Raw genomic sequence first — 53,289 nt, forward strand, 5'->3', positions numbered from 1 at the left:
GGGGGGGGGGTTGTAAAGCTGTTCGCAGTAAACTAGAAATTCTTCAATGCCGTATGTTTGCGCGTGGGTGGCATTTTTTTGCGCATTTTAGGAGAAAATAAAGAAATCTTTAAAGGGAGAATTCATCGTTACAAAACTGGAGAAACACTGACGGTTGACAACTTATCTTTTTTAGAAATAACTGTCTTCTTTGCTCGATCGGCGCAGGTTTAAAGAGAGTGTTCGCGAAAAATAAAATGGGGTCATAGGCTTATGTCGAATTCCCACTAATCTTACTTCTATCTATTGCGTCTAAAGGATAAAATTGTCAAAAAAGTCTCTTAGAATTAAAGAATGTATAAGTGTCCACAAATTTATAAAATTGCAATACTCGACTCGGATCATTAAAACATTAATTTAATTCCAAACAAATCATTCAGATATTACAACCCAGGCTATATAAGCTATAATCGATTTTTTTTCGACACATTCGTATATAATTGATTTTTCATAATATTTTTCATTTTTTCATGATCTGAGAGTTACACTAGAAAACTTTCAAGACCTATTTCGAGGATTTTTGATACTGAAGACGACATTTTCATATTTTCCAGGAATTTTTTCGAAAATCCAGCGCCAGCCGTAGAAAACAAGTTGTAGAAGAAATATCAATTAAAAAAATAATCAAAAATATTATGATATATCAGCTATTTACGAATGCGTCGAAAAAAATCGATGATATTGTAATGATTTGTTTGGAATACCACCTTTCATTTTTCGCGAACACTCCCTTTAAAGTGTTGTGAATTCGAAATTATATTGACAGTTCCTCAACCTTGTAAAGTCTGGGTATGTATAATAAAATGTAAAGCCTGGTGTGGGTTAGGGGCGTGGGATTCCCCCCCCCCCTTAAAAAAGGCCGTAGAACGCTATCTTTAATTGTTAGTGTGCTATGGACGGAGGGTTTAAAAAAAACTCACTCGACCCCTCCCCTTTCACCTACACCTACGCCTTTAATTCCAAATACGATGGAGTGGGGGCCTAGGGGGGGGTAGAACATTCTTTCTTACACTTTAAATAGAGAGGTGGGAATGAGTGGGGTGGGGATGAGGGGGGGGGAGTCTTTGAACACCTGATGGACAATAGTCAGTAATTTTCTAAACAAGATGTTCTTTAGCTTATCATTCTTTCAGGATTATCAGAATTGAAATAGAAAAAACCAAAACATTTTAAATCGTAAATATACTTTTCAATACCGTCGAAGGGAGGGGGCAGGTCCCCCCCCCCCCACGGACTTTAAAAATGTTGTTATTTTTATATTAAGTTTACTACATTTCCCCATGTAGGTCATTGTAGTTCTGATTCAATGACTATATATTATAATGTATCCCTCTGTATAGTTCTGTATTTCTCTCTGAATTCCTGAGTAGTCTACTAAAGACTATCATTAGTCCTCTGTCCTCTTTATTCTCCTCCACCCCTACTCTCCTAATGTAATTTCCCCCTCACCTTCATGAGGGAGTTCGTTTTCCCAACCATTTTCAAAAAACAATATTTTTTCATTTTTCTGAAAAATCCACATAGTAACATAGTTCGTTTTTTCTGAACGACATCCTTTTCACGAGATGCACATCTCTACCTGACCTCTATATTTATATCTCTATATATATATAATGGAGAGTTTTTTTCCCTAAAATTGAAGACGACCTTTAGTTTCTTATTCCGTAGGACACGACACGCTGTGTGAGTATGCATGATCAACATCAATCTATATATAAACCAATCACAAAAAAGATTTCAGTGTAATTTGAGTAAGCGCAATCTCGGTAATATTATGGAAATAATTTGATAAGTAAAGTCAATAACCTTCAGGATAAATTCTTCTAATTTCACATCATCATCCGTTTAAAACTATAGGACTTAATATAGACAACTTAAAAAACGTCTTTGATTTCCAATAGTTGAAAAATCACAAAGAGTGCACAAAACAGATTGTAGATACGTCATGTGAGCTTTTTAAAATTTGGTCTTCTTTCCTTCTATAAAGTTGACGGAGATATTAAACATTACAAAATAAGGATTGTTAAAGGATCTCGGAGTTAGCAATTAATTTGGTGTGGGGGGGGGGGGGGGGGGGGGTTATGATTATACTCATAGATAAAACAATATATATAGATTGGAGATGCATGTGGTTTCCACAAATGACTTCCGAAGCCTTCTGATATGCAGAATGAACTCCAAGCCCCGCAAAACCGTCTCCACGCCTTTTGCTTTGTATTCAAGCCTGCGCCATTCTGGATCCAAGCCCTGCATTTTGTCTCCAATAATAAATATTTGGCTTTTACATCCAAGGAAAACCGGTTTTTTTCTAACTATCTCAAAATGGAAAAATAGTTTTGTATGAAACATTCACAATTTGTATTATAAGATCTAATTTAATTAAGAATAGGACAATTTTTTTATTTTATAAATTTCCCAAATTCCTTCACTTATGAATAACTATTGCAGTTTTACAAAGGTAGATAAATTTTATATTATTTTACAGATGGTTCATTTACAAATCTTAGTTCAGGGCAACCCTAAATGTCTGATTTGATTTGATATGATTTGATATGAGCATCAATTCACAAAACAAAAAATGACTAATATTGATCAAAGACTGAATAAAAATATCTTTCTCTGTATACCTCCATTATAATGTTACTTTCAGTTCAACAAGCATATAGAGAGCAGAGAGAGAAAGGTTAGAACTTGTCAGTAATAGACGGTAATATAAGCTAGGTAGAATGCTGAAATTTCCATTTATCCTATTTATGTTCTTGCTAGTTATACTGGTGGCATCTTGTTCAGGTAAATCTGTCCCAGATAATTCTGATGGGAAAAAAGGACCTAGAAGTTTAAAAGAATATTCCACCGCTGGTAATGGAAGTTTAAGCAGAGATCTTGTAGTGCAGGAAAGAGTATTATCGAAGAAGCTGAATGGGATGGATACACAGAGAAACCAGCAAGATCAAGATATCTGGAGGAAAATCAAAACCAGTACCTTAAACAGATCAGCAATGTCTGGATACAACAAAACAGATCTCAAAAAGCTACTAAAAAAGGCATATTTAAGACAAAAAAGATCACCAGATAAGAATGCTACATTTTCTCCATCATATGTAGTGTTTCTTTTGGAGCTGATTATGGTTCTTTGCAGCAATGTCTTTGCGCACATGGTTAGAACTTACAAGAACTCAGTTCCTCACATCAAACTCAACATCATCATTATCATCAGTCACTACATTGTAGAACTTTCCAACCTTTTCATGATCTTTCAGGTAGGGTTTGCTTCCTCATTTAATTTGCAGTATGTACAGTAACAATTGGACAAATCAACATTTTAAACTAATTTTTACCTAGGGAGGATTTATGATTTACTGCTCAATCATCTCCCACATACCAATGTTCCTAGCAATGTCACTTAATTCTTTGATGGATGCTATAGGCTTCATCGGTGTAGGACTTTCGGTTGAAATAGCAATTTTGAAGTTGTTTGCAGTTATTAAGGTAAACCATTTTTTATTGATTTAAAACTGTAATCATTAGTCATAAGAAACTATCAGGACCATCCAACTTATCGGCAGATAGAGCCAGAAGTACAATATAACATACAGAGTCAGACTTAGTACATAGTCATAGATATTATTGTCATTACTGTATTAAACATTTGGGATTAACATAGTATACCACCATCTTCTTCAGTTTGGGCGTTTTCTTGGCTATGATCCAGTATCAACAGCAAAGTGGTTTCTAGTCTTTAACTGCATCCTGTATCTTCCACCAACAGTTACTCTTCAGTACTTACATGTCAGTAGGGGTAAGATGATATGAACAAGATGTTATTTCTAACTTTAATGGGACTGTAAAAGAAAAATGAAAGGGGGTATAGGCTGAAACCTAAGCATTTTAAGAGTTGATTGAGATCCATGAGAGTTCTATCTGATGTTCCTATCTTGAGATATTGATAGAAAACTGTGTCAAATCAATACGAAAATCTATATATATATATAAAATGTTGTTTAAGAATAGTAGGTTTTAACGAATCATATTCAGCAAATACAACAAACCAATCTGAAAACAACAATATCCCAGAGGAGGAGCATAAGATACTTAGGTTTGCTCCTATTATTATTAGAATTTAATAATTAATAGATATAATTGATAATATAATAAATACTTCCGTATCATGCGACCAGAACTCCCACCAATGGCAGGCAGTATCACCTGACTCTGTCTGTATCACATGACCAGTATACTGCACTGCCATTGGAGGAGTTCTGGTCATGTGACATGGATGCATAAACAATACTATCAATTATATGTTTTATAAATCAAATAATAATAGATGCAAACCTAAGTTCCTTAGGCTCCTCTTGGATATTGTCATTTTCAGATTGGATGTTTATTTGCTGAATATGATTAGTTTAAACCTACTCTTTTTATACAAAATTTTTTATACATAGATTTTCGTATAAATTTGACACAGTTTTATATCTATTTCTTGAAACAGGAACATCAGATAGAACTCTCATGGGTCTCGATCAACTCCTAAAATACTTAGGTTTCATCCTATACCCCCTTTCATTTTTCCTTTACAGTCCCTTTAATTATAAGAGACAGATGGCAAAACTAGCATAGGAGCAACAATGTCGGCTCAAATAAAGATCACACATTGTCAATATTTAGGATATGTTACACCTATGAATGCTTACCTGACTGGCTTGAGGGCTTCTGAAGGTTTGAGTCCCTCCACTGTACTGCTCGCTGTGCATGCAGGAGTTGCAAGCTTAATAATGTTCCTTTCCAACATGTACATAAACTACTATCTAGACAAACACCACAGTGCTGAGCTCACAAGGGCGGAAAGAAATAATCCATCAAAGAAAGTTTTCAATCTAAAGAGCCTATCAATTACAGTAGCTATGTTATTCACAGCTCTCCTTGTCCTAATCTTCTTTCAGCAGAGGGAACAGCAGTTTCCTATTGGAGGGGTAATGCTTAGTCTCCTAGCAACATTTGTAAACCTTCACTTTGCTCAGAAGAGGCAAACGGTTGACTATTTTGTGTTCTATCTGCAAAAGCAAAATTTTAAGTTAAACTTTACTATTCAAATGTCCACATTCCCAGTTTCTCTCAATCCAATCCCTATTAGAGTTGGTCCCCAACCATATCCCATTGAAATATAAAAACTTTACCCCTCACTACCCACATAGATCCCATCTGGCCTATATTTAATGTTAGTGCATAAAACTTGTCAGGGCCACTCTACAATTGGTATTCTTGAGGAGCTGATACCAAAAATGTTGTATATTGTACGATACGATTAAACTAGAGATGGTACCAGGAAAAGCTTGTATGCTACCAGAGTAGGGTTTCCAATCGAAATTTTTTGCATGAAAATCCTGCAATAATTGCGCAAAGATTTTCTTAAGTTTTGAGTAAAAATTGCACAAAATTTCGTTATAATTTCGCATTGGTGCGCAAAAGCTATTTTGCGCAAATTATTGAGAAAATCTTGCTTTTTGCGCTTTCATTATTCCTGCTATTTAGTTATTTCAAGCTATTTCGGTTTTTCAAGCTATTTCGCTAAATTTCGAGAAAAAATTCTAGGAAATGAATTAATGTAAAGCTAATCCAATCCCACGCTTTACTCCGGTCCGCTCTCACCCGTACCTTTGGCGATGGACTCACTTCAAAGGTTTTAAGTAAGTCACCATTTAATTTAAGACAATTTGGTACAGCCGATAGAGATAGGTAACAAACAAACAGACACCCAAACAAGAGAAATGTACACATCTTGTGATGTCACCTCTTTAGCGTTTTTTTCAAAACATATTTATCATAACAAATTTTTGTTTAAGAAAGCAACCAACATTTTTACCGTGTCAAACTATATATATATAATCATATAATAATGAAATAATTGGTCATGAATAAAATATTGTAGATATGGCAGTTGTTTTTTACTGAAACTAATTCACATCATACTGTTCTATATTTAAATCTTTTATATATTTGAGCAAAATGTCACGAAACAAATATTACTTTTTTCGTATTCATGCGGAAAATCATGCAAGAATGATGACTTTTATTATGTATTCATCCGCAATTTCGTGCAAAAAAAATTATTTATTTCGAATGAATGCGTAATTTCATGCAAACCTGGTTTCGTATTGATACGAAAATGATGCGAAATTTCGTGCAAATACGCGAAACTGTTTTACAAGAGAATCGTGGAAACCATATACCAGAGGCAGCTTATGGGAGGGAGAAAGGGGGAATGTCCCCATCCCTAAAAACAATTGGGGGGACGTTGTCCCCCTGTCTTGAAAAATTAGGAGTTCAAAAAGATAGAGCAGGCATGCCATCTAGCCCTTCAATTTTAATTTTTAAGAATAGATTCAAAAATATCTCTGGGGAAAAATTTGTTGACATGGGGGGGGGGGGAATGAAAATTTTTGGTCAGCTTCCCAAGCTATAATTTATCCCCCCCCCCTCCTCCTGGAAAATATCATAAGCCACCCATTTATACTACTGGTTTGAATATTGCAAGGATTGCAAGGATTGTAAGTATGGTTACCAGATAGACAATACCCCAAAATACGACACATGATTAAGTTTCCTGTTTTGGAATGCTTGGGTATGATACTCCTTGACATATCAAACAAGACGGGTGGAGTTTTGGTAGCGTCAATTTGGTAAGGACAATTTGGAAATGACAATTTGGAAATGACAATTTGGTAATGCCAACTTGGTAAGGTGACAATTTGGTAATGACAATTTAGTAATGACAATTTTGTAAGATCATTTAAGTGACAATTTGGTAATGACAAATTGGTAACTACAAAAAAATGACAATTTGGTAATGACAATTTGATTGCTGCATGAAAATGACGATTTGGAACTAGATAAAGTGACAATTTTGTGACAACCAGGTTTATAACAACAGAAAAGAGACTGTTTGGTGACTACATATCAGGTTGCAAAGATATAGGATTTGTTTGTTGCTAGTTCTAAGTTCCTTTAAAGTCTAAGTAATTTTTGTTAACCTCTAGTACATTAGATGTGTATTTAAAAAATCTCATCAACGATCAAACAAAACACAATAGACTGTACTTGGGATTAAATGAATAATTGATAAAAAATTACATTATGTTGGTTTAGACAGTTTTTGGGCCGAGCAATGCGGCTAGGGGGCGGAGCGCGGCGGCCTCTTAAATATTGAATAATGTGCTGTTTCTTTCATTATTTTGGGTTAGCTGGGTTAAAAAGTTTAGGTGCCAAGCGCTGCAACTAGGATGGGCTAGGGGGCCGCTACCTGCGGCCTCTTAAATGTTAAATATTGAGCTGTCTCTCTCATTATTTTGGGTTTGAGCCGAGCACTGCGGCTATGATGGGCTAGTGGGCCGACTTAGATTAAAACAATATTTTTAGAAAATGTTGAGAATTTTACAATTTTTTTGGCGCATTTTACATAATGTCACTTTACCTAACCTAACCCAACATAGTTTAATTAATTATTTATTAATAATTGCAAATATGTATACTTTTTTATTAAAATTTTCATCCTACTAAATTATCATTACCAAATTGTCATTACCAAATTGTCACCTTAACAAATTGGCATTACCAAATTGTCATAATCAAATTGTCCTTGTCAAATTGTTATTACCAAATTGTCATTACCAAACTGACATTACCAAAAATCCGCCCATCATTAATCAATGCCCGCCAATAATGGCTTGACTAGCCCTTGAATAATGTTTGAATGAATCTTGTAGTTTAGGTGTAACTGTAATTTAGAGGGAAAAAAAATATGATTAAGATTATAAAAATAAAATTCTTTTCCTATTATATTAAAATTGTTCTTTAATGTGTAGACAACTTATTCTCTGTAGCTGATAAAGTCACTGAACAACCCAAAAAAGAATTAATGTATAAAATAAAGCATTTTGCTCATAAATACTCACAGAGTTTAACAGTTTAACTTTATACTTGGATACATTTCTAAGATTTCAAAAGAGAAATTGTGTATCTATCTGAATAGCTCACTCCTAACATTCATTGAATCAACCTCACTCTCACTCCTTCATGTTTACTTTCAACACGAACCTTCAGATGGCTTGCTCTAATTGCAACATAATCACATACTACAGAGCAAGCATTTACATTGTAATTTTCGGCAAGAAAACATTTCAGATTCTAAAATTTAACATTTTTTAAATTTTCGGAAAAATACATTAAGCGTTAAATATAAATATTTACACATTAACAGATTATCAATATTATCATTGATGACAAACATAAATTGAGGGATTTAAATGTCGGGTAAATGAGTAGTTAAGTAAAGTTCATCATAAATTGCGAAAAACCACTTTTTTACTAACGCATAATATACCAAAAAAGATATTTATCATTTATAGACCACAGTATATAAGAACAATTAAACTTGTACTTTAAAGAACAAAATGTTTTTCTTCAGATTTAAAGGGACTGTTCACTTATTTGGGTAATTTCAGGGTAAATTGGCATTAGTCTAACTATTCAAAATTAACTCTGGCCGGTAAGAAAAGAATTAGCACTAAGGTGTAATTTTACTCACTACTTAGTTACTTATTTATGTAAAAAAGCTTTATGCTCATATATTTATACATGTAAGCTTTTACTTATTATTTTAAAAATAAGAATACAAATATTCTTGAAAACTAAATTATATTCTTTAGATTAAAAAATGCCACTAAGGAGTAGTATAAACAATGTAAAGTTGAAATAATTGTAAAATAAACAATAAACATCTGTTATACATTAAAATTAAAAGAAGCATTTAATATTTAGGATTAAATTAAATGGGTGAATTTACAAAACTAAGATATCAATTAATATTACTTTTATCATGTAATCTTCATAACAAACTAACGTTGAATTACAAAGACAGCTAATAATTATTAGTAACATGCCTTTTTTGACTGAAGTGGCAACATACTCACATTATTAACATTAAATTATACATTATTTCATGTTTTCTTTCTACATGAACCTTCAGATAGCTTGCTCTAGTTGCAACATACTCACATGCAGAGCAAGGATATCTCACTACTTCATGTTTACTTTCAACATGTCTCTTTAGATCACGTGCTGTAGTAGTAGTATGCTCACATTGCGAACAAGGATATCTCACTCCTTTGTGTTTACTTTCAACATGTCTATTCAGATGACATGATTTAGTTCCAGAATAATCACAAAGAGAACAAGGATATCTCACTCCTTCATGTTTACTTTCAACATGAACCTTTAGATGTCTTGCTGTAGTTGCAGCATGCTCACATTGCGAACAAGGATATCTCACTCCTTCATGTTTAATTTCAATATGAACCTTCAGATGACTTGTACGAGATGCAACACACTCACATTCAGGGCAAGGAAATCTCACTCCTTCATGTTTACTTTCAACATGTTTCTTTAGATCACTAGCTGAAGTAGCAGCATGGTCACATTACGAACAAGGATATCCCACTATTTCATGTTTTTTTTCTACATGAACCTTCAGATAGCTTGCTCTAGTTGCAACATACTCACATGCAGAGCAAGGATATCTCACTCCTTCATGTTTACTTTCAACATGTCTCTTTAGATCACTTGCTGTAGTAGTAGTATGCTCACATTTCGAACAAGGATATCTTACTCCTTCATGTTTGCTTTTAACATGTCTCTTTAGATCCTTTGTTGTAGTAGCAGTATGCTCACATTGCAAACAAGGATATCTCACTCCTTCGTGTTTATTTTCAACATGAACCTTCAGATGATGTGCAGTAGTAGCAGTATGCTCACATTGCGAACAAGGATATCTCACTCCTTCATGTTTACTTTCAACATGTCTCTTTAGATGGCTTGCTGTAGTTGCAGTATGCTCACATTGTGAACAAGGATATCTCACTCCATCATGTTTACTTTCAACATGAACCTTCAGATGATGTGCTGTAGTAGCAGTATGCTCACATTGCGAACAAGGATATCTCACTCCTTCATGTTTATTTTCAGCATGTCTCTTTAGATCACTTGCTGTAGTTGGAGCATGCTCACATTGCAAACAAGGATATCTCACTCCTTCATGTTTATTTTCAGCATGCCTCTTAAGCCTCTGTGAAGAAGTTGCAATAAACTCGCATTGAGAACAAGGATATCTCACTCCTTCGTGTTTATTTTCAACATGAACCCTCAGATATCTTGCTGTAGTTGCAGCATACTCACATTGCGAACAAGGATATCTCACTCCATCATGTTTACTTTCAATATGAACCTTCAGATAACTTGTTCGAGTTGCAACATACTCACATTTATTACAAGGAAATCCCACTTTACTTCTCTTAGTTCTCTTCGGTTCCGGTTTAAAAACTTGATCCATGTTTGCTCCTGAATAGATACACCTGTTTATTTTTATTTAAATGTTTATGCTAGACCTTACAAATTCAATTGATTAACTGTAGTTATCATTATTATTATTATATTTTTTTTATTCATTTTAATTTATTGTTTAAAATATAATATTTCTCATTACTTGAATCCTCTATTTCAGGAAAATCAGGATCAAATACAGGTTGGCTCTCTTCCGCATCTAAACAGATTGAAACAATTTAGTCAGGGTTTAAATATTTTTTAAAATTATGCCTTTCGTTAATTACCAAACCTATCCTACCACCCTCTTTTGCGATAGATAATTTTTATAAAGGGGATGTAGGAGATGTCCTATTTGATGAGGTTGGGGAGGGAGGGGCCCTGCCTTAATTTTTGGTTCAAATCTTCCAATTTTTTTTAGCTGCACGTCTAATTAGTGTTCGAATTTCCTTTAAAACAAATTGAATTTTCATGACCTCTAATGACCTCAGCAAATAGAAAATTATCAACTATGGCTTTATGCATATCAAACGAAAGCTAAGAACTCATGGAATACTGTAGCAGCAACGAATCTAGTGTTTGACGCTCTAATGAACTCTTACGAACTCTAATAAAAAGAAAATGTTTTAAATATGGCATTATGTATATTCAACAAAAGCTAGGAACCCAGTGATTACAGTAGTAGAAACATATCTAGTGCTTACCCTTTAATGACCTCTAACGACCTCTAACAACCTAAAATGACCTCCAAAATGAAAATGTATGGCTTTTTGCTTATCCAACAAAAGCTAGGAACTGGGCCAGGGAATACAGTAGCAGCAACACATTTAGTGTTTTACCCTCTAAGGACATCTAACGACCGCAAACAACCTAACATGACCTCCGAAATGAAGATGTTTTAAATATGGCTTTATGTATATCCAACAAAAGCTAGGAACTCAGGGAATACAGTAGCAGCAACACATCTAGTGTTTTACCCTCTAAGGACATCTAACGACCTCAAACAACCTAACATGACCTCCGAAATGAAGATGTTTTAAATATGGCTTTATGTATATCCAACAATAGCTAGGAACCCAGGGAATACAGTAGCAGCAACGAATCTAGTGTTTTACCCTCTAACGACCTCAAACAACCTAAAATGACCTCCAAAATGAAAATTTTTTAAATATGGCTTTATGTATATCCAACAAAAACTAGGAACCCAAGGAATACAGTAGCAGCAACACATCTAGTGTTTTACCCTCTAAGGACATCTAACGACCTCAAACAACCTAACATGACCTCCAAAATGAAGATGCTTTAAATATGGCTTTATGTATATCCAACAATAGCTAGGAACCCAGGGAATACAGTAGCAGCAACGAATCTAGTGTTTGACCCTCTAATGACCTCTAATTACCTCCAAAATGAAAGTTTACTTTAGTTAATATTTTTATAATTAAACTCTCTCCCCCCCACCTCTTCTTAACACCCTTGTAAAATATTCTTTTTCTTCATTTGTTTTTAACAATATTTAACAAGCATTTTATTTAACCTCCAATATTATACAAACATCCCCCCCCCTTATTAATAAATGCAAGAATAAAGAGAAATTAAGTTGGTGAGGATATATAGATGACAACTGTTTAAAATCAACCCATTATGTAAAAATTATATACCGAGCTATGAAAAGTTCCGCGGTTTAAACGAGTTCTCCAATCATAAGTTGAGGAAAATCAGTCAAGGAGTTCGATAATTTTGATCAAACATTATAATAAACAAACCCAAGTTACCACTTGATATATTTCGATATTTTAAATATTTTTACTTTTAATTTTTGTTAAAATGTAAAATTTCTAATTACCTGAATTCTGTTTGTCATGTTTAATGATTAGCTCAGTGTGTAAATGAGGATCAAATACAGGTTTATTCTCTACAGTTTCCTGTATTTCAGTCTTCATTACATCTGAACATAAAATTCACTTAAGGTGTCAATATCATTTTTAATCATACCTCCCCCCCCCACCTTAGAAATATGTTCTTTGAAGCTTTTCCAAGCTTTTATATTGTACTTTCCGGCAAAAAAACACATTTTAAATCTAAATATTTACATTTTTACGTTTGCCAAAAAACATTAGCCATTATCTTGTAAAAATTAAAATTATTGAATTTACCTTGTGTTTCTGTATATTCCATCTTTACTTCATCTTTATTTAGATTAACAGTACATGTTTCTTCTACAGTAGAGGAGGGATGAATTTCTTCCTTGATGGAAACTTTCTCTTCTTTTATCTCAAACTCTTCTTTATTAGCCTCCGCTATTATATCTGTAAAATACATTCAGCGTGAAATATAAATATTTACACATTAACAGATTATCAATATTATCATTGATATGACAAACAAAAATTGAGGGATTTAGATGTTGGGTAAGTGTATAATTAAGTAAAGTTCATCATAAAATTGCGAAAACCCCCTTTTTTAGCTTTCTTAAAAAACGAAAAAGCTCAAAGGAAAAAATACAAAAACCAAGAACATATTCCATTAGAAAAACAATTACAATTAACGATGGAATGAATGCCTTTATTTAGATTATTGCTTTGATTTCTTTGCAACAAATCATATACCAAAAAAATATTAATCATTTATAGACTACAGTATACAACAACACTTACTTATACTTTAAAGAACACAATGTTTTCTTCAGATTTAATGGGACCGTTCACTTATTTAAGTAATTTCAGGGTAAAAAAATACCTTAATAATTCAATGATAACTCTGACTGGTGAGAAAAGAATTAGCACTCAGGTGTAATTTTAAAATCATGTTAGGTGGGGGTTTGGTAACTTAGACCAATGTAAAGTATTATTTAGCAGAATAATATTGAGAATTGAAATAAAAAATAAAAAAGAGTATTTGAAAGAAAAAATAATATTTTCTTCAGATAATAGAAAAGGTATCACGCAAGTGTGATTTGAAATAAAAGTGGGATAAATTGGTTAATTTACAAAACTAAGAAATCAATCAATATTAATATTATTATTTTTTCTATCTTTATAACAAACAAGCATTGAATTACAAAGACAGCTAATAACTATTCGTAAACACTCAAAACAGCCTACCTTGGTTAGGCGGGTCCAAACTGCAAAGTAAATTGTGATTGCTTATTTGTAATATCTCATGCTTTGTAGTTGAATAAAAATATGAAATAAAATATGAACATGCCTTATATATATGAACAAGGATATCTCACTCCTTCATGTTTACTTTCAACATGTCTCTTTAGATCACCTGCTGTAGTTGCAGCATGCTCACATTGCGAACAAGGATATCTCACTCCTTCATGTTTATTTTCAACATGTCTCTTTAGATATCTTGCTGTAGTAGCAGCATAGTCACATTGCAAACAAGGATATCTCACTCCTTCATGTTTACTTTCTACATGAACCTTCAGATGGCTTGCTCTAATTGCAACATACTCACATGCAGAGCAAGGATATTTCACTACTTCATGTTTACTTTTAATATGTTTTTTCAGATCATTTGCCTTTGTTGCAGCATATTCGCATTGAGAACAATGATTTTTCACTCGTTCATGTTGATTTTCAATATGAATTTTCAGGGTAAAAGCTCTGGTTGCAACATACTCACATTTATTACAAGGAAATCCCACTTTACTTCTCTTAGTTCTCTTCGGTTCCGTTTCAAATCCTTGATCCATGTTTGCTCCTGAATAGACGAAACCTGTTTATTTAATTGTTTATGCTAGACCTTACAAATTCAATTGCTCAACTTAGTTATCATTATTATTAATATATATTTTTTTTTGATTCATTTTAATTCGTTGTTTAAAATATAATATTTCTAATTACCTGAATCCTTTATTTCATCTTTAATGATTAGCTCAGTGTGAAAATCAGGATCAAATACAGGTTGGCTCTCTTCCGCATCTAAACAGATTGATAAAATTTAGTCAGGGTTTAAATATCTTTTACAATAGATAATTTTTATAAAGGGGATGAAGGAGATGTCCAATTTGATGGGGGGGGGGGGGGGTGGCCGCCTAAATAGTGTTCAAAATTTCTTAAAATAATTTGAATTTTAATGACCTCAAAAAAAAGAAAATGTTTCAACTATAGCTTTCTGCATATAAAACGAAAGCTAGGAATTCAATGAATACAGCAGCAACTAATCTAATGTTTGACCATCTAATGACCTCTAACGACCTCTAATAGCCTAAAATGACCTCCAAAATTAAAATGTTTAAATATGGCTTTATGCATATCCAAAAATGCTAGGAAAACCCAGGGAATACAGTAGTAACAACGAATCTAGTGTTTGACCCTCTAATGACATCTAACGACCTCAAACAACCTAAAATCACCTCCAAAATGAAAATGTTTTAACTATGGCTTTATGCATATCCAACAAAAGCTAGGAAAACCCAGGGAATACAGTAGTACCAACAAATTTAGTGTTTGACCCCCTAATGACCTATAATGACTGCAAAAATGAATTTTTTTACCATGGCTCCTAGCTTTTGTTGAATCATCTTTGAGAATGAACCTAACAGATATCCTAAAATCATAAAACCCTTTTTTCTATTGTAAATAAAAAGTAAATTTGAACACTAATAAGGCGTGCAGCCAAAAAATTGGAAGATTTGAACCAAAAATGAAGGCAGAGACCCCCCACCCCCTCATCAAATAGGACATCTCCACCATTCCCTTTAGTTTTTGCTCAAATCATATATTTTCCAATAAATTCACAGTGAATTTCTGTGCAGGGGTAAGGTTTACATGGTGTTATTGTTATTTCTATTTTTATAACAAAAATTTTTACACAAAATATTTTCAAAAATATTAAAAATCTAAAACTAAATCTAACTGATGATGATGCTCATATTATTTATAAAAAAAACTTTTCAAGTTTACATGTATCCTCTACAATAGAAGAGGGAAGAATGTCTTCCCTGATGAAAACTATTTCTTCTTTTATCTGAAACTCTTCTAAATCTAATTCTTCTTTAATAATCTCGGCCATTCTATCTGAAAATAGGGATGGTGTAAAAAAATAAAATAATAAGTTTATAAATAATAATGTATAATAATAAAAATAAAAAAAACAAGTTAAATTTAATAACAAAGTATAATTCAATTAAACAGAAAAACTCATATTGCGGAAAACAGATAAAAATGAATTAAATAATTGCTTATTGTACTACAGAATAAAAAAAAAGTTTAATACAAATTAAACTTATTTCAAAAAATAACTTTATCCAAATATTGAGTTTGAAAAGATGACCAAATTTTTAAATAAATACAGCTACAGATGAGACAGTTCTGAATTAAGAAAAATGCCATGAACAGCTGACTTGTGTCGGTAGTTATGTAAGACGACATTTTAATGTTTACAATTATAATACAGGGTGTCCCACGAAACATGACCTTTAATAAATAGCTATTTTTAGTTAAACAAATCTTTTGATTAGTTATATTTTACTTTGAAATCAATTTTGATATAACATGACTCCCATATATTTTTATTGATCTTTGGTATCAAACAACTTCATAAATTATGGAAAAAGATATTCTAAACTATTCACCAACTGTCATGTTTCGTGGGACACCCTGTATGTAACACGACATGTAGGCCTCTCTTTAATGAAACTACTGCTACTACTACTGTGATGTACAGCTAACATATCAGAGACTCAAAGAGCAGCTCAGTAATGTAACTAACATATCAGAGAATCAAGGAGCAGCTCAGTAATGCACAACTAGCATATCAGAGACTCAAAGAGCAGCTCAGTAATGTACAGTTAACATGATAGGGAATCAAGGAGCAGCTCAGTAATATAAAGCTAACATATCAGAGACTCAAAGAGAAGATTGGTAGTGTACGGCCAACACACCAGAGAATCAAGGAGCAGCTTGGTAATATACAACTAACATAACAGAGACTCTAGGAGCAGCTGGATTTGAGAGACATTAGAAGCAGCTACGGTATCATCCATGATTACAGTATAGGAGATACTGAACTGGAGCAGCTAAACGAGATATCAAGTTGAGGGAGCTGCCTAGCTAGATACTGAACAGGAGCTGTATATGAAAGAAATTCATAACAGTTTCTAACTTTAATTATAATTCCAGGCTCAAAGAAAAGAGTTGGAGAAAAGAAAGAGTCAACAAATGGAATCTGAAGAAAGTGAATAATTAAAAGAAATCTCCAGGTTCCATCTTGAAACTCCTTCTCATGCCCTTAGGAGATTAAGGAAGGATGGAGATGATGGAGTCAAAAAGACTACCAATTTCAGAGGATGTGGAACCAGAGGTTTCAGGCTCCGAGGATGGAGGTTTAGAATCTCCGAGGACGGAGGTTTAGAATCTCCAAGGACGGAGGCTTAGAATCACCAAGGACAGAGGCTTAGAATCTCCGAGGATGGAGGTTTAGAATCTCCGAGGACAGAGGTTTAGGGAAATGGAGTCTCCAAGCCTCAGAGGCCAGAGGATGTGGAACCAGAGGTTCCAGCCTCCGAGGTTGGAGGTTTAGAATCTCCGAGGACAGAGGTTTAGGGGAGTGGAGTCCCCAAACCTCAGAGGTCAGAGGATGTGGAACCAGAGGTCCCAGCCTCCGAGGATGGAGGTTTAGAATTCATAGAGTATGAGTTGGGAACCTCCAATATCCCACACATAATATGAATTATGGATTTTCCTTCTAACCAATCAGAATGAACTCTATACAACTTTTTGAATATTTGTTTTCTTTTTCTAAAATAGGAGAATCTTAAATGAATACTAGGTATATAAGCTTTACTTGACTCACTTTGGGGTCAGTTCATATAATCCATTTGGATAAGTTAATTCAACAGTTAAAGTTTCCATTCAAGAACTCCATTGTTGTATAAGTACTTTTCCTTGTTAATTAATAATTTCAATCTCTGATAGCTATTTTCCAGAAAGTTTATAGTTTTGGACTCTAGCTGTCTGTCCTTTTAACATCTCAGCTTATAAAATAGATATCTATATGATTTGTGTTGAATGTAAAACCTATAATTATATATATATATATATCTATTCCTATATTGCTGTAATGTTGACTCTAACTGTACAATGAGAACCTCAAATATTTAATAAATGCACTTTCTTTGTTAATAACATCTATTCAGGATTATTTAACCAAAACTTTTTGAATCATTAGTAAGGTGAAACATAGTTTATCAGATATCTGGGGTGAAGTGAGAATTATTGAGATATTTAACAAGGGGTTTAAGTCTTTCAACAGTGCTATAAAATAGGATTATTCAGGGATTTGAGTCTGAAACAGTAGTATTATTATTTTCATAGTAGCGTGGCGCTTTTATTTAATTCCATCTAATAAAAGTTTATGGCGAGCATTCTTAGTGGAAATCAGAAGTCCTTAAGAAGATATAATTACATTGCTAGGAAATAGGTTTTTTTCAGGTACCTTTTCAAGAGGAAAGTTCAGCTGGTACAGAGCAGCTGAACGAGATATTGAATTGAGGGAGCTGCTTGATTACACCAGAGGATTCTGAATATCTGGACAAAATGTTGTGAGGCAGAATTGAAATGAAACAAATATAATTGTATCAATAAAAGATAAACTAATGAATGAATCTTATTTATTCATACTCTGAGAGATAGGTATAGAACTATAGGGATTATATGAAAGGAACAGTTTATGAAATTGGTACTGGGATCGAAAGTAAAGCCTTTGCATTAACCCTTATTGGAAGAAGGGCAAATGGTGGACCTTGACGTCCCTAGAATTTATATTTGGAATTTTAATGATATAAAGATTACAACTTTAATCACTTCAACTTTTTCTAGGGGGGGAGCCCCCCCCCAGGATATACATAGATTCAGACCCCCCAGCCTGTATAGGGTTAAAACATTTTATTTAACCTCCACATCCTAATATTATGCCAACATCCCCCCCTTATTAATAAATGCGCAAGAATGAAGAAAAGTTAAGTTGGTGAGGAAATATAGATGAAAACTGTTTAAAATCATTTTATTCTTACGTGCAGAATAAAACCAAAATTAAATCTAATGTTGGTCCACTTCTGAAGCAAAATGGAGAAATAAAAAGTGACGACATTGAAATGACTGAACTTCTTAATACATATTTCAGTAGTATTTTTTCAGCAGAGGGGGACGGTCCCATCCCAACCCTGTCGAGGCTGACAAGTGAAGAAACTCTGTCGACTACTTTTTTCGATGAGTCTGATATTATTGAGAAGATTGACAAGATGAAATCTACAACTTCTCCTGGAACTGACGGTATCACTTCTACAATACTCAAGGAATTAAAAAACAGTATTTGTAAACCTTTAGCAATAGTTTTTAACAAATCCTTGTATGAAGGCTATGTCCCTGAGGACAGGAGACTAGCCAATGTGACCCCAATTTTTAAGAAAGGTGTTAAATGTAAACCTGAAAGCTATCGTCCGATCTCATTAACTTCCCTTGTCTGTAAAACCATGGAGTCCCTCTTACGGGATAAAATTGTCGACCATTTACAGAAAAATAATCTTATTAACCCCAGTCAACATGGTTTTATGAAGCAGAAGTCCTGCCTTACTAACTTATTGGAGTTTTTGGAGGTCATAACCAGCCTGCAGGATGAAGGTCATTCTATGGACATTATATTTTTAGATTTCTCAAAGGCTTTTGACAAAGTGCCTAAAAACAGATTGCTTAAGAAACTTAAAGCTCATAGTATAAATGGTGATATTTTGAGATGGATCGAAGCTTGGCTTTCAAACAGGGGGCAAAGAGTAGTTTTGAATGGCCAATATTCAGAATGGAAACCTGTCTTAAGTGGTGTTCCCCAGGGATCGGTGCTTGGTCCGATCCTTTTTATCATCTATATTAATGACATTGACTTACTTTGTGCACAAATTTCTGTGTTAAAAAAATTTGCTGATGATACAAAACTTGCCCAAAAAATGTTAAACGAAAGTGACAAAAATATATTACAAAACTGTCTTAATAAACTTTGCGATTGGGCTGAAACTTGGGGTATGATGTTCAATGTTGATAAATGCAAAGTTATGCACATTGGAAATAGAAACCCCTGCTACACATACACCATGAACAATCAAACCCTGTCAGAGATCAACGAGGAAAAAGATATCGGAGTTACTATGCATGCAAACTTGAAACCTTCAGTGCACTGCAACCAATCAGCTCAAAAAGCAAATGGTATATTGTCACTTACTTCTAAAGCATTTCATTATAGAGACAAAGTTACATTCATCAATCTCTATAAGCTTTATGTGAGACCTCACCTAGAGTTCTCCGTCCCAGCTTGATGTCCTTGGAGTGTAGGAGATAAAGAAACTATTGAAAAAGTGCAAAAAAAGGCGGTTTCAATGGTTTCAGGACTCACTGGCTCATCGTACAGTGAAAAACTAATAGAACTCAATTTACAATCCCTTGAAAATCGAAGACTCCGCTATGATTTAATTGAAACCTATAAAATTATTCATGGTGTTCATAATGTTAATAAATGTACTTGGTTTTCAATGTTAGCAGTTACATCCAATAGGATTACAAGAATGTCAGAAAATCCTCTTTCACTTAGTGCAAAATTTTGTAGAACCAATATTCGTAAACATTTTTTTAGCCAAAGAGTTGTTTTTCCATGAAATGATTTACCCTGTGATATAAAAACTGCACCAACGTTAAATACTTTTAAATCCAGATATGATGAATATGTAAAAAATTTCTAATCTAGTTTATTTTGTTGGGACAAAAGGAGCCGAAAAAAGATTACTTTAAAAGAAAACAGAAAGGCCAAATAAGAATAAAAAAATAATCTATGAAAAAATTTTAAAAAAACATGTCAAAAAATAAAAAAAAGAAAAAATGTCAAGGAAGAGAAAAAATAAAAACTCTACCAAAAGAAAAAAATAAATGTCCCTTATTTTTAATCTTGATTCACTGGATATTCGTAATTATTGAATATAATATACTCTGTATATTAATGTGATATATGCAACCATATGAATATCATGACAACAATCGGAAATTTTCTTATATACTCCCCCAGGAGTCCTGAAAATAATCCTAACATAAACATAAACAAACCAATTATGTAAAAATTATATACCGAGCTGTGAAAAGTCCCGTGGTTTAAACGAGTTCTCCAATCAAAAGTTGAGGAAAATCAGTCAAGGAGTTGGATATTTATGATCAAAACATTATAATAAACAAACCCAAATTACCACCTGATATATTTCGATATTTCAAATATTTTCACATTTAATTTTTGTCAAAATGTAAAATTTCTAATTAACTGAATCCTGTTTGTCATGTTTAATGATTAGCTCAGTGTGTAAATCAGGATCAAATGCAGGTTTATTCTCTACAGTTTCCTGTATTTCAGTCTTCAATACATCATTTTTGTTTATTTCATTAATAATATTTTAATAGTTCAAATGAAAATAGTTTAATGAACTAAAAAATAGTTCAAATGAGCAATATATTTACTCGTTTGAACTATTGTTCATTTCAACTGCTCACGTGGTCCCACACGTGCAGTAGTTGAAATGAACAATAGTTCAAATGAACAATAGTTCAAACGGCAGTAGTTCAAATGAGATAGCACCCCATCATTTGGTTTTATGTAAGGTATAAAAGAAGTAACTAATCAAAATGTCGTCTTCTATGATGTTCTCAATGTACACTGTGAACTCTTGAATGAATATATACATACAACATTTGAAAAGTACAACACTATCTTATATCTTTCTACATTCGTTCCGTTAAGAGCTTGGCTCTAGAGAATTGCAATAGGTAATTTCCTAGTATACGATTTTTGGACCCCCCCCCACCCCCAAATTACCACCTGATATATTTCGATATTTCAAATATTTTCACATTTAATTTTTGTCAAAATGTAAAATTTCTAATTACCTGAATTCTGTTTGTCATGTTTAATGATTAGCTCAGTGTGTAAATGAGGATCAAATACAGGTTTATTCTCTACAGTTTCCTGTATTTCAGTCTTCATTACATCTGAACATAAAATTCACTTAAGGTGTCAATATCATTTTTAATCATACCTCCCCCCCCCACCTTAGAAATATGTTCTTTGAAGCTTTTCCAAGCTTTTATATTGTACTTTCCGACAAAAAAACATTTTAGAATCTTAATTTTTACATTTTACGTTTACCTAAAAACATTAGCCATTATCTTGTCAAAATAAAAATTATTAAATTTACCTTGTGTTTCTGTATATTCCATGTTTTTATCATCTTTATTTAGATTAACAGTACATGTTTCTTCTACAGTAGAGGAGGGAAGAATTTCAAACACTAGATTTGTTGCTGCTACTGTATTCCTTGGGTTCCTAGCTTTCGTTGATAAGCAAAAAGCCATTGTTTAAACATTTTATTTGTTGAGGTCATTAGAGATCATTAGAGGTCATTAGAGGTCATTAGAGATCACTAGAGGTAATTATAATTCAATTCAATTTTTTTTTTGAAAATTTGAACACGAATTAGGTGTGGAACCAAAAAATTGGAAGATTTAAACCCAAATTAAAGGCAGGGACCCCCCCCCCTCATCAAATAGGACATCTCTTCCATCCCCTTTGGTTTTTGCTCAAATGATATATTTTCCATTTAAATTCACAATGAATTTCTGTTGTTAGGGTAGCATGGTGTTATTTCGAGACTTTTTACATAAAATTTGTTTTCTTAACTTTTTTTCACAAATATTAAAAATCTAAAACTAGATCTAACTGATGATGCTGAATTTGGATTATCTCATAGTCTGACGAAAACTTTTCAAGTTTACCTTGTATTCCTGTACATTCAATCTTAATATCATCTTTGAGTAGATTAACAGTACATGTATCCTCTACAATAGAAGAGGGAAGAATGTCTTCCCTGATGAAAACTATTTCTTCTTTTATCTCAAACTCTTTTAAATCTAATTCTTCTTTAATAATCTCGGCCATTCTATCTGAAAAATAGGAATGGTGTAAAAAATAAAATCATAAGTTTATAAATAATAATGTATAAAAAATAAAAAAAACAAGTTAAATTTAATAACAAAGTATAATTCAATCAAACAGAAAAATTCATTCAATCAAACAGAAAATTCATATTGTGGAAAACATAAAAATGAAATAAATAATTGCTTAGAGTACAACAGAAAAAAAAAGTTTAATACTTCAGTACAAATTTAACTAATGTAAAAATAACTTATAAGTTATTTTTACATTAGTTAAAACTCAATATTTGGATATATCCAAATATGGAGTTTGAAAAGATGACCCAAAGTTTAAATAAATACAGTTACAGATGATTGATTGATTGATTGATAAACATTTATTTCTTCATACCTAATTACTGGTATCTTAAATCTAGTTACAGATGAGACAGTTCTGATTCTGAATTAAGAAAAAATGCCATGAACAGCTGACTTTCGTTGGTACGTAGTTATGTAAGACGACATTTTAATTTCATAAGATGTAACACGACATTTAGCTGCTTCTCTTCATCCTTTGAAAAAATTGCCGTTTTTTTAATGTTTTTTAAAGTACTGATAATTGATTGAGCTAATGCTTGTTAGGACTAACGTTCGATGCTATTCTGTTTGAACTATAACTGCCGTATGAACTACTGCAGTACAAATTGAACTAAATTGTTTTATGGATCATTTAAACTATTGTTTGTTCATTTGCACTATTTTTTTTTCATTTGAACTTAACATAATAGTTTAAATGACCCATAAAAATAGTGCAAAAGAATATAAATAGTTTGCAAATATGAAAAAATAGTTCAAATAAACATGAAAAAAGGGTAAAGTAATTGTATATGGCTACAGGATTTGCACTGGGATCGAGCTAAAACTGATTACAGGAAGGGGGGGGGGGGGGAGAAGTTGGAGATCAGCTGATAGGGGTTACTGCAGACCCGATCATTTTTACCAACATTCATAATCTTATTTCATTTTCAATTTTTTAAACGTTTTTCAAAGAAGATAAACAGGCTACTGCGCAGTTATCAAATATAATAATCAGTTAGAAGATTTCCATGGGCAGTCTCAGAATGTCTCTAAATTTGGAACCATGCAAGTCTTCGCCACAAACTCAAATTCTAATCTAACATGCAGAATTAGGAACTTTTTTAAATGTTTACAATAGCCTTTAGCCTTTTATAGATCGAGTTCAGAAAGATAAAAATATTTTTTTAAACATTACATGTACAGCTAAGAATACAATTTCTACTATAACTCTTTTGGTTTTATTATTCCTGAAAATGATATTTGCCAATCTTTCTTTTCATTCTACAGGACAATTTCTTGACCGAGCGCTGCGGCCAGAGCAGACATTCAATTTCAACAATTTTCATTTGAACTATTTTCTTGTCCATTTAAACTATTTTTTTGTTCATTTGAACTATTTTTCTTGTCCATTTGAACTATTTTTTTGTCCATTGGAACTATTTTTATGTTCATTTGAACTATTTTTTTGTTCATTTGAACTATTTTTTTTCTCNAAAAATAGTTCAAATGAACATGAAAATAGTTCAAATGAAATAGTTCAAATGAAAAAAAAAATAGTTTAAATGGACTTAAGAATAGTTCAAATGGACAAAAAAAAATAGGTTAGGTTAGGTTAGGTTAAAAAATAGTTCAAATTAAACTATTTTTTTGTTCATTTGAACTATTTTTTTGTTCATTTGAACTATTTTTTTTGCCCATTTAAACTATTTTTTTGTTCATTTGAACTATTTTTTTGTTCATTTGAACTATTTTTTTTTGTCCATTTGAACTATTTTTATCTTCATTTGAACTATTTTTTTGTTCATTTGAACTATTTTTTATTCATTTGAACTATTTTTTTTATTCATTTGAACTATTTTTTTTCATTTGAACTGTTTTTATGTTCATTTGAACTATTTTTTGTTTATTTCATTAATAATATTTTAATAGTTCAAATGAGCAATATATTTACTCGTTTGAACTATTGTTCATTTAAACTACTCACGTGGTACCACGTGCAGTAGTTGAAATGAACAATAGTTCAAACGGCAGTAGTCCAAATGAGATAGCATCTTAATTCATATATATTATATCTTCGAGAACCATCTAAGAAGATGATACAATTCAACATTTTGAAAATCTAAAGAGATGCACATTTTGAACAACCTCGATGATCTCTTTGTCACATTCAAAAACGGTTTTAGTCATCTTTTGATTACCTTTTTTAATAATCAAAGAACACTAAAAGTCGTTTGTACTTTCTTTGTATTATTATTATGGTATTTCTTTACTTCATATTTTGTCATTTTTACACCGACAAACAAGAATTACGAATTTCCACTCGAAATAAAAATTTATCATTTAAAGTATAGTTTTAATACGAGGTAAACTAGTATCAGCAGATTTGAAGAGTTAAATGATCTTTAGAAATAAAAAGTTTTATAGTTAAATAAAACTGGATCCGCACGAACTGCGGCTATAGAGGTTAACATGGAAAATGCTTATCACGGTTTCTTGAAACATATTTAATTTAAGTAAGAACATAAAAAATTTGCATCATGACAAAAATCTAAACTATCGGGCAAAAATTACAGATTAGATTTGAAATCTTAACATTTAGTTTTCACCCGGAAAGTGACCTTAGAATCCTCGCAATTTTTCTAATCCTGAACAGATTTTTATGAATATCCTGAACAGATTACAGACACGCATTTGTAACTGAACTAAACGAACAAAATATGTCCAACGAATATTCTAAAGTAAAATTTCAACTTAAAAATTATTTCAGGTGTAGAAAACTCAAAGGTTTAAATATACAATTATCCCCTCCCCCCTCTCTCCAGTTAACTAAATTCGAGACTAGGAAGAAACTGGAGCAACTATCACTATTTTGTTTTTCTGTAAGTAAGAGTTTTCCCAACAAGTAAGCTTCTCATTTGTCGTAATCTACCATAACTAAGCCATCTAGGCACTCTAGGCCCACACTAATAGGACCTAGACAAGTTGTTCCACCATGAAAAAAAGCAATTGTGCAGTGTATACAGACCTATTATACTTAATAAGTTGTTATTCTAGGTACTTGTAACTATCTGCTTAGATAAAGAGTTATTAAAAAATCCACAATCAATTTATTAACTAGATCATATAGTTCTTTACTTTTATAGATATACTATGTACACTGTACAGTACAATGGTAAGTTTAAGTACAACGCTTCTTTAAGTCCAAAATTTAAATCTTCACAGCTATTACATATGATTATTACTGCATAGTGCATATTTGTATATTGTAAATAGTAGAGATATAAACAAAGCATTAAATATTAAGGTCAGGATAAAAAATTAACATCAATGTTAAAGTTTAACATCAAAGATTTAATTATCATTTTTTTATTGAATTCGAATGGATATTGCAAATACATATTTTAATGGAAACTTGCTATGACTGTGTAGTGTGTAAAACTGTGATAAACACGAAAATGGACAGTAATCAGGGATCTGAACTATTTATTTAAAATGGACAGCCAGGAGCCCAGTGTCCCCGTCTACCACAGTTGAAACACTCCCCGTACCCTCCGTAGTATGATCCCTCTACCCCCTCTACGGATAAACTAGATGAACTAGATATTATTGGGTTCCCTTTAATCTGATAAACTAGATGAACTAGATGAATTAGATGAACCAGAGGAACTAGAGGAACCAGACACACTAGAGTTTTCGTTCTCATCATCATCAGAGCTGACATAAACCACCATCTCATTAACCATAGATGCAGGACTAGATGCTGATGTAGCAGCTGCAGATCCTCTTGAGGCAGATGGAGATATTCTAGTAGCAGCTGCTATTGAACTCCTAGAAGCAGCTGCAGCAGCTGCTGCACCTCTAGCAGCTCCTGCTCCCCTAGAAGCGGCAGCTGCTCCCCTAGTTGAGGCAACTGTTCCTCTAGAGGCAGCTGCTGCCGCTGCAATAGCATTTGCTGCTTCCTCAATTACTGATACCCTCTGACTGCTCTGTGTTGTGACTATAGGTGTAGGGGCGGGATAAGTGGGCGTGGTGACTCTAACTGCACCAGGCGGCGGAAATACAGGATTGAGAACACGGATTTGTCCTCCGGAAAAACCTTCGACAATCGGACCTTGAGCTAGAGCTCTTACGCCGAACCTGATATGACTCTGGGGAGGTGGAGCCGGGTTCCCAGGAGGAGGAGGTCGGGTTTGAGGTGTAGGTTGTCTATTAGGTACTGGTATCAACATATCCTGTATCCCTCCTCTACCTCGACCCCCTCGGCCTCCTCGACCTCCTCGTCCTCTTCCCCGCCCTCCATGAACCATGTTTTTCGAAGTATCTGCTTCTCTGTCCTGTCTAAAATAGTCTTAATGAACATTTCTGCCTCATCAACAAAATAATTAATTATTTATTTATCTTTCTATTGAATTGTAATCTTCAAAATGATATTCAAGGAAAAGAGAAGATCTTATTTTAGGTGTTATTCAATTTCTGTAAACATGAAGCAATCATCTTTCAGATAAAAATGAAGAACCTGAATTTAGTTTCTTGCAGTTGACGTTCTTGAACTTTTACACGTCTTTCTTCAACCTGCAAACAAAAAAATGTGACTAGAGCCGGGAACTTTTGAATGGTGGATATCGGGATTAATGCTTGATCCACTCTTTTTCTTAATCTCGAGATTAAATAATGCTTGTTCTCCTCTTATTATTAATCTCCAGATGAATTAACCGATCGGGATTAAGGATATTCCATTCTAAAGTTTTCAGCTCAGGACATATCAGATGAAACAAAAAACACTGCTATGAATTTGAACAAAAGAGTTCGTACAGAAGTTAAAAAAAAACCTTCCTTATGAAAGACGACATGGAATACTTCAGTAATACATCAGGAAATCCTCATAATATTGGAGTTTTACGCAAAAATACGTACAATTGAAATAACATAACACTACTCTATTTTAATTATCAAACTTCGTCTAAATATTGCCTTTTCTTGTTAAAACGAAATGTATATCTAAGTGCAATGTACAAATTGTAGTGTGCATTTGTACTTGAAAATTATAATTGAGTACACAAACTTTAAATTGAAACAGAGAGGAGGGAAAATAGAGAAATGGTGGCATTAATTAACCACTGTATTCAGACTAATATTTTAAACCATCTTTTTTTAATTAATGGTTCTAATGCTATTGAAAAAAAAAACATTTTTGCTTTAAAATTTTTTTTATTAATGTCGTCTTTGATCTCATCCGTGTAGTATGGTTTTTTTCGGGACCGGACTCATCTTCAGAGCAGTGTTAACTTCGTAAAAACATAAAGAGGAAGGGGACATTTACCAACTGCAAAATGATTGTATTTGATAAAATGTTCAAATTGTTTATCCTTCAATAACTATTTATCTTTGAATTAGTAAAGAAAAGACCAACCTTGTCCGGCCCCAGCTGGGAAATCAGAGCTTCAATAATATTCTCAATACTGATACCACGAGACTCTGAGGTTATGTCCACTCTATAGATAACAATTGATGAAGTAGACGTGATATAGCGCATTTTAGAGTTAGCTGTAACCAAATAGATTATCAAGTGCAATAGGTGGCAACAGAGAAATTAACCAACTATACACTACGTCATTTAAGTGTCAAATAAAACAAGAAAAACGAAATTTTCTCAAATTAGTTGACATGTTTTCCAAGATTTAATAAATAAGTGTAAAAACAGAAACTAAAGAACACATAAAATTGCACTTATTTTACTGTAAGAAAAGCACTGTATTCTAAAATTATCACTATTATTGATGATTTTGTCGGATACAAAAACTGAATTGACACTTGTGACGACAGAATACAACTGTACTGAGAGTGTACAAACTCAACGTTGTCATCTATTGTACTAGAATCTATTTGGCTGTAACTATTAATATAATGAAGCAGAAGCTTCAATGTATGTATATAAGTGCGAATATATTTGTTTTAAAGAATATTTTGTGCTTTATCTACGTGATGCACAGTTAGAGAAGTTTCTAGTTTCCTCTGCTCTACACAGAGATGACAGTAGCTGTGAACACTGTGGACAGGTGCAGTACTGTAAATGCACTGCTGTAGACAGCTGGAGAACTGTGTACCGTACCTTCATTGTGGACAGCTGAGTCCGTGTACCGTACCTACACTGTGGACAGGTGGAGTACCATATACCGTACCTGCACTGTGAACAGGTGGAGTACCATGAACCGTACCTGCACTGTGAAAAACTGGAGTACTGTGAACTTTACCTGCAGTGTGCACTGATGAAGTACCATGTACCGTATTTGCACTGTGTTCAGCTGAGTACCGTGTACCGTACCTTCACTGTGGACAGCTGAGTGCCATGTACCGTACCTGCACCGTGGAGAGGTGGAGTAGTGTGTACTGTACCTGCACTGTGGACTGCTGGAGTATAGTGTACCGTATCTGCACTGTGTACAAGTTGAGTACTGTGTACTGTACCTGCTCTTTTATTGTGGACAGCTAGAGTACCGTGTACCGTACCTGCACTGTGGACAGCTGGAGTACCGTGTACGGGCACTTACAATCAACCAAGCTCAAAAAAAATTTCCATTCAAAACTGAAACTAACGGGAACAATATTAGCTACATTGGTTTTAGGTTTTAGGGTGCAAAATTGGACACCCTACTGTATACTGAACCTTCACTTTTGAGAGCAAGAGTTACTGTACCTGCACTGTGGACAGCTGGAGTGCTGTTTAGCATGTTTCCACTGTTCTAGACAAAGCCAGCAGTAACTATGTCCACAGTTAAGGAAGACGGGATGAATGGGCAGCTCTAGACAGGTCGAACAAACCATTTGCTGCTCAAGGGTATTTTCGACTCGATCCAAAACCTCACGGGCTCCTGAACAAAAGATATATATTATATTAGGCATTTAGGGCGCTTTACACCCAATGCCCATCTTCTATTTCAACTTTTAATTGTGGCTTTAACCTTGAGCATCTTCTCTTTGTACAATATAAATTTTTTTTTTTAAATTCGGATTTCATATTTATTTTGCGCATTTTAAAAATTTTACAAAAATAAAAAAGTTTCCAACACAAATTTTAGAAATTTTGATCATTCATAAATAACCTTCCCTGGGGTCACGTGATTTGCCACACAAAATTTGGTCCCGATCGGTTCAGCCGTTTTGACGTTTATTGGATACAAACAAACAGACACCCAAACACCCAAACAGACAAGCCTATAAATAGATTGCAGTGTGCGTCAACACTCAACAGTGAAAAATACAACTAGACGAGTCCAGATAAGATAAGATAAGGGGGGATCTGAAAACCCTCCCATCTTGGAGAGCCCAGACCGCCATCGGGGCTAACTCCCATGAGCTACGGCACCGTCCGGCTCCCATACATACAATGGGAAGATGCTACCAGTGGGTCGCGGAGAATCACAAAGTGATCCTGATGTGTATCCTACAACAGCCTACAATCTATTATTTAAAAAAGCCCCAACAGACTTTGATTGGCTCAGTTCTATAGCATTATCTCTTCTAACGCCGCGGCCCCTAACATTAACAATAAAAAATCTGACCCTGCTGTTTGAATGCCTCTGCCTCTAAAAGAGTATTCTCCATCTCCCTTTGCAGTTCCTGAATTCTCTCCTCCTTCCTCACGTTCTCCTCCTCGGAGCTGATCGCCCTAAACAGACTCAACATGATAATGATAATCTTGCCGAATTTTCCTGATTTAGCTTCACGGATTTTTACCTCAACTTCTCCTTCTCGATCGCAACAAGTATTTCCTGTTGACGGAGTTGGTTCTCTTCTTCCTTTCTTTTCAGCTCTTTCTGGTTCTCCTCTTCCTTCTTTTTCAGCTCGATCATGTTCTCCTCCTCTTTCCTCTTCATCTCTTGCAGTTTGTTTTTCTGCTCCTCCTCAGCTCTCGCCTTCTCCTCTTTTAACAACATCATCTCAGCTTCAAACCTAAAATAAAAACTTTAAATTTTGACGTTCGACTGAAGTGGAGAAAATAACATTTATCAAGGAAACTGTGGATGTAATTTCTAATGACACAAATGGAAAGAGTTGCATACCCGATTCACATCGGTACCCTTTACACATCTATCACATAATCGAAGCAACAATTAAGAAAATATCCCCGTTTTTCAATCTTAAAAAGAGGTGAATTCTATGATTTCCTTCAACCTTCCTTTGCTCTACTAATTGCATAAATCTGCAAATTACTTTTACAGATAAACCAGAAATGAAAACAACCAGTTTCATAAAAGATTCCAGGATATTTTCCTCAGACGAAATCTTATGGAACATGTCACTTTTTAACCTGGAGGGTAAATTGAAATTCGTCTAGAGTTCCTTTAAGAGAAATGAATTTCATAATTATCCACCTGTCTCTCTCCTCCTGCAGCTTTTTCTTCTCATTTGATATTTTCTCTTTCTCCAGCTTCTCCTGAAAGGATACAATCATGAATTTCATGAACAAATACACCCTTTGACTTATAAAACGTTGTCAAATGAAATAAGCAAGAAAGTAAAACCAATAGAAACACAAAATGCAACTTTAGTTAAAAAGATTCCAAAACTGGAAATTAATTATTTGATGAGGATGGAAAAAATTTAAAACTGACACGCTTCCCCCCCCCCTTAAAAATCATAATCCCGCCTCATATGTTACCTGCTCCAGTATCAGCTCCGCCTCCTCCTTCACCTTCTCCATCCTGGCCTGCAACTCCGAAATTCTCTCCTCCTTCCTCAAGTTCTCCTCCTCAGAACTAGAGGCTCTAATAAATACCATGTTTAAACGACATTGCTCTAATAAATTGCACTTTTAGACTTTTTAAAACAACTAATTTAGAAATAATGGTCTTGTAAAACATGCGATGCTCTATAACACTCACGCTTTAGAAATTATGTAATATTAAACCATGTCATTATTAAATACGTTATATTGCTCTGGGCAATAAAAACACTTAAATATTATTTTATTATCAGACTTAATTTTTTTAAATACTAATCGAACATCAGAGGTAAAAATTAAGAGCGTATACAGGGGGGGGGGGGAGCAAGGGCACTGTGCTCCGCATAAACTTGTAGAATTTAGATATATAATTCTTGCTAAATCCATTTCAAGCTGAAGAACATAGAAATAAATAAATCAGAAGTACATTTTTCGCTTTTTTACAAGCATGTTAATGCACAACAAAAAAAAATTGAAACGTTATAATTAATGTTTGAACACTAATTTTTTCATTTCATAGATTTCAGGTCTAAGCTGAGCCATTTTCAAAAATGTCTGTTACTGTCTCTAGGATAAAAAAATACTTAGTGAAATAGAAAATAATAATTTGTTTATTTTTCCAAAAAATGTTTTTTTTGATAGTTTCATTTAATGGGGAAATAAAGTGTCAATTGGAAAGAGGTAATAGGCCTACGTGTGCCCAAAAGTGTCTTACGTGTGCCTGACTCTTTAAAAAAATATGAATTTTTAGTTTTACTGATGTTTTTACCCCAGAATGATATCTAGGACTAAATTGAAAAATTCTATTGAGCATACTTACAACAAGTCCAGTTCATTTTACGTACACACGGATTTGTTATTTCGCGGATTTGTTATTTATGTTCATGGATTTCTTCTTTAAGGTCTTAAATAAACATTGGAACAGTATGATATCTAGGACTAAATTGAAAAATTCTATTGAGCATACCAACAACAAGTCCAGTTCATTTTACGTACACACGGGTTTGTTATTTCGCGGATTTGTTATTTATGTTCATGGATTTCTTCTTTAAGGTCTTAAATAAACATTGGAACTTAATTTACACTCACCTATGAATGTTATTCTTGAAGTAAAATTACCCCCCCCCCTCTCCCGGACTTTAAAGGGATTGAAATTAATTACTTAAGTGGAAATCTATACTTTTCACTTTTCTCTCAAATTACGTAATTCCGAAAAAACTTTCGCACAAGTATAAACACATGTATTTGAATATAAATAATAAATATACCTGTCCTTCTCAGTTTGAATAAGTTGAAGAATTTGTTGCTGATGCAACAAGTTTTCTTCTTCCTTCCGCCTCATATTCTCTTGATTTTCCGCCTCTCTTCTTTCCATCTCTTCCAGGCTCCGCCGTTGTTCCGCCTCAGTCTCGCTTTTTTCCACCTTCATTTTCTCCATCTCGGCCTCTAGTCGGAGTTTTTCCATCTCCAGCTTTTTCCTTTGTTCCTCTATTTCTGTGGCTAATCGTTCTCTCTCTGCTTTTTCCTTTGAGTCAACTATTGGCGGAGATTTAGAAAATTTTATTCGTTTCTGTGGTGGCGGAAGCATGTCAGCAGAACGCTTTACAGATTCATTGACTACTCTATCAGTTGTCGAGTTATTGTATTGTTCTGCTGCTCCCATATCTATATTCTCCTAGCAACCAAAAAAACTACCTTAAATTGGTGAACAAAACTTATTTATTGAGCCCTTATGTGTTAAAAAATACACATATTAATGATGATGATGATTGGATAATAAATAGTTAAACTTTATTCATATTTAGGGTCTGTCCTATTGAACGATTTTTGGACCCCCCCCCCCCCAACCCCCACTCCTATCAATTTTGTACATGACCATTTATTTTTCAGCAAATTTATTATTATTTATTTTTTTGTTATTTAGGGTTAGGTTAGGTTAAGACACTTTTTGGGCCGAGCGCTGCGGCTAGGATGGGCTAGGGGGCCGAGCGCTGCGACCACGGGTTAGGTTAGTTAAGACTCTTTCTGGGCCGAGCGCTGCGGCTAGGACAGGCTAGGGGGCCGAGCGCTGCGGCCACGGGTTAGGTTAAGTTAAGACACTTCCTGTCAGACCCATGTACAAAATTGATAGGGGGGGGGGGGGGGGCTGGGGGGTCCAAAAATCGTTCTCTAGGAATATACCCATATTTATCACCTTGACATGTTTAAGACTTTAATAGGTTTATTCTAACGACCTGCAAACACTCATTCCTCAGAAATCATATTTTAAATAAATTTGAAAAAAGCGAAGCAAAAATATTCTGTAAAAGGTAGTTTCCTTGTCTGTATAGCTAACAAATCTCCAGTTATATTTATCAATCTGATCTGACAAAATAATCTTATCCTATAGTCATATTCATTTATCGAATAAATTTCACGTTTTGAACATTAAAAAAAACTAAAAGAGTAATAAATGAATGAGTATTCGGAAAAATGTAAATAATCAAAACAAATATTTTAGAAAACAAAAATAAAAATAACAATAATATTAAACAATCACCCTGTATTCAGTAGAAACCTTCAAAAATGACTGCCCAAGGACGGAAAATAATTTCTAGCTAAAAAATGACACAAATCTAGTGTGTACCATCATAAGACCCTTTTCTAGGTTTAACTAATTTTGCTTCCATTTCTCTGTCCAAGAAACCTTTTTCTAAGAACAAAACCAGCGAAAGAGAAAATTACAAAAGTTCAGTAGGATTTGAATGATTCCGTGATTGTCGAACTAGACTATTTTAATGGATAAGTACCATAAACGATTCATGGCAGGTTGATTTAAATCGACGCCCGAATTACTTTGATTGTCTCATTAATGATAAAATGCAAAGATAGAAGATTTCTGAATGAATTGATGCCTTGAAGTTTAATCTAGTCTCAACTCCTTTAACTATACGTTTTCCGTTTATCCTGAACAAATCAAAGTCAAATCAAATAATAAGTTGCAGGGGTGGCCTAAGACTCCAGTAGTGGATTGGAGTTTCAAGTCCTCCCCCCATTCCTGGTTTTTCAGTCCGACCTTCTGTTATAAGATAAATATACTTTTTTATTTTACTCTTTTTTACGTTGTATTTGCGAAGCGCCCAGCCATACCACCAAATTTGAGCCATGCCCCACTTTAGAATACCTAACATCCAAGGATTGCTAAATATTTTGTTAAGTTTGGATGTTGGGTGTTTCCCTGGCGAGTTTTTCCGTTCTTTTTTTTTATAATTCTTAACTGCTAATTTTAATAATCATGTTTGGTTTCTAGTTTTATTAATTACTTCATCTCTGATCATTCTAGTTTAGTTTTAATTAGATCGTTTGTTTGGATAATAAGGTTAGTTTCTAAAAGTCGTTGTTAATCAAAATTGACGATAAGCTCCAAGTTAATTAAAAGTAAAAGGGTAAATATTTTCTAGAAAAAAGGATGCCCAGCCCCCCTAATCAAAATATATTATTAGGATATTATTTAAAACTAGCTGAAGGGCCCAACATTGCGCCTGAAATTTTTTTTGTCTATGTCACCCCCCAGCTACCAATGAGTGTCGACAAAATTTTTAGCCCATTCGATCCAGCCGTTTGGCTGCCTATAGGGAACATATATACGAATGTCTTGTTTTATTTGATAGATATCAAAGAGAGAGAAATAAATTGCAATTAAACATCACTTTTCATTTTCGACACTTTAAAAAAAATACAACTATGAGCTTACTTAAAATTCATGTATTTTCGTCAAATCTCAAAATGAACAATAAAAACCTACTGGATAACACAATTTTTTGGATAATTTATTTCCATGGAAATATATAATCCCCTCCCTGAACTCCATCTACCTGATACCATTAGAGCTAAGATCAGTGATGAACCAGGAGTTCTCCTTGAACCTGAACAAGGCCTGCTCCCTCGAGATGTTTATGTCCTGAACAAATATAAAAAATCAAAACGTTGTTTTTTCAAGTATGGTAATTTTTTAGTTGCTTTCAATCATTGCTCCTCCTAAAAATATCCCCCCCATCCCTTATTTTTTTCAAAAAATATTGGGTATTTGACTCTTTACCTAGTCCTTAAAAGAAAATAATAAATGAGTAGAAAATATATGTTCTTTTTTCTACGGGAAATGCAATAATTCGTTAAGTTAAATCTATATGGTCAATAATTTTTTTTTAAATTAAAAGATTATCCATAATCTAATAATAGGGAACTTGCAGGAAATACAATCAAGAAATATCTCAAATTCTTGAGGACAGGACACTCTTAGAAGTATAGAACCATTGGACTTGAATCGTTAAATACGAACCAACTAACAATTGTCAGTGTTCAAACCCGGCTCACATCTAACTAAACCTCTTTTTTCCTTGCAAAAGTGTTGAAAAATTAGCTGACTGTCTGTTATTTGTTTAACTGAAGCGAATGAGTAGATTTCTAACTCGAGAGAAAAGAATAAGATGAACCTTGATTAGAAGATTTCAAACTTAAGAGAAAAGAATAAGATGAACCTTGATTAGAAGATTTCTAACTCAAGAGAAAAGAATAAGATGAACCTTGATGAGAAGATTTCAAACTCAAGAGAAAAGAATAAGATGTACCTTGATTAGAAGATTTCAAACTCAAGAGAAGAGATTAAGATGTACCTTGATTAGAAGATTTCAAGAGAAAAGAATAAGATGTACCTTGATTAGAAGATTTCTAACTCAAGAGAAAAGAATAAGATTTACCTTGATTAGAAGATTTCTAACTCAAGAGAAAAGAATAAGATGTACCTTGATTAGAAGATTTCTAACTCAAGAGAAGAGAATAAGATGAACCGTGATGAGAAGATTACCTTCAAGAGAAGAGAAGAAGATGTACCTTGATTAGAAGATTACCTTCAAGAGAAGAGAATAAGATGTACCTTGATTAGAAGATTACCTTCAAGAGAAGAGAATAAGATGAACCTTGATTAGAAGATTTCAAACTCAAGAGAAAAAAAATAAGATGTACCTTGATTAGAAGATTTCTAACTCAAGAGAAAAGAATAAGATGTACCTTGATTAGAAGATTTCTAACTCAAAAGAAAAGAATAAGATGTACCTTGATTAGAAGATTTCTAACTCAAGAGAAAAGAGGTACCTTGATTAGAAGATTAGCTTCAAGAGATCTTCCAACCCTGAATTCCTTTTCCAAGATCTCTATATTTCTGTGACTGAAAAAATGTCTAATTAACTAAATCTCATTGAAACCGGTTCAGACAGGATTTTTAATTTTATTTTTAGCTGATTTGAAAACTTTTTAATGTACGAAATAAGCTTAACTCAATCTTTAGGAGGATAGACATAAAACGATCAAATATCCCTTAATTTTTACTAATTTAGAGATCTATTAAACTTGCTGGTGTCTCAGGAGATATGACTAATCAGAAATAAGAAAAACTTTTCATAAAGATACAAAAAATTCAATCCTCATTCATAAGTTCAGTGACCGAACCGGTAGTAGGCGGTTAAAATTCATTAAATTGGGTATTTTATTAACTTCCTCTTAGTTGGCATTATAAATCTAATTTATTTAATTTTTTCCAATCATGCGAATTTTACTTTTACCTTGCCTCCATTGCTGGAGCTAGGCCGACCAATCTGGCCTGAAACCCCTCCTCCCCCTCCATTTTCCACAAACTCTGAAATTTACACATTGTGATTAAAAACTGCAATCAATTAAATATTTTGAAATTTATACATAATTTAAAGATGTTCTAAAATTTTGCAAACATCAAGATTAAATGCAATACTAGCATGGCACTTGGATAAGTAGATATCTTGGGACTATACTATTGACTATAGTTTAAGACATCAAGCTCTGTTTGAAGGCTGTCTGTTTAGTGTCCTTGGATCGGATGTTGAGGTGGTGTTAGAAGGTGGAATCACTTTAGGGGAAGGATGGAGTCGTTGTTCAGTGGAAGGATGGAGTCGGTGTTTAGTGGAAGGGTGGAGTCAGTGTTCAGTAGAAGGGTGGAGTCGTTGTAAAAAGGTTGGGTGGAGTCGCTGTTCAGGGGAAGGATGGAGTCGGTGTTTAGTGGAAGGGTGGAGTCAGTGTTCAGTAGAAGGGTGGAGTCATTATTCAGTGAGAGGGTGCAGTCAATGTTCAGTAGAAGGGTGGAGTCGCTTTTCAGAGATAGGATATAGTCGTTGTTAAAAGGTTGGATGGAGTCGTTGTTCAGTTGAAAGATGGAGTCGTAGTTCTGGGGAAGTGTTGAATAACTGTTCAGGGGAAGGATGGAGTCATTTTTCATGGGTTGGGTAGAGGCCTTTTGTAGTGGAAGGATGGAGTCGTTTTTCAGTGGAAGGGTGAAGTCGTTGTTCAGATGAAGGGTGGAGTAGTTGTTCAGTGGAAGGATGAAGTCGTTGTTCAGTGGAAGGGTGGAGTCGTTAATCAGTGGAAGGGTGGAGTCATTGCTCAGTGGAAGGGTGGAGTCGTTGTTCAATGGAAGGGTGGAGTAGTTGTTCAGTGGAAGGATGAAGTCGTTGTTCAGTGGAAGGGTGGAGTCGTTAATCAGTGGAAGGATGGAGTCATTGCTCAGAGGAAGGGTGGAGTCGTGGTTCAGTGACAGGATTGAGTCGTTGGGCAATTGAATGGTAAAGCATTTGTTTAGATTTATGGATGAACATTGAACTGTTTATGTCAACAAATCTCTCTTACATCCTTGAGTGATCCTGAAAATAAATTTTTTATCATCTTTTGATTCAATTATATTAAATCTTGTATCCTGAAATACAATAATAAGATTTAGGCGTGTATTTACTCTTGAAAAATCATTTAACCCCCTCCCTCTTTTTAAATAATTAAAATCATTTCTTCATGGTTTTATTCGCAGAAATTGGGTGGGGAGGGGGGGGGGGGAGGAGATTACTTGCCATTTGATGTTCGATTTTAAAATGTTTCTGCGTAGATTTTTATTTCTCCTTTGAAAATATACGCCCCAGATATGATTATGAAAATGATTCCTTTGAAAATATACGCCCCAGATATGATTATGAAAAGGATTCCTTTAAAAATATACATCCCTGATATTATTATAAAAATGATTCCTTTAAAATATATACCCTTGATATGATTATGAAAATGATTCCTTTAAAAATATACACCCCTGATATGATTATGAAAATGATTCCTTTAAAAATAAACACCCCTGATATGATTATGAAAATGATTCCTTTAAAAATATACGCCTCTGATATGATTATGAAAATGATTCCTTTAAAAATATACACCCTTGATGATCATGAAAATGATTCGTTTAAAAATACACTCACCTGATATGATTATGAAAATGATTCCTTTAAAAATATACACCCTTGATATGATTATGAAAATGATTTCTTTATAAATATACACCCCTGATATGATTATGAAAATGATTTCTTTAAAATTATACATCCCTGATATAATTTTGAAAAATGATTATGTCCTTCTAATTAATTAACTCCATTCATTTCACCTGCATGACACCCTCTACATGAAGTCCTCCGCGGCAATGATCACGAACCCAACCAGGAACCCAGAGAATATCATCATTGCTAGAACCTCCATCATTAAATCTTATATTTTTCACCTGAAATATCAGAATGGGTTCTTCGGCGTAAAGAAATACAGACAAAATAATTTGTTATTAGTGCTGGAATCTTTAAATGGACAAAATTGGTTAAAACTAATAAGCTTCTCATGGAGAAATTAACCCATCTGAAAAAAATTCAAGTTCACTATTTTTAGCACCATGAATTTCGAGGAATAAATCAAATCTCCCAACCACAGTGAAAATACTTAACGAAAGTAACATTAAATTTTATGTAATTCAATGGAGTAAGATCAAATAATCCGTAATTACGTAAACCATACTAAACAAAAGATAATTTCCCCCATCTTAAGTTTAGAATTTTAGTAAAGTAAAGAAAAACGTTAACCATGTTTATCATACAAAAGTGAATATAATGGAATTTAAATTAGTGGAGAGTGTTTATAAGAAATACTCAGTATTTACGAAAACCATAACGTAAAAGGGTTTCTAAACTAAATATGAACAGTTAATTAATCAGCTTATCTAAATTATGTTAAATCCTGTGCCTAATTGCGTAAAAAGATTATCATTTTTTGTCAATTTTTTTTATCGCATAGAAGCTACATAAAAGATTTGAATGAAGAAAGTGTATTACGAGTATAGTATCCAGGCGCGTATTGGGGGGACAGTCCTCTTTCCCCCCCCCCCCCCGGATGAATGGGAATATTGGTTAAAATCAGATGTGGTGGAGTTTTCCCATTAGAAAGTTGTTAAATATTTTCTCTGCGCTTCGCGCCCTTTATTTTCACATTTTACTATAAATATTTCCCTTGGCTAAAATCCTGTATACGCGCCTGTTAGTACCTCTATCTACCTTATCATGAACTATTACCAATTTAAAGACATTTGAGTGTACGTTAATTTATGTATTGTGGTAGGCAACAAAAATCATATACTCGTGAATTGAATGACAATTAAGGCACTATCCTAAATTCCTCATTTTTAACATTTTAATGTCTAAAATCTGAAAAATAAAACGTCCAGTATAACTTCATTTTTTTAACGAAAATATATATACAAAGTGCGTTTACCCCTGTTTAAGGGAGGTAAGAAACACGACTGTACACTAGGAGCCTCAACCCCAAACTTCATCAATCATTCAATCAGAACTGTTTCACAAGAAAAAATAACTTGGTAATTTCCTAGTATACGATTTTTGGACCCCCCCCCCCTCCTATCAATTTTGTACATGGGTCTGACAGGAAGTGTCTTAACCTATCCTAACCTGTGGCTGCAGCGCTCGGTCCCCTAGCCTGTCCTAGCCGCAGCGCTCGGCCCAGAAAGTGTCTTAACTAACCTAACCCGTGGCCGCAGCGCTCGGCCCCTAGCCCATCCTAGCCGCAGCGCTCGGCCCAGAAATTGTCTTAACCTAACCTAACCCTAAATAACAAAAAATAAATAATAATAAACTTGCTGAAAAATAAATGGTCATGTACAAAATTGATAGGAGGGGGGGGGGGGGCAGGGGGGGGTCCAAAAATCGTATACTAGGACAGACCCAATAACTTGACAAAAATCCCCTTCACATGGAAATTTTAATAAACTCTCTTCTTATCCATCCTCAAATAAATGGGCAGAGGGGGGGGGGGGGTTAAAATATATAAATGTTTTAAATTTAAAAACCTTTTTATCAGCCCCCCACCCCCCAAACAAAAACCTTCATAATTTCCCAAAAGGAAACATTATTAAATGTAATTAATAACATTGTATAATAATTCATTATTTAGTATTTAATTACAGAATAAATAAAGATTATAATACAAGTAAAATCACAGGGTTATTATACTTAGGATCAATTTAAGAATTAAAGCAATACGGGGGGAGGAAAAAATTAATCACAAACTAAAGACGACAATCAATTAAACTGATAACAGTCGCATTCGTACACAGCGTGGTTGAAGAATTAAAAATTGTATTTTATGTATTAAAAATATCTATTTAAAAGTGTAAGAAAGCGAGAGGGGATATTTGTATACATCTATATAATCCTATTCGTTGTACAGATGTACATTGTACAATCTGCAATGTTATAAGGTATACCGTGTACACTATAAATTGTACAATGACTTGTAGACAACGCTACATAGAAAGAATATCTATAAAACATGTAACATTTATAAATTTAAAAATTATATTTGAAAATGCAAATTCCCAATTCTGATAAACCTGATATGGACCCTTGTGCAATAGATAATAAAAGATTTAGAATTCAGAAAGTAGAAAATCCCGAAGAAATAAAAAAACTTATATTCTGTCCGCATCATATTTTCAGTAAAAGCAAAATAAAATTTTTAGGATAAATGAACTTATTTCGCTTGTTCTAAACTATTGATGGATTGATAATTATTATCGGATTCTGGAAGATGACAATTTTCAGCCAGAAAACCAATTTTATCATGAACAATTAGAATTAATTATCCTAAATCAGGTGGGAGATTTCAACAACAACTGCGGTCAAACAAATCCAATTTTTGTCTATGAATCAGCTCCAACTATTGCCAGTTCTGCTGTTTCTTGATAATGAAAGGCTGATCTTATTTTCATTTCCACTTGTTTGAAAAAAATTATCAGCAGCCAACACTTCCAAATCAGTTTTTCCAAATGAAATTCAAGTTTTATGATATAAACAGTCATATGACCGTTAGTAACACAATAACGACATTTAACGACACCGACGCTGCTGTTTGTCTCATATTTTGACTAGAGCAGCTTTTCCTTCTGATTCATGAACTTTGCTGCTCTCATGTTTCCACAATTGTTTAGTATCTGGACCCAGGCTGCTGTTGCTGAAACAAAAATAAAAATAAAGGTTTGATTTGGTTTGGATATCACCTAGCAGGGGCATATAATATATATTTTGTACAAAATATTCACTTTCTTAACAAATTATTTTAGCCCCGGCTTGTTTGCACAGAACGAATATTTTTATTTTTTTTCCCCCAGGTAAAATATGGGAAATTAACACAGAAAGTACTTACTACCTGTTCAGTGGAAACAAATGATTTTTTGAGTAAAAATATAAAACAAATCTATTTAACCAATTATTATTGATTTACAGTTTTTCGTCTTTGCTTTTTGTCATGCTTTTCAGCCATAAATCTTTGGCAGGTGTTAAAATCGTGAATGTTTAAACGAAAAAAAAACACTGCCCATCTCTATTAATACCTGTCCTTGTCCTGAGAATGTATTCCTGACCCCGGCGGCAGCGGCCTGAGCGGCGGCATTCCTAACTCCCTCGTTGTTCATGACAGTGCTGGTGAACTCAGCCTGAGCCTTGATGAAGCTGGCCCCGGTAGCTCTGTACAACCCGTGGATCTACATAAATTAATGATTTGAATTTTTATGAACTAAGAAATTATAAACCTTGTTTTTGTAGGATCCTGGTAGTAAAGAATCAATCAAGATCACAGAAAAAAATATCTACTCATCAGACTTTATTAAAATTTTGATAAGTAGGAAAAAAATCCGAGAAAATAATTTTTAGGAGAAATCAACTTTTAACTTCATCTTTAAAAATGAAAGTAAACTGACAAAAATTCAAAAAACCTGGTCTTTCAAAAAATAAACCAAGCCTCACTTTTTACCAGAGGTGTACATTTTCTAGAAAACTTATTCCCACCCCCCTTTAAAATCATTTTTTGGGATTTGTTCAGGGAGTTAATGATTTTCAGGGGAAATTAATTTAATGCGGTATTAATTATAAAGAATAAAAAACTTGCCTTTTGAGGTTTATTTTTCATTTTTCCTCCAAATCATCAAAAACCAGACCCCCCCCCCCCCCTAGCAAGGTGTATTTCTTAAAAATATAACCCCTGTTTTATACCTTGGTCAACATGAAGAAATCCGCAAGAGCGACAGCACAGAATCCTAGCGCGGCAAACAGCACAACAACACCGACGAAGTAGTCTCCGCCGGTAGCGTCTTTGTTTTGGAAGGTCACAATACAGGTGATGAGTCCACTATAATTAATAACATTTTTTTAATCAGATTACGATTATGTATTAGACAGTGTTTTAAATTGCAAATTCCATTTAATGTAATGCTTATCCGGATCCTGAATTTGACCGGTAAAAAACCTGGATCCGGATCCTAATGATAAATCTTTTTCCAAATTGAACGGATTTCATAAAAAAAATGCATCCTTTAATAAAATAACGACAAAAACCTAGTAAAACCCTATTCTCTTCAGGATAACTTAAAGTTAGAAACTAGTTCGGAGAAAAAAAAAAAAAAATACTAATATTATTTGAAACAATACTTTAACACTTACTTAACAACTGATAACCAAATACAAAACGACAAATTTAACTAACCTTCCTCCTGAGCCTTTGATCCCCAGAGCCATGATGAGGGAGAAACAGAACTGACAGAAGAATATGAAGAAGAAGACCATGAAGTTGAACGAGGAATCAGAACGAAATGCCTAAAAGTAAAGAATGACACAATTATTCAATATATTTTTTTTGAATTTACTAATTTACTCATTAAATGTAATTTAATTTTTTCTTCTTAGTTCTGACATATTTAAATTATATTTATTGTAAATGTATATTGTATAATATATATATACATATATATATACAGGGTGAGTCAAAAAAAGTGTGATTTGCGGCGCCTGGTGCAAAATTGTACCTTTTGTTGTGCAACTCTCCTGTATGGTGTCTTTTCAATATTTTCTGAAAATTTGTAATTTTTTTTGGTACTCCAATGGCCTAAAAGAAAATCCGCGAATCTTTTTTTTCTCTCAAAATCAAAAGTTCAGAAAAGCTAAAATATGAATTCATATTATTTCTCTCTATATCTAAAATTTTGTTAACATTGAATCCCAGAATCAAAGAAAATTGGCAAAATTGTAATAATAAAATTCGCAATTTTCAGTTCTGGGCTAATTTTTAAGCAAAAGTTATTTAAATTCTCTAGTTCCTTTCTTCTTAGTATATTCTAAAGTAAAAAATATACGCTGTTCAGTTGAAACCTTAAGAACCATTGAAAAACAATTTTTCCGTAAAAATTTTACCAGAACTGAAAATTGCGAATTTTCTAATTACAATTTTGCAAATTTTTCTGTTTTTCGGTGATTCAATCTTTTTAAAATTTTAGATTTCGATAGAAACAATTAATTTACACATTTTTGTTTTTCTGAACTTTTGATTTTGAAAGAAATAAGGTTGGCGGATTTTTTTGGGGCATTGAACCAAAAACAATACAAATTTTCAAAAAATATTAAAAAACACCATACAGAAGAGTTGCACAAAAAAGTTACACTTTTGCACCAGGCGCCGCAAATCACACTTTATTTTGATTCACCCTGTATATATATATAAGAAATTTTTATTTTAAAACAATTCCTGCTATTGACCACAAAATAAGAAAATGTACTTTGTAAGTTGCGTAAACTCTGAAATGTGTTATCTTTCGTAAATATATAGATAGATAGATGGATAGACAGGTGGATTATCATTAGAATTTAGAATGTGCATAACAAACATTCTCATGCAATGTCCATGTGATACATATTTCTTGATTAGTAACTTCCATAACTTTCTATTTTCCCAAGTTTTACGCCAAAACCTTACCTTCTATAATTTACATATATTCAAATATAAGATAAGATAAGGGAAGGATCTATCAAATGGTTTGTTTGGATCAAATTAACGTCAAAACGTGTGAAGCTGAACCGATCCAGATCACATATATTCAGGGATCTCAATTTTCTCTTCAAACTTTTTTTCTCCAATTTTAATTATTTAAAAAATCAAGCAAACAAGAGAAAATGTGCTAATTTTGTTTGTTTTATTTTGCAAGTAAAAATGGTCGAGAATGAAACAAATATTTATAACAAAACTTTGCATTTGATTAAGAGGCACGAAGCACCAGTGTTTAATAAATTTACCTTGTAGGCTGGTCTGAACCAGCAGAGGTATGAGAGTGGGATGAAGAAGATTGCGTAGACCAGGGATAAACCGAAGGTTGACCCAGTTGCGTCGTTTCCTAGAGATAAATCATGGATAACCGGCTACAAAGGATGTACTTTTTACCAAGGTCGGTCATCTATTTTTTCTTGAAGTATAAATTTTCTCCCCAAATGTTAGAAATGTTCGTCACGCAAAACTTTTTTACGGGTTCTTATCGATAAATAGGGTAAAATGCACGAATTGTAAGCTTTTAAACAGATCAAAATTAATGTATCAAGAAGAGTGAAAAAATCTTGCAATTTAATGTCAGTTTTTTTATTTTTTTTTTCTCAGGGCATCAATAATCATTCCTCTTTCCCCTATGCAGGAGAGGGGGTTATTTCGTGAAAATGTATATCCATGTATTTTCCAGAATTATGATTTTTTTTATTAAATTACCTCAAATCTTTTCTTTATTACATTATAAACCTATAAATTAAGTCGTTTATGTTTTCTTTTGACATTGAGAGCCCAGAACTCAGACTTGACTTTAACTTTGAAGAATGCGAATTGCTTAAAAAACAAGACGATATTGATTCTTTGTAAAAAGATATTGAACAAAAGAAAATTCAAATAAAAAACTTTTAATTTAATTTACATAAATTGCACAATCGTACCACTGAATAGTAGGCAGGTACCAGCCACCAGGTTGTACAGCATCAGTAGGGCGTGGACTACAAGTACAGGAGCATTATTAAAGTATATTGAGGGGGGGGGGGGCAGGATCAGTAGTGCGTGGACTACAAGTACAGCAGCAATTATTAAAGTAAATTGAGAAAAAGAGAGGGGGGGGGGGGATGGGTTGAAAACTAAACCATTGAAATGAACAGACCGATGAAATTAATAAGATTCAAAAGAAAATCAAATGCCCATTAAAATTCTGACAGGAAAAAGACCATTTTGGTCAACCAAACCCAATTTATAAAAGTTTTAGTAAACGTCCCTGATTTCATATTTAGAGAATATTAACCCTAGAATATTTGAACGCATTAAACATTTAATATTTATTTGTTTAATTGCTTTGAGCTAGTTACATGAAAAAGGAAAACAAACGTAGTTTCTCTGATATTCTGATATAAATATTTTTATCAAAGAAATTTTAAACCAGTAGAACAGTTTGTTTCCATAAATATGTAATGAAAAAGATTTTTAAACCTTAAAAGCATTCTGTTTTTAGCGAATAAAGTATTTATGAACTATTAAATTTCCTTTGGATGATACAGAAACATCAATAAATCTGTGTGTAAAATATCTATTTTTAATCAAGCCAACCCCACCCCCCAACCCTCACCTTACACATTTAAATTACGACCAACAATGCGAGTAAATTATCCCTATTGAAATATCAAAATCTCAAGGGTATAATTAGTGAATAAGTTTAGGGATTTGCATTTAATTGGGAATACAAGTTAACTTACAAAGCCAGAGATAGTAGAGACGCTTCACCATTTCTTGGAATTCTACAGGGATATCCACATTTATATCCTAGATAATTGTATACAGGGATATCCACATTTATATCCTAGATAAATATATACAGGAATATCCACATTTATATCATAGATAAATATATACAGGAATATCCACATTTATATCCTAGATAAATATATACAGGAATATCCACATTTATATCATAAATAAATATATACAGGAATATCCACATTTATATCCTAGATAAATATATACAGGAATATCCACATTTATATCCTAGATAAATATATACAGGGATATCCACATTTATATCCTAGATAAATATATACAGGGATATCCACATTTATATCCTAGATAAATATATATATGATATGGATATCCACATCAACATATATTGGGATATCCACATTAATATCCTCTTACTGAGTGTTTCAGTAGAAAACTCTTCAAATACAAAAGCTATAAAGCAGTGCTTAGGTTCTGATCTACTTTTATGCAAAGTCAGATTTAGGACCCAACCATATAATAAGAACTAAACAAAGTTATGAGACAACATTAATATATCGAATCGAATCGAATCGAATCGAATCGAATCGAATCGAATCGAATCGAATCACCCCCCCCCCCCCCCCCACCGAAAAAAATGGTTGCGTGCAAAAATATAACTGATATTTAATCTGAGTTTTCCTTGCGTTGTAGGATGAATTCTTTAATTCTTCTTCTCTTCTTGCCAGCTCGGCGGCTTTCCTTTCCAATTCTTCCTGTCTCCTCTATATATTTATTCATTTATACATTTATAAACTAATTCATTTATTCATCAATTCATTAATCTAATTGTTCATTTATACTAATTCATTTATTCATTAATTCATTAATCTAATTGTTCATTTTTACTAATTCATTTATTCATTAATCTAATTGTTCGTTAATCTATTTACTCATACATTTATGCATTCATTTATTTATTTATTAATTTATATATTTATACATTTGGTCATTTATTCATTTATTTATCAAATAATAATTAAGTTATACATTATTTTTTTTATTTATTTTACTTTTTTATTCATTTTTCTCCCTACCCCTCAACACATTTATTCATTAATTTATATATTTATTTTTCTTATTTATTTTATCTATCGAAGACGTAATAAGAAAAGTGTTTAACAGAGTTCTATAAAAATTTACCTTTAGTTCCTGGCATAGCATAAAATGTTAGTATTGATCAAAAAGATGAGTTAAAATATTATAGGCAACATGAGATTTTATGGGATAAAAATGGGAACAAATGGAAAACCCCTGGGAACATGGAAAACAAATGAAAATATTGTAAACAAATGAGAACATGAGAAACAAATGGGAACATGGGAAACAAATGGAAACAAGGGAAACAAATGGTAACCAGGAAAACTAATGGAACATGGGAAACAATGGGCACATGGGAAACAAATGAAAAATGTGAAACAAATGGGAACATGGAAAACAAATGAGAATGTAAGAATCAAATGGAAACTAGGGAAACAAAAAAGAACATTGAAAACAAATGAAAACATGGGGAAAAAATGGTAACATGAGAAACAAATGAGAATGACATGGCAAAGAAATAAAATCTTTTCATAAATGAATATGCACACAAAATTACATTACAAACAATTAGACACCTGGAAATCTGCAGTAGTGGCAGTCTGCTGTGCTGTTTGACTGTAGGCAGGAGGAGCAGGTTCAGTTGTTGGAGACATAACAGCGGGCCCGACAGAGCCTTAAAATAACATAACTATAGAAGGTTTTAAAATAACAAATGGCCCGATCCTTAACTATAATTTATAAAATGTTAACATAACAGCGGGCCTGAAAGATCTTTTATCAGAAAAAAGTGTAGAATGTTAACATCACAGCGAGCCCGACAAAACCTTTAATTAACATAAATGTGTAGAATGTTAACAGCGGGCCCGACAGATCCTTTGATAAACATAACTGTATAGAATGATAACTTGACAGCGGGCCCGACAGATCTATAAATAAAAATAACTGGGTAGAATGTTACTTGACAGCTAGCCCGACAGATCCTTTAATATACACATAAGACTGTAGAATGCTAACATGACAGCGAGCCCGACAGGCAACAGAGCAGAAAAATGTACCATCTGTCCCAAACGTACTTTTCTGTTCCTATAATTACTTCCTGTCGATATTATGATATACTGTATTGTCTTTAAGCACTGATGTTGTCCATGTCACATTAGTTAATGTCTGTCTCGTCTGTCACAATTGAAATTACTATTTTCTACCTGTCCCGGCTGTGGTAGTTGTCTGCTGTTTCCCAAACGGATCATAGTTGTCGAGTGTAGCTGTCGGTTGTCCATTGTTAGCTGTTGCAGCTTGAACAGATGGATCCTAAGATGACAGATGTGGAGAACATACAGCTATTGTAAATTCGACTTTCTTCAAAAAGTAATGAACTTTCAAAAAAAACCTTTAGTAACAAAAAAGCACCATTTTGTTACTGAAGTTTAACAAATTTACTTACCGCAAACGGATTATCGTCGAAAGCAGACATTCTCTAAATCAGTGAAATATAATTTTATATTTTTCTTAAACTTCTGAAAACGTATTCTACAATTAAACCATAAATTAATGGAAAATAAACATTGCTTCACTTGAAACCCCTGAAGAATGATTCAAGAATGAATCATATCAAATTAAGTGGAAAATATTTTCGATCAGCATACACAAAATAACTCCCGGCAGAGCGCACTGCAGTGTCAACACTGTACACTTGTGAAAGGAGGTAGAGAGTTGGAAGGAGGGGAAGGGGGGATGCCGGATGGGGGAAGGGATAGTGGTCTTATTTTTGAAGAATTAAAGGTTGTGAATTATTTTACAAAAGTCAGATTATTTTTTTTATCACGTAGTGATTTTGAATACAAAAGAAATGCAAAAATAAATGTTGTAACAAGACGACATTTAATATTTCACAGACGACTTTCGATTGCGACGTTTAAATTTAATCATACAAATGAAGCACAAGAAAAGAGAAAACAAAATGGGCTGATGCGTTGCGTTATTTAAGTAAAAAGTTATTTATTAATTGTCTAATTCATAAAACAGAAAACTATGGATTTTATGGAAAAATTAAATGAAATTCGTAGATCATAAGGTTTACACTTACAGAATTAAAAGAGATTCCATTACAGGTTTATAGGATGAATAGAGAAGATTAAAGGTTTACAGAATGAATAGAGAAAGAGAACTAAGGCTTACAGGATGAATAGAGAAGGAGAACTAAGGTTTACAGGATGAACAGAGAAGGAGAACCTCAGAATATATATATTCTGAGAGGAGAACCAAGGTTTATAGGATGAATAGAGAAGAAAAAAGGTTTACAGAATGAATAGAGAAAGAGAACTAAGGCTTACAAAATGAATAGAGAAGAAGAACCAAGGTTTACAGGATGAATAGACACAGTACTAAGGTTTACAAGATGAAAAAAGAAAGAGAAAAAAGGTTTACAGGTTGATAAGAGAAGGAGAAATAAGGTTTATAGATTGAAAAGAGAAGGAGTAACTAAGGTTTACAAGATGAAAAGAGAACGAGAACTAAGGTTTACAGGATGAATAGAGAAGGAGAACAAAGGTTTACAGGATGAATGAATAGAGAAGGAGAACAACGGTTTACAGGATGAATAGAAAAGGAGAACAAAGGTTTACAGGATGAATAGAGAAGGAGAACAAAGGTTTACAGGATGAATAGAGAAGGAGAACAAAGGTGAAGAGAGAAGGAGAAACAAGGTTTACAGGATGAATGGAGAAGAAGAACTAAAATTTACAGGATGGATAGAGAAGAACAAAGGTTTATAGGATGAATAGAGAAGGAGAACAAAGGTTTACAGGATGAATAGAGAAGGAGAAACAAGGTTTACAGGATGAATAGAGAAGGATAACAAAGGTTTACAGGATGAATAGAGAAGAAGAACAAAGGTTTACAGGATGAATAGAGAAGGAGAACAAAGGTTTACAGGATGAATAGAGAAGGAGAACAAAGGTTTACAGGATGAATAGAAAAGGAGTACTAAGGTTTACAGGATTTATAGAGAAGAAGAACTATAAGGTTTACAGGATGAATAGAGAAGGAGTACTAAGGTTTACAGGATTTATAGAGAAGAATAACTATAAGGTTTACAGGATGAATGGAGAAGGAGAATTAAGGTTTACAGGATTTATAGAGAAGAAGAACTATAAGGTTTACAGGATGAAAAGAGAAGGAGAACTAAGGTTTACAGAATTAATAGAAAAGGAGAACTAAGGTTTACTGGATGAATAGAGAAGGAGTACTAAGGTTTACAGGATTAATAGAGAAGGAGAACTAAGGTTTACAGGATGATAAGAGAAGGAAACTAAGGTTTACAGATTGAAAAGAGAAGGAGAAATAAGGTTTATAAGATTAATAGAGAAGGAGAACCAAGGTTTACAGGATGAATTGAGAAGAAGAATTAATGTTTACAGAATAAATAAAGACGGAGAACAAGGTTTACAGATGAATAGAGAAGGAGAACTAAGGTTACAGGTTGAATCGAGAAGAAGAATTAAGGTTTAACGAATTAATAAAGAAGGATAACTAAGGTTTACAGGATGAATGGAGAAGGATAACTAAGGTTTACAGGATGAATGGAGAAGAAAAACTAAAATTTACAGGATGAATAGAGAAGGAGAACAAAGGTTTACAGGATGAATAGAGAAGGAGAACAAAGGTTTACAGGATGAATAGAGAAGGAGAACCAAGGTTTACAGAATGAATAGAGAAGGTATACAGGATGGAAAAAGCAGAAGAACAATGAGTCACAGGATGAATAACTAAGGTTAACCGACTGAATAAAGAATAAGACCTAAGGTTTACAAATTATCTTTTTTCCATCTCATAATCTGAGTTCGTTTCCCTTATGTCCATTTGACAGACCAAATTTTTATTTTGAATAATCTTTTTTGTTTGTTTATCTTCTTGTTATTTTTTACATTTAAAATTTTTTTTATCGATTTTGATGGTTATTATATCGTTAGAACTGACGTTGGTCAACCCAGACCGAAATATATTTTCAATAAATGTGGAACTAACATCTACTTTTTTACTCTACAGAGGTTTGGTCCATCACTATCACCGAATTTTGAATTTACAGGATAAATAGAGAAGGAGAACCAAGGTTTATAAGACGAATAGAGACACAGAACTATGGTTTACAGGATGAATAGAGGACGGGCGGATTTTTGGTCATGTCAATTTGGTAATTATAGAGAATGAGAACAAAGGTTTACAGCATTAATAGAGAAGGAGTACTAAGGTTTACAGGATTTATAGAGAAGAAGAACTATAAGGTTTACAGGATGAATAGAGAAGGAAACTAAGGTTTACAGATTGAATAGAGAAGGAGAAATAAGGTTTATAGGATGAATAGAGAAGGAGAACCAAGGTTTACAGGATGAATTGAGAAGAAGAATTAATGTTTACAGAATAAATAAAGACGGAGAACAAGGTTTACAGATGATATAGAGAAGGAGAACTAAGGTTACAGGATGAATGGAGAAGAAGAATTAAGGTTTATAAGATGAATAGAGCAAGAGAACTATAAGGTTTACAGGATGAATAGAGAAGGAGAACCAAGGTTTACAGGATGAATAAAGCACTGCAAACTAACCAGAAGGAGAAGGTCAATTTCAATTGACATTACTGTCACAGCTTTGTGATTCCATTGCTCCTCTAGTTCTGATTTTACGCACAAGTGTAAGAAAAACTACTTTATTTGGTAACATATTATAAATTCAAACCATGTTGGTTCTTTTCAATATCTCTTCAATAAGAGAAGTTATGATAAAAAACATATAAGTTATCAATCTTACTTGCATTTTACTTAAGTTTGACGTGAAAGAAGGATAAACAAGGCATACAGAATGAATAAAGAAGGAGAACCAAGGTTTACAGGATGAATAGAGAAAAACAATGGTTTACAGGATGAATAGAGAAGAACAAAGGTTTATGGGATGAATAGAGAAGGAGAACTAAGGTTTACAGGATGAATAGAGAAGGAGAACCAAGGTTTACAGGATGAATGAAGAAGGAGAACTAAGATTTGCAGGATGAATAGAGAGGGAGAACTAAGGTTTACAGGATGAACAGAGAAGGAGAACTAAGGTTTACAGAATGAATGATGTGGTTAGAAGGCTCCACTTTGTTGGACTATCAGTTTTGTTCTTATACGCTTTTTAGAAAACTTTTATAGAGATGATTTCTGGCATGAGTTTTTTTGCAAAATATAATTTGATCTATTTAGTTAGTGAGTCCATTTTAAATTTTTTGTGAATAGGATTTTTTAAAATATTCATAAACATCATAACAGCATTTGATTTGTTATAAAACCTGCAAAAATGTTAGACTGATATAGAATAAACTATTTTGTTCATTAAATGATTAGGTTGATATTTCTCGTATGAAATTAGGCTTAAATATTTTTCTTTTGCTAAATTTAATAAAATATTTCAACGTGAACTTAAAACAAAAGATTTTTCAAGATATTCTATATTATTCGTAAGCTGATTGTTAGCAGAGTATGAACGTTAAATATTAAACAAATAAATATTTTGAGTAACCCTAACATTTATTTTTTCAAAATTTGCCGCCAAGCGTTCATCCTGATCTCTGATTGGTCAAAAACAGACTAAGTCTCCCTGATTGGTCGATTACACCGGCTAAACGCCATTATCCATCCGAATCAATTTAACAATGCATATATAGACATTGATGTATATTTATTGCTGTTTTTCATCTATTATCAAAATGATATGATAATAGGATTGCGTACATGGGAAATAGCTTTTATGTAATTTAGAATTGATAAGATGCTCTCACATCATCAGAATTCATTATATATACTTGGTTTCAAATCGCTCGAAGGAGAAATATCGAGGGGGAGGGGAGGGGGGATGGTTTGAGGAACTGAAACAAGAATAGAAATTGATGGGAAGTGGGAATGGGGAGTTGGGCGTTGGGGGAGGGAGTAGAACCGCATAGAGGAGGGAGTGCACTTCTCCATGGGTTGGGACCAGGTTAAGTGAGTTGAGTGAAACTAAGATGAAAAGGGGGAGGGCTGGG

At 33.4% G+C, this 53,289-nt stretch overlaps 3 protein-coding genes across 9 annotated transcripts; all 3 read right to left on the minus strand.

The window, feature by feature from the left end:
- Nucleotides 1-9,124: 9,124 nt before the first annotated feature.
- LOC111700693 (transcriptional repressor CTCF) lies at nt 9,125-22,387 on the minus strand. Of its 4 annotated transcripts, XM_023471694.1 has the most exons (8): nt 21,647-21,806; nt 21,339-21,440; nt 14,268-14,345; nt 14,047-14,124; nt 12,570-12,722; nt 12,260-12,361; nt 10,577-10,633; nt 9,125-10,431 (listed from the first exon to the last, which is right to left on the minus strand). In XM_023471694.1, exons 1-8 carry the CDS (start codon nt 21,801-21,803, stop codon nt 9,515-9,517), a joined length of 1,644 nt encoding a protein of 547 aa, XP_023327462.1. In that variant the 5' UTR covers nt 21,804-21,806; the 3' UTR covers nt 9,125-9,514. The 4 variants fall into 4 exon arrangements, with proteins under 4 accessions (XP_023327462.1, XP_023327463.1, XP_023327464.1 ...); XM_023471695.1 differs by lacking the exons at nt 21,339-21,440; nt 21,647-21,806 and adding an exon at nt 22,224-22,387; XM_023471696.1 differs by lacking the exon at nt 21,339-21,440.
- Nucleotides 22,388-25,775: 3,388 nt separating this feature from the next.
- LOC111700687 (E3 ubiquitin-protein ligase rnf8) lies at nt 25,776-36,852 on the minus strand. Of its 4 annotated transcripts, none has more exons than XM_023471686.1 (15): nt 36,759-36,852; nt 36,292-36,364; nt 35,016-35,101; nt 34,056-34,107; nt 33,479-33,544; nt 32,430-32,836; nt 31,099-31,204; nt 30,812-30,873; nt 30,174-30,389; nt 29,999-30,105; nt 29,134-29,308; nt 27,850-27,931; nt 26,956-27,011; nt 26,079-26,777; nt 25,776-26,035 (listed from the first exon to the last, which is right to left on the minus strand). In XM_023471686.1, exons 1-15 carry the CDS (start codon nt 36,845-36,847, stop codon nt 25,927-25,929), a joined length of 2,385 nt encoding a protein of 794 aa, XP_023327454.1. In that variant the 5' UTR covers nt 36,848-36,852; the 3' UTR covers nt 25,776-25,926. The 4 variants fall into 4 exon arrangements, with proteins under 4 accessions (XP_023327454.1, XP_023327456.1, XP_023327455.1 ...); XM_023471688.1 differs by having other exon boundaries at nt 25,776-26,041; nt 26,103-26,777; nt 29,999-30,114; XM_023471687.1 differs by having other exon boundaries at nt 26,097-26,777; nt 29,999-30,114.
- Nucleotides 36,853-40,476: 3,624 nt separating this feature from the next.
- Nucleotides 40,477-48,790, minus strand: LOC111700688 (secretory carrier-associated membrane protein 1). Its single transcript, XM_023471689.1, has 12 exons — nt 48,680-48,790; nt 48,441-48,546; nt 47,814-47,911; nt 47,341-47,349; nt 46,788-46,922; nt 46,140-46,206; nt 45,339-45,395; nt 44,661-44,758; nt 43,081-43,190; nt 42,591-42,726; nt 41,933-42,082; nt 40,477-41,553 (listed from the first exon to the last, which is right to left on the minus strand). Exons 1-12 carry the CDS (start codon nt 48,707-48,709, stop codon nt 41,527-41,529), a joined length of 1,023 nt encoding a protein of 340 aa, XP_023327457.1. The 5' UTR covers nt 48,710-48,790; the 3' UTR covers nt 40,477-41,526.
- Nucleotides 48,791-53,289: the final 4,499 nt, after the last annotated feature.

The sequence above is a fragment of the Eurytemora carolleeae genome, unplaced genomic scaffold (genome assembly GCF_000591075.1).
Source record: "Eurytemora carolleeae unplaced genomic scaffold, Eaff_2.0 scaffold413, whole genome shotgun sequence".
NCBI lineage: Eukaryota > Metazoa > Arthropoda > Copepoda > Calanoida > Temoridae > Eurytemora > Eurytemora carolleeae.

What these genes read in the sequence shown, in the direction of transcription:
- LOC111700693 (XM_023471694.1), bottom strand. Translation starts at nt 21,803, where the DNA reads ATGGCTTTTTGCTTATCAACGAAAGCTAGGAACCCAAGGAATACAGTA. An exon ending in ACATGACAAACAGAATTCAG is followed by an intron (nt 14,346 to 21,338) that starts GTAATTAGAAAT and finishes CAATCTGTTTAG; the next exon opens with ATGCGGAAGAGAGCCAACCT. An exon ending in AGATGAAATAAAGGATTCAG is followed by an intron (nt 14,125 to 14,267) that starts GTAATTAGAAAT and finishes TCGTCTATTCAG; the next exon opens with GAGCAAACATGGATCAAGGA.
- LOC111700687 (XM_023471685.1), bottom strand. Translation starts at nt 36,847, where the DNA reads ATGTGTAAATTTCAGAGTTTGTGGAAAATGGAGGGGGAGGAGGGGTTT. An exon ending in CGGAGCTGATACTGGAGCAG is followed by an intron (nt 30,874 to 31,098) that starts GTAACATATGAG and finishes GTATCCTTTCAG; the next exon opens with GAGAAGCTGGAGAAAGAGAA. An exon ending in ATCGAGAAGGAGAAGTTGAG is followed by an intron (nt 30,115 to 30,173) that starts GTAAAAATCCGT and finishes TATCATGTTGAG; the next exon opens with TCTGTTTAGGGCGATCAGCT.
- LOC111700688 (XM_023471689.1), bottom strand. Translation starts at nt 48,709, where the DNA reads ATGTCTGCTTTCGACGATAATCCGTTTGCG. An exon ending in TCTCTACTATCTCTGGCTTT is followed by an intron (nt 45,396 to 46,139) that starts GTAAGTTAACTT and finishes CTGTACTTGTAG; the next exon opens with TCCACGCCCTACTGATGCTG. An exon ending in TACCTGCCTACTATTCAGTG is followed by an intron (nt 44,759 to 45,338) that starts GTACGATTGTGC and finishes ATTTATCTCTAG; the next exon opens with GAAACGACGCAACTGGGTCA.